The following is a 72089-nucleotide window of genomic DNA, read 5'->3' as shown; positions in this document are numbered from 1 at the left end:
GCTGTGGAGCCGTGTTCGTGAAAACACGTCGCGTGATTGCGCGTCGCGGAAACAAACAGGGCCTGAGCCCGGAGACGTACTTGGCGTCTTGGGCGGCCCTGGCGATGTCTGCCTCGCACGTCTCGCCTTTCAGCTACCCTGCCCCCTGAATGTCTGAAGATGGCCGCCACCTGCACAGCTGCGCCTCGTCGACGGCTCCGTTGAGCATGGTCCAGAACTGGTCCACCACCATCGGCATCGGCACCGTGTACACCGTGCACATGCGTGAAGTTTGGTTTGATGGCTCTGAAGGTTCTGAACTTCTGATCAGAACCACGATGGTCGATGGCACTGGTAAAAGAAGCTGAAACCATTTGATAAACATGCCTGAAATTCCATTCATCAGTAACCACAGGTCCACAGCACGTCCTGCATCGGAATGCACTTGCATGATTTGTACAGAATTCTTGCAGGATGGTAATAAAGCAGAGATTAGTTACTTCTCAGAGGGGGCTAACTGAATGCATGGCCGCCATTTCTATCTAGAGATTGAGCGGGAGGCCGGAAAAAGCAGAACTGGGGGGCCCAAGTGATCCAGTAACTCAAAAACCCATGAAACACCCGAAAGCCCAGGGACATTCTCCCATGCGAGATCATTTCCTGTTTGTTTCTACCACTCTAGTTTAGCTTTAGTCCCGCACTGGAGAGCCAGTGAGGCACCGCAGAGCTGAAATGGGCGTGTGCTGGTGGCATGGTGCGCGGCATGCGCACCTAGCATTTCAAACACATTAGACAAACAAAGCCACCAGGCCATCCATTAGGCGCGTGACACATGCGCCTGGCAATTTTTTATATTTTTAAAATTTTGCTGCTGTGATAATTCACGAGCGTTGTTGGTTGGTGGGTGCTCTACTACAAAACTGAAGGGGCGTTTATTAGATGTGTAACATCCCGGATTTTTCCGGAATGTTATAAAGTCAAAAAAATGTGAATTTCAAAAAAATTTCGTGGCAATGCTGTAGTTACCAACTTAAGTAGGATTTCTGCCTCCCCAAAATCCTAGCAATTAAAAATTTTGTATAGAATTAAGGATATTAATTGCTAGAGTGGGAATATTTGGAGTTATCGGATTTATTTGGCTCTGCCTTGTTCAATTCGAATTGGATTTATCTTATTGTGTGAATTTGTGTGGAAATTAAATTGGGGTGTGCCCCTCAATTTAATTTCATCTCCTGACCCTTGAGTGGGATTTAATTTGAATTATGCCATTCAAATTAAATCCAAACCGCTAACCATCTCTAACCCTAACCCGCTAACTTATCCTAGCCCTGACCCCAAACCCCGAGCCCGTTACCCGGTCCAAACTCTGGTCCAGTCCGGCCTAAACCCAAAACCCACCTAACCCTTTAAAGGATGGCAGCCCAATCCAAAACAGCAGCCCGATCCACCAAACCAGCCCAGCGGCACAACCAGCCCAAGGCCGAGTCGGCCTGCCAGCGCCCCGGCCCGCCAACACGCGCGCGCGGCCCAGCTTGCCAGCCCGCACCGGCCTGCCCGCGCAGACGCGCCGCACGCGACACCCCGTCTCCCTGCCGCTTGGCCCCACCTGTCGGGAGGGGAAGACTATTCCCCTTTCTCCCTCACGGAAGCCGCCCGCTCTGTTTTTCGCCCCGCGCGCCGGTGTCGCCTGCCCCGCGCTCGCGTCACCTGCCCGCGCAGCTCCGCGATAACGCGCGGAGGAGGCCGTCGCCACCTTTTCCCCCTTCCTCGCTTTTGATCGGCGCGCGCGCGAGCCCCAGCGCCGAGCGCCATGATGCCGCCGCGTGTCCACGTCGCGTCGCACATCCCATCCAAGCCCTCGGCGTCCGGGCCTCGACGCGCCCTCAAACCCTAGCCTCCCGCCTATAAAACCCGCTGTGGCCGCCACACCAAACCCTAGCCGCTCTTTTCCCCTAGCCGCCGCCGCTGCCTGGAACAGAGAGGAAGGGAGGAAGAGCCGTGAGGAGCAGGGGAGTCGTGGAGAAGAAGAAGGGGGAAGAGAAGAAGAAGCAGGGAAGAAGGAGTCAGCCGCGCCACCGAGCCCATGGAGGAGGACACGCTGGACCACGCTGCCGCCATCGTCGTCAAGCCAAGGAGGAGGACGTCGGAGTCCGCTGCTGGCATCGCCGAGCCGAGGAAGGAGGAGGACCAACGCCGCCTCCGTGGGAGCACCCCATCAAGCCTGCGCCGAACGTCGACGTCGTCGTTGCCACGCTGCCTGCACGGCGTCGTCACCCCGCTGCCTCGCCTCGCCACGGCCTCGAGCCCCTCATCACCGAGCCGATTGGTAGGCCGCTGCTGGCCATCTCCCTGAACTCCCCCTTGTGCCTTGCTGTCCGGCGTGGGCATGACGCCGCCGATGAAACCTCCGTGTAGCAAGCCATAGGTTCCCCTGTCCCCGTTTCCTGCAGGCTTGCCATGGAGAAGCCCCGTGCGTCCTCGCCGTATGACCGAGCCTTTGCTCATGGCCTGCCACCGCGCCATGGTCGCTACCCTTACCTGCCTCACCGCCACCGTCGAAGCTTCTCCGTTCCGCCGCCGCGGCCCTAGCCGCCCAAACCTCTGCCGCCGCCTTGCTTCGCCCCTGTCCTCGCTGCGGGACGCGAGACCGCCACGCCGGCTCGTCGCCGCGGGCTTGAGCCGTTTGCAGCCCTGTCTTATCGCCCTTGCCTCCATCCTTGACTCCGTGCTGCCGCCGCCCTGGAAGAAGCTCGTCGACGCCAAGGTGAGCTGCACTCCACCGCCATGAAGCCCGCTGGGGACCTCTGCCCGAATCGTCGTCTCCCTGCCGCCGTTGGAGCTCCGCCAAGCCACCCCGAGCAGCCTCGCCGTCGACGCCGAGCCGGCAAACCCATCCGCCGGCAGAAGGAAGCAGAGGAGGATTAGAGCAGAGAAGAGGGGAAGAGGAGAAAATGGGTCGTTGCCACTCCACCGGCCCAGCCCGCCTTTGCCAGCCAGCCCAAGTCGCCCGAGCCGATCCACGAGCCAAACCAAACCGGCCCCTTTTGTGGCCAAGCTGGCCTTTCCCCGGAGCCGCAGCCCGAGCCGGGCTGAGAGCCACTAACTGAGCCGTCGCCTGAGCCAACCCAGGAACGCAAGCCGAGCCAAGTTGGGCCATGAGCCAGCCCAATCTCTTTTCCAGCCCAAGAACTCCTTTAACCGTTTTTCTTTTTCTGGTTAACCCTTACACGCAGGTCCCACTTGTAAGTGTCTGATGTGAGACTGACCAGCGGGACCAACTGACTTGTGGACCCCACTGACCCGGTTGACCAGTCAACGGTCAATGTTGACTTGGTCAACGCTGACGTCAGCAGGGCTCACTGCTGACGTCTGCAGAGCTGACCCCAGGCGACGTCATGATGACGTTGTGCTGATGTCATCATGCCACGTGGCATGCTCTGGTGTTGCCACGTGTTGCCTCTGTGCTTTTCCTTTTTCGATAATCGTTTATTAATTCCAGAAAATGCTTTAACCGTAGAAAATTCACAGTAATTCAACCGGAGCTCCGAAAAATATGAAACTAGTTTCATAATTCTTCTAAAATTATTATCTACGCGTTAGAATAGGTTTTGTTGTGAGTTGGATCTCTTTTGAGCATGTTTTGTGCATTCTTGCACTTTGGCCCCTGTACTTATACGTAATTACGACTAGGTCCTGACGTGGAGGAGTTGACCGACGTCCCGGACGACCACAAGATCCAAAAGGACTACCCCGACACTCGGAGGACCCAGAAGGACGTACCGGACGACCAGAAGACGTCAGAGGACCAAGAAAGACCATGAAGACCTATCAGGTTCATGCCCATTCGCGATTGAATACCTATTAGGCATTGCTTGCTAGATACGCTACGCTCCCAAATTGAGTGATGAGATGAGATTGCATGGCCATTTACTCTCCGTATTCCTTGTTTCCCATACTTAGCTTTGGTTGATACATGCTATTGCTACTATGAGTGAGAATTGGGGTATGGGAATATATGATGTGATAGTCCTTGCTTGCTGGAAGATACCTCCACATATATGGGAGTTGGTGATTAGGTTACAGCGGGGGCGAGGGGACCCTTTTCTCTGACCTTCGGATCGAGAGCCAGGGATTGTGTGTTGGGCACGATCCTGTGAGCACCTCTAATGGGTGACGAGCACCTGTGGCGGGTGCAAGGCTGTTCCCGTGGGAACATGAGTTGAGGAGTTGAGGTGGCGATACCTGTAATGGGTGCCGATCGCGAACCGTGTTTACGGAACGCAAACTGTGGACGAAGACGCTCGTCCTTGCGGGATTAAGGACTTGACTTTGTGGCCCTAGTGACGGAACTATGTCAAACATGTACACCACTTATCCTTTATGAAGGGGGACCCAGCCCGAGCTAGCTACGCGCGGCACCATTACTGCAGGAGGATAGTGTTTCAGTGTCAGGGGGAGTGGGCACGACCCTTTAGCCCCCGATCGCAGGATCCATGGAGATTCCATTCTAGATAGCTTCACAGCCCCGGGTGACCTACTGCGGGAGGACGCGCCCCAGACCGGGAGTAGGATGGTGCCGTAGCCGTTAGTTTCGTTGACTGGTGCCTCGGAGTCAGTCGGTCGACGGGTTGGCTGGTGACAGGGCGAGTGGGTACAGGTGTACAACCCCTGCAGGGTGAAAACTATACGTATAGCCGCGTACTCGGTCATGTACAGCTATGGATCTGGCACCACATTGTAGTTAGATCCACATATATACTTTTCTACCTCCCTCTAGTCCACTTTCCTGCTTGGATAGCAGCTGAGGTGCGGGGAGAGGGAGTTCCCGCACTGACGCAGGGTTGAGACAGTTGTAGTGTAAGATAGGAGACCGGGAGTCCGGGTTGCCGGAGTTGCCCGTGTTGAAAGGTGTTTTGGGATGACTTATATATTTTGCTTGCATAGGGAAACATAGCCTATCCTTGGCATTACTTTTATACCGTCTGCATCCACATAAAGCTTGCATACGGATGGTGACGTGAACCTATCCCATCCTTGGGGATAGCCTGATAGATGCAGGATTCGAGTGAAGGAGTAGATAGGACGACAAAGGAAGATGATGTGAAGGATGGCCCGAGCTACACTCCGAGCTGACTGTGGAGAGGATTCGTGAAGCTGAAGATTGCCCAGAAGACTAGATATCGTTTCCGCTTTTCTGATTGTTTTCTTTTAGCCCAAGGGGCTTGTATTCTGAGATTTGTATTACAATCCTTCGGATTATGTAATAAATAAACCCATGAGATGTTGTAAACGTGAGTTATGTCTGTGATATTCAAATAAAATGGGTTCTGTATGTGATAGCTACTGATCCAGGGACTGTCACGACGATACAGAGGTTCGGGTTCGCCTTTCGGGAACCCGGTCTGTTTCAAGATGGATGGCGAACTTGGAGCTCACCATAAAATTTTCACCATAATTGGAACAGGAAAGATGTAGATATGAATTAATTACAGAAAAGAATATATCTAAAAGTAAAAATATATTATTTACCAAATTATATCATATCATATATTAGTGGAGTCCAACAAAATTAAAATTTTCATTTTATAATTTTTTATTTATTATGATTTTTCAATGTTTCATACAAAATAAACATAAAAGAAAAAGAGAAAAACCACTAACCTATGGATGTCATATGTCTGGTATCGCGAGTTCGAGGAGGTAAAATACCCGGTTTTTAAGTTTAGGATGGAAATATAAACTCTACCCACAGTCCAGGGAGGTAAATATGATTTTTTCCTTGATGGAATCCTAGATGATCGAACTCGTGGGCCCCGGCCTTCCCAGGCCCACTTGCGCCCCTGGTGACCAAGTGCGATCTTCCCCGGGTGTGTAATGTGTTCATGTATTATTGTTCAAAAATAGCAGAGTTGTTAAAATATTGTTTTAAGTAATGATTATTACCCAATCTCAAAAAAAAATGGTTATTACCTCATAAACATGTCTTGCACAGAAACAATAACATCCTCATCAGTGCACATGTTGCATTATGTTTCATGGAACTTGATTGCCGAACCCGTTGGATTTCACGGGGATCTGCTGCTTTGGTCTCTCTCGACCAAATATATCCTTAAGCAGCCAGAAGGCAATGATCATTCTGGATTCTATGTAATGCATTAAGCGGCCAACAGGTTCTATGAAATGGTTTCATATTAAGATATGCATGTTCTTGTGTCTTGTATTATCAACTTGTTCTTGTGCCCCATATTTTTATATAATGTTGAGTTGCGTACTTCTGAATTGCTCTTATCCAAGCTATTAGCACTTCAAGAGCAACTAGCCGGATGGCTTATGGATTATTACATTGTGAAGTTAGGAGTTGAGTGCAGCATAATCTTGGTGTAATGCATTGGTCGTATTGTTCTTATCAGTAATATATATGCTATATGGACTAGTGTATGGACTCTTTGTTTTAATTTTGATGTATGGACTCTCGAGATGCTTCAACTCTCGAGATGCTTCACATACGCTACCGTGCCGGATATTGTCGCTCGAGAGTTACCTCAGCAGCCGCCATGCCTGATAAGGGTGTCCACGAGCTGCGGATATTTCTCTATAGCTGAACATCAAAATAAAGAAGAACCACTGAAATCGAAAGGACTGAAATCGCTGGATATTACCTGTTTATCTTGTTGATTCATGCATCTGATTTTAATGGGGACAGAGAAGTTGAATACTCCCTAGTCCTGATATTGGAGTTTCATTGACCGCTAGTACTTTCAAGAATAGTCTAATCTAACCAACGTGAGATTCGAAGCGCACACAACGTTCTCGATGACCCTCGGTACTTTGATTGCCTGTGGCGGATGGTTTCTACACAACGGCCTTGCTACGTACACGTTCGAGAAATCAGAGCCGTTCAAATTGAGATCACACGGCTGGCAATATATATGTGACGTGGCCCAATGAGCGTTGAGAGCTTGGCTCACATTTCGTTATGAGAAGATTTAATGGTAGTTTAAAAAAATCTTATTTAAATTTCCAAGCACGCCAAAGTATAGCATCGTATACAAAACATTATATATAGGATTTAATGACCTCGTGCGAGACTTAATCTCACAATATAAAATATACACATTATATTGTATAGATAACACTTTATGCTTTAAAAAAGTTTTTGATAATAAGACATATTTACCACGATGGTACCGAGGCTCCATTTGGATCCAAGTGCTAATAGGTGAAAGTGTAAAACTTTAGTACTTGCTTCTCCAAACAGAGTACTAATGGGGTAGCCTAAACTTTAGCTAACACTCAAAAACTTTAGCATATGCATATGAGTGCTAATATTTGGTAAAGTTTAGCAATCAACTTTAGCTCCTTCAAACAGACGCTAAGTCAGGAAACGAGATGGTGAAGAGGATGCCAGGCGGCGAAACTGCTGCCACCGCCCGGGCGGCGACCTCCGGGAGCTCCACATGCTTCACCCCATCGGTTTCCACGATGATCAGCGCCGTCATCCCATGCTTGGTTCGGTACCAGAAGGCCGCCACGTCGGGGGACAGCGTCAAGGACTCTGGCACTCCGTCTCCTGCTCGATGAGCGACCCCAAGTCCCCCCTAAGGTCCGCCGCCACCAACTTCTGGTTCATCTCCGCCGTCGCAGACATTGTCGGCACGATGCGTTCGTCCCCCGGCGGCGACATGAACAGCGCGTACCGCCCTGCGCCGGCGCTGTACAGGAAGGGCACCAGGAACCCTCTCAATGGTTTCTGCTTCTGCGCTCCCATCGCTTCACCTTGCGATGGTGGAGGCGTGCCGGCAAATGGTGCAGCCTCGTCCCGCACCGTTTCAAACTCCTCCTGCATGCCAAAGGAGCACAAAGAAGAGGGTACGCTGTTTAATTTGAAAGAACATTATGTCTTATTATTTCAATAGTTAGGAGCTTAATAAAGTAAAATATTTCTAGCCACTAGCTCTATTAGGACATCGAAGTGGTCTCGACACTTTTGATTAGCATATACAAATTAAGACTATATTGTTTAATCATAAAGCAAAGCCTAAATAAGTTACATTATATACGAATTGGATCTCGTAAGCAACATATTAAAATTCATATGGTGGAGCTTTAGTTCAAACTCTTCCAATCCATGGTATATAACCGCTTTAAGTACAATATCTAAATACTCTGATTTAAAATATAAGTCGTTTAGGACATTAACAAAGTCTATTGAGGTGAAGCTTTACCAATACTTTCTTTAATATGTGAAGTTTCCAACAAAATTAAATCTATAAAAAATACTTCTCATGGTGAATCTAGTAACCTTTATCTCATATCGTCAATCTTTATAAAATATTTTATATTAATGATCAAAGTTCAATGAAATATATGGAAGGAATCCTAAAACTACACATGAATTATTCTAAATAAACCAGACGGAGTAGCTAGTTTTTTTTTGTAAGAATGTAACAATTCTCCAAAAGGAAATATGAAGTGCAGACTGCAGAGCGCATCTATGCGTACCATGATTTCGCCCGTGTCACCATTCTCTGTCAAAGGCTGATGAACATCGGCATCTTTCATCGTTACGGTCAATTCAGTGTTCTCGGTGCCGTCTGGGCTCCTGGATCTGTTGTAACTCATGGACTTGATGTTTTCGGGATTGCTAGACAGAATACTGGCCAAGTTGCTCATCATCTCGTGATTTTGCTTCTCGTAGTCCTCTGCATACATTTACACAAAGCTCTAGCATGTTACGTTATTCCACCCATTGCATACAAAAGGTCAGCTTTCAAACTAAAAAAAAAGAAAGATTACATACAAAAGGTTGTTTAATGGTCCTGACAACGGCATGATTTCTCCAAAACATAACATAGATTACTAACTTTTACTATGTATTCATAAATTAGTGATCTAAGTTTTGTTTTACTAAAATTTTTATAGCATCACCTTATTAAAACTTGACTGCTTCGCTGGATGCGTTAGGCAGTCGTCATTGTTGAGATTTCGGTTCCTTACGGATGATTTCTTCCATCTGCAGTAGCTCCGTCTTCGTCTGGTCAAGGCGCAACGCCAAGTTCCTGATGTCCCTGTCGGCCGAGAGGATCGGCAGCCCAGCATGGACGACCAGCGCGACGGCGAGCACAACGTGCGTGGCTCTCCGGGCTCTCGCCGGCACGTCGGCCGAGCGGCAGCTGCTGTACAGCAGGGTGACTATGACGCCGGCGATGGCCAAGAAAAGGGGGGCATCGATAAGCCCGGCACCATCCATGATGAGCTTGACAAAAAAAAAACGCGGCCGGGGTGAACGGACCCCACCGTTTTTCATTAAGAGGAAGCAACACGGCTTCTCCCGGCCGCGGAAAAACCCTCGAACCCTGGCCCATGCCCGAGAGGGCCAAACCTTTCGGCGAGCACAGCGAGGAGATTTTTTTTTACCCACGAGGCGGAAATTCGTCTCACTTGGGATTCGAACTCGCGACCTCATGGGGGCGACGCTACTGAGCCGGGCTAACCAGTTGGGCCGCCCGACCGTTCGCTCCATGATGAGCTTGACTTAGCCGAGAGTCTATAATTTGACGGATTGTATAGTGGCTTTATTGATATCGATCTTTGTTAAGTACTAAGTAGGGGCCGAGATCGGACACGACGACACTTCTAACTGGAGTCGAATAAGGATGTGTTTCCGTAGTTGAGGGGAAACAATGCATCGAATTTACCTTAATAATTTAGAGAGATTTTATCTACTATCAAAATGTCATCATTGTATTGCATTGTTATAGTAAAAACTAATTGTGTTTTCGAAACTTGAGTAGTTTTTTTAGTTTGTACCACTTTATTTATTACACTCTACATATTTTTCAAGGAAACCAAAAGACATTTGACTTAACATGTTTCCTTTTGCTCAATCTCTATCTCTATCCCTATACTATTTCTACAGCAAGCAATGATTCCTTATTCCATCAATTAGAATCCTAATTAAAATCTAAAAAAATAAATTAGAATCCTAATGGAAACTCTGACAAATTAATTGAAATTCCAATCGGAACCTGGACAATCAATGAATTAAGCGGTCACGGCACAGCCAGTACATGGAGTGAAAAAGTATAAAGTTGGTGGTCTTATATAGGTCCAGCTAAAATTTATATTACCTCTATCAACGCACGGATACCGTGCTAGTTTTTTTTTATTTACAAAAGCAGGAGAGTTACTAGAGTTAAAAATAGTTACATCTGTATTGTACAATAACGCGACCTCATCTCTAATTGACCCGATTCGGCGAGGACTATATATGCCCGTCCTAGCAAGCTAAGAACCGTACCGTTGCTGCCTTATTGTAAGTGCATTAGTAAGCGTGTGGGCCCATTTTTGAACACAAGTATAAGTATAGCAACAAGCAAGAAGGGCGTGCACTAATACGAAAACACTTTGTAGGAGCGGGTAAAATCATATTTTTAGAGGCGGATGCGGTACCCGCCTCTGCTTCCCGCAGCTACAAATGTTGTGTTTGCAGGGGCGGATACGTTACCCGCCCCTAAAAACCATTTCTAGGGTGTCATGCTCTCACCTGCTCCTACAAATAGATTTCTAGGGGCGGGTTACGGCATGACCTACCCCTACAGATCGAATAAAAAACAGAAAAAAACATACCGCAGCAGCAGCTCCGAGCGGCTACGCATGCCGAGGCGCTGCCATCGCAGCACCCCGCTACCGAACCGCGCCTCGCACCGCCGTCGCTGCTCCGCGTGGCCACGCCACCGTCGCCGCTCTGTTACCTCCGTCGCTACTCCGCGCGGTCACCGAGCTGCACCTCGCGTGGCCGCTATCGGGCTCCGCCCCCCACCGCTCTGTCACCGTGGCCACCGAGCTCCACGCCGCGTCACTCCCTTGTGGGTCGGGGGTTGAGTTCCACCCTCGCCGCTCGCGTGCGGCTGGCCGGCGATCGAGCTCCACCCCGTGCTGCTGAGCTCCGCCGGCGCCGCAGGAGCCAGCTGTGGGCCCGGCTCCGCCGGAGGCCACTGAGGGAGGTAGCCGCGGGAGTCAGCTGCGTGGCGGCACCGCCGGAGGCCGCCGCGCCATGCCTCTGAGAGACAGAGGAGAGAGAGATGAGAGAAATGAGGGAGGATAGGTGGAGTGGCAGAGGAGAGAGATGAGGAAGATATTTTTGAAAAGAAGAGAGATGAGTAGATAGAGGTGCCCGTGACGCGATACTTAATAGTTGCCCCGTGCCCCGTGCCCCCACCCACATGATTTTTTATCTATCGTTGCCGCTCGCTCAGTTCAAACTTTGTAGGTGCGGGTGACGGGGTGAGCGGCCCTTTAAATGGTATTTCTAGGGGCGGCTTACCCCATCACCCACCCCTAGAAATAACTCATATTTAGGGGTGGGAGTTGGGGTGATCCGCCCCTAAAAATGCATTTTAGGGGCGGATCGGTTGCTATAGTAACTCCGCTCCATTGTAGCAACGACCCAAATTTTGAACCGCCCCTAGAAAAAAACCAGGTATTTCTAGAAGTCGTTTTTGTAGTAGTGGTGGCCAGCCCACACTGACAATGCTCACCATCCAAGGTTTCTATGGCCCTGTGAATTTTTTCTACTCTAGTCCATGTTGTACTATGAAAGGGACTATAGTCTATGGTTAGAAGAGCCTCGGTAACACCTCAGATTCTGGGTTCGACTCCTCATTTGAGGAAATATTTTAGGATTTAACAACATTATATTTTCAGTAGTACGCGATGTTCCATGGACAGCAAGGTGCATATGGTTCATTAATCTCAAGGAAGATGTTGCACTCCCCTTTCAAGTCATGCTCATCCCAAGACTACAAATGATCACTATAGTTGGAAACCACTCCCTCCATCCCAAAAAATATGCAATTCTAGTTTTCAGCTAAGTCAAACTTTCTTAATTTTAACTGAAATTATAGCAAATATGATTAACTCACTAACATAAAAATGAGTTGTAGGAACGTTCTGATTTTTTTCTAGGGCCAGGCTAAAATTTGACCCGTTGCTATAAATGGAGTAAGGTTATTGTAGTAACTGACCCGCTCTTGAAAATATATTTTTAGGGCATGTCATCCTCTCACCCGCCCCTACAAATAATTTTAAAATTTATTCTAAAAATTAGTTTAATTCAAAAAAAATAGCAAAACACGTCAATAAAAGTGAATTTTTTAGCATAAGCCTATTATAATCTATGGAACTAGAAACAAATATTAAAAGTATATTTCAGTAGTGATTATGAGTGTAGAAACTACAAAGTTAGCCTTAAGTTGTATGAGATAGTAAAGCGAGTGAATTATACATTATGGTTTCACACTTTTAGCCATTATATACGCTGAAATATGATTTTGATAATTTTTAATTTTACATATCACAATAGGCTTATGGTAAAAGTTCTACTTTTTTTATGTGTTTTACAATATGTTTTTATTTATACAAATTTTTAGAATAAAAAATATTTGTAGGGGCGGGAGGGGCATCACCCGCCCCTAAAAATCAACTCCTCGATCCAGCGGCATCCACATCATCGATCCATGCCCCTACGCCCACCGCCAATTGCACGCCACCGCAGCCACTACATCCCCTCGTCTCTCTTCCTTTTCTATTTGGTTCTCTCCCCGTCTCTTTTCTCCCACACACCACCCCTCCTCCCCCAGCCTCGGCATGGCCGCCACCTCCCCTCCCTTGCCGCGCGGGACCCGACAGCAGCGCAGGGCCACGGCTGCGCGGAGCGACGACGGTGGTGTAGTATGCACGACTCAACATTGGAAGTGTGGCGTGCGAAGGGCCACGGCTGCGCAAAGCTCCGACAGTGGCATGTTGCTGCCATGATTTTTTATTTTTTATCCAATCTGTACAAGCGGGTCATGACCCACCGCTAAAAATAGATTTTTAGGAGTGGGTGAGGGAATGACCTCGCCCCTACAAACCGGTTTTTAGGGGCGGCCGCGTTACCTGCCTGTACAAAAAGTATTTGTAGCAACGTAAACTAGGGATAGGTACTGCGCCCGCCCCTAAACATATATTTTTACGTGCTCCTAGAAACCTTTTTCGTAGCAGTGACTTTTGTAACATCTAATAAGAATACTTTAACCGGATATGTCATGATGAATCTAATAATGCTTATTTGGTGTCGTAAAGGTTGATACTCTTCTGTATGGTTTTATTCATGCAATGTTGCGGGTTTTTTTTCTGTTCATATTTGAAGCTATCATGTGCTAAGAGCATCTCCAAGAGCTATTGTATTCATGACTAGCTAAAATCCTAATTTAGCTATTATGTAAAATAAAATAGCTAGCATAAACATGATGAAATCGAACAGCTTCTCTGAATCTAACCGCGAGCACAACTTCTCTTCCTCCTCCTCTGCCTCCCAGCGCCAAGGTCAAAATTGACTGGACGCCAATTTGACCGGTCGGTTCGTCGCCGGCGGCGAGGTTCCGGCGAGGGAGAAGAGACCAGCGAGCATCTTCGACGTAAGGGGAACCCATTCCAGGAAACGCCAGCGAGCATCCCTAGGCTCCAGATCCCACCCCAGTGTTGCTGCCGCCCTCCAGAACACAGCCAGCCACTGCTCGAGTGCCTCAACAGGGCCACCCCGCCCCACCCTCCACGCTGCGGTCGCCCTCGTCCTACTGCTCCTCCCTTTCGCCTACCTCATGAGCACCGTGCTCCTCCAGCTCCGGCTCACACCACCAGCACCGGCGGCTGGGGGCGAGCAGTGCCGACAGGGGCGAGGGCGCGCCGGCGGGAGGGGGCGAGCAGCGCCGCAGGGGCGAGCAGCGTAGGTGGGAGGGGCCGAGCAGCGCGCTGCTGGCAGGAGGGCGAAGGCAGGCCGACGGGCGGGGGCGAGCAGCGCCAGCGGAGGTGAGGGTGCGCAGGCGGGAGGGGCGAGTAGCGCCGGCGGGGTGAGCTGCGCTGGCGGGAGGGGGTGAGCAGCGCCGGCGGGTGCGAGGGTGCGCTGGCCGAAGGGGTTGAGTAGCGTGCGAGGCGACGAGATGAGGAGGCGGAGGATGAAGGATGTGCGGCAGTAGGGGATAGACAATTTTGGCTAGCGAGAGCAAGGGAATACCGATACAGATAAAGAAGAGAGCGAGATAAAGAATTTGTTGGATCCAGTTTTATGCAGAATTTCTTCTTTTTTATCTAGCCCAACCAATTTAGCTAATCTCTCGGAGTTGCTCTAAGAGCATCTCCAAGAGTTTGCCATATTTTACTTGGCATATCTTGTGTTTTGCCAACTTCTAAAAAGATATGCCAAGTAAAAAAAAGAGCTTATCTCCAATAGTTTGGCATAATTCACTTGCCAAATCCAGATCTAACTTACATCTGGAACCCTGAGAGAGAAACAAAATTATATTTATACCCTTCCACCTCTTGAAAACTTAAACCAGGAACCCTTCTCTGTTATTTTTTTTTCACCCTCCCACCTAACTAGAAACCACGATGTCAACCGCGCGCCGCGCGTGTATATTTACGCGCTGGAAGCTGGTTTTTCCCAGGTTGCCAATAATTGCAAGTCTTTTGCCAAACTGTTGGAGGAGTATTTTTAACGTTTTTGTCAAAAATCAAAGATGGCAACTCGATTTGGCAAACTGCTGGAAATGCTCTAAGTTCTTATATATCTGATCGCTGCTAAACATTTTTCCTTTTTTGTTGTGCTAAGTTAAACTAACGTTTAGCTTCCTTGAAATTCTGTGAAGGTTATTAGCTTTTAGTTTTTCCATCAAGGTAGAAAATTACGATATGCTAATTATAAAATTACAGTTTTCACTTTTCTCTAAATACTGTGAATTGGATATGTATGCATTGGATAATTGTCTACTGAATTACTCCATCCTTCCACTTTTATAAGGCACATACACATATCAAGATTCAAATCTTTCTATCTTTGACCAATAATTTGACTATTAATTTTTTATTTTTATAATATAAATTTTATATGATTGGATTCGTAATCAAATATAGTTTACAATGATTATAAGTTTGTAACCATAAGTGATATAATATATAATAAACAAATGATCAAAGTGTTTTTTGAAAGACTGTGTCATATTACACTATGCCTTATAAAAGTGGAAGGAGGGAGTATGTTCTTAGTTTTTACACTTTATTCCATGGACGACAATCTATTTTTCATGTCGTATCTTCAAATTTTTTTCATCTTAGTTGCGTTGACTTGCAAATGAACTATTAGAGTTATCATTATATTTTTATTTTGAGTGGAAATAGAGATTTCAAAGTACTATTGTAAGAATTTCAAAAAGGTCTAATTTTATTATTTGCAGTGCAACCATTTTGGCTATTATGCTTTTTTAATTTCCACCGTCAGAATAAAATCTGGCAGTGCAAAAATCGAGTGTTTCAACATGAAACACTCGATTTTTGCTGCTCTGGCCAATCGTGTGTTTTGTTTTAGTTCCATCAGTGCATTACACACATCGATGTGTGTAATGCACGGGCCTTATTTCTCAATTTTCATGAGCTTAGTCAGCAAAATATATAGAACAGAAGAAAGTGCGCTAAGTTTTGGTTTGTATTGCAATTGTTGGATTATTTTTCTGTATTATTTGACTAGTAAGAGACATTGTGCGAATAAATGAGATCCGACCGAGAATTTTTTTTATCGCATCTAATATTTTGTCATTCATGGTTATACAACAACCAAAAGCTTTTTTTCTAAAAGAAGATTAACAGCACTACAACTACCAAAAACACCAAAGCTGAATCCATTCATGATCAGCAACGTCCACCATCACTTTTCCTGTACAATGCTTCTGCAACAACATTCTATTTGACCATACAAACAATGCCAGGATGCCACACGGGGCCATCGAACTAGTGGAGTCCAAAGAAGCCAAGGAACCACGCCCATGCACGAATCACCCATGGAACGGCATCCAGGGCAGTGACGGCATGTCCCAGCACCGTGAAGAAATGCTCCGATCCATCGCCTTGGAGAAATCCCTGTCACCGTCACTGTCGCAGTTGTATGCCGACTCTGAGTCGAAGTCGGTACCGGACGAAGGCGTCCACGCGCAGCAGCTTTCCTTGCATGTTGTGGCGTCAGTGGAGGTGCTGTTGCTAGCACCAGTGTGCTCTCGAATCATGAAGAAGCGCAGGGAGGAGTGTACACGCCGCACCCTAGCTATCTCCCCGCGGATTGTCATGGAAGGCGGCCTCGTTCGCGCCCGTGTCAGGAATTCAGTCTTCAGAGGGCAGGCAGAGCAAGTCGGCACCAAGTGGAACGGTTCACCGGCTTCACTTCAGCCATCGATCTTTCATCCGACGGGATGCGACCATACTCGACTCTGTTTCATTGAAGTCCGTGGTTTCAGACATTATAAATAGTATTATAAAACTTGTTAGAGTACCTTATTCTTTCAAAAAAAACTTGTTAGAGTACCTTAATGTAATTCCAGCCACAGTATTTAGGCTGTGGGTGTTTCGGATCGAGATCTTATCGAAGAAGAAGGGAACTCAACCCTAGAGTAGTTAGAGTAGCTGTAATCGCCACCATACCGACGGCTAGTTTCCAGATCCCCTTCATCTGTACTCAGTTGATCTGTTAATCCAACTGCTCTTTTTGCTCTGAATCTTTTGGTTGCTGTTATTGTGTTCTTATTCCTCATCAATTTTGCTTAGAAAATAGGATAGTTATTTCGTTCCTCACAATTGGTATCAAAGCCGGCAGTTCTTTGGCCTATTTTTTTACTTTTTTCCACAGCCAGAGTTCCAGATCGAGCCTGATTGGCATGGTGGCTTGGTCGTTTCGACTCACTCGACTAAAATCTCACCCATCCCACCCCAATCTGTGAACAACACCCATCCTTTCCTTCAACTATCAGAGGAAACAACTGAGGCGAGGGTTGCGGGGCACTGTTTCCATGTAAAATTCCGTGAGCCAAGAAGTTGTTTCTGATCCGAGGAGGCATTGGTGGCTGGTTGCTCTGCGGAGAGGGTTGCAAGGCAAGCCCTTGTGTAAAGTTCCATATCCACATCAGCAACCAAGGTGGCGGTAGACAGTGCTTGTAGGTCTGAAAGGGGCGAGATTGTTCTCAAACCGAATTTGCATGTAGGAGACGATGGTGAACACCACAAAGGAAGAGGTGGAAATAGAAGAATATGCCACAGCTAAAGAAGTAAATGGCATTAGGAGAATCCTTGATTCCTTCATGAAGGAGCGGGAAGAACGTAATGATTCCATGGAAAAAACGCTAGCAAGATACTGGGCTCCATAGAGAAGTTATCAACTACAGCTGGTATTCCAATGGCTGAAGATATAGGCTCCAATGTTAAGGGCAAGAAAACTGCAAATCAAGACCCTCAGCATTCAATTCCAGTCACTACAAAACCTATTTAGCACACCAACAAGTCTATAAATTTTGGTCCCCCACAACAATCCACCTCTAGATATTATTACACTCCTCCTGATTCCACTAGAGCACAGTTCTTGCATGGCAGTGATCCTGGTTGGTCAACTAGAGCTCATGACAGTGGAGAAATAGAATATGATTTGCAAGATTGCCCTTGGGATAACCAGGAGTTAGAAGCTTTTTATGAAATGGCTAGTAAAGAGCAGTATATGTTACATGATGCTTCTATTGTATTTCCACATAAACAGTCACACAACACAAACTTCACATCATCTATGCAAAACAGACAATTACCTGCAGATCAGTACTCCCAAAAGCACCAGAATCTTCCATTTTCTCAACACTTACAGCACCAACACAAACTTGTGGCAAAAGGACCAAAATTGTCATTTCTAGAATTTGATGGCAGTGATTCTGATAGTTGGATAAGGAAAGCTGAGAAAGTTTTTGAGATGGTGTTAGTTCCCAATGAGGAGAGAGGGTAAAACTTGCTATCATTCATGTATATGAAAGGCAGGGCTGAATATTGGTGGAGAGGTACTGGGTGCAATTCATCTACCTTGCCTTGCCATCACTTCTGCAGAATGGTGGGAGATGTTTAATGACATGTCCACCTATGAAGTTACTGGCCAGTTCCACAATCTCAAGCAAAGTTCATCTGTGACTGAATACATCGATAAATTTGAGGAATTCATGGGTATGGTAGAAAGGGACAACCCATCTCTCCAAGAAGAATATTTTGTATGCAGTTTTGTCTCTGAGCTTAAGGATTATATACAACCCACTGAAAACAAGGAGCAGGCAGGAACCACAATAGCTGATTTAAGAGCTGCTGGAAAGTGCTTGAAATGCAGGGAGCCATGGATCCCTGGACATGCAACATTCTGTAAAGGCAAACAAATGTTTTTAATTATACTAGTGGAAAATGCTGAGGGAAATGAAGAAGTTGTTTTGGTGAAAGATTCTGCACGATCTGAGGATGGATAATTCTTTGATGCACAACCATCACCTGTTGCTCAAGTTTCTCTGAATGCCCTTTGTGGGGGTACTTCTTCTGCTACAACTTTCACTCTTAAATTTCAATTTGGTAACAAATTTGCAACTACACTGGTTGATAGTGGCAGTGACATCTCCTTTGTCAATGCAAAGTTTGCTATCAAACATAAATTCAAGATGTCACCTGGAAACCCATTACAAGTGGCAGCAACAAATGGCAAGAATATGCTTTCTGAAACTGCTTGTCTGGCATGTCCCTACTTAATTCAAGGCCATGAATTTAGTTCAGATTTTAGAATCTTGGAAGTCCATGGGTATGATACCATATTGGAAACCGACTGGATTTACACCCATAGTCATGTTGAATTGGATCTGAAAACAAGACAATTCTCTGACCCATTATGGAGATAAAACTGTTACATTACAGGATGAATTCCTTCCTGCCATGCATTTACTCATTGGTGCCAGGAAGCTTTGCCATCTTCTGAAGCACAAAGTTTTATCTGTAGTTATTGTCTTGAATAAGACCCCTCAGAATAGTGCCACTACTGCTTAGTTAACTTGGCCCCCAGAAATTTCAAAACCGTTGGAGGAATTTCAAGAGTCTTTTAGGAACCTGCTGAATTACCACCCAAAAGACAAATAGACCATGTCATTGCCCTTGTAGATGAGTCTAGAGTGGTTAATCAAAGGCCTTACAGACTACCACATCACCAAAAAGATGCACTTGAAGAATTAATTAAGCACATGCTGCAGTCACAGTGATATTGGTTAAGAAAAAAGATGGAACTTGGAGGCTATGTGTGGATTATAGGAAGTTGAACTCAAACACAATAAAAAATTAATATCCCATTCCCATCATTGAAGATTTGTTGGATGAGTTATTTGGTGTAGAAATTTTCTCCAAGATAGATTTAAGAGCAGGAAATTATCAAATTAGAATGAAAAATGAGGACATTCCGAAGACAGCATTCTCCACACATATGGGCCATTTTGAATATTTTGTCCTACAATTTGGTTTCACAAATGCACCTGCCACATTTCCATCTTTGATGAATTCTATGCTAACTCAATTCTTGAGAAAGTTTGCGTTGGTGTTCTTTGATGATATTTTAATATACAGTTACAACCTTGAAGATCATGTTAAGCATCTAAGGTCAGTTTTGGAGGTTTTGAGAGCTAACAAGCTCTATGCCAAATTAGCAAAGTGTTCTTTTGCTCAACCAAAAAAAGAATATTTGGGCCATATCATTACAAAAGAAGATGTTGCAACAGATCCAACAAAATTGCAAATCATCAAAGATTGGCGAGCACCATCTAACATTACTCAGCTTAGAGCATTTTTGGGCCTTACTGGTTATTACAGAAGATTCATACAAGGTTATGGAATTCTCTGCCGACCTCTCTATGATGTGATGCTTTGAAAAGGATGCATTTCAGTGGACTGATAAACAGAATCAAGCCTTCCAATCCCTGAAACAAGTCATGTTATCACCACCATTATTGGCTCTTCTGGATTTCAGTTGTGGCATTGGTGCAGTACTCATGCAGGGAGGAAAACCACTAGCCTTTTTCAGCAAGACTTTGGGTCCAAGAGCTGCAGCATATTCCACATATGACAAAGAAGCCATAGCAATACTTGAAGCTCTCAAAAAGTGGAAACATTATTTTGCTAGTACATCGGTTATAATTAGAACTGATTAGCAAAGTTTGAAATATATACTAGACCAAAAACTAGTAGATGGTATACAATACAAATTGTTGATAAAACTATTAGGATACAATTACACAGTGGAGTACAAAAAGGGAAAAGAAAATAGAGTGGCTGATGCACTATCAAGGGCTTCTCATGCTGAACTACACACAATCTCTTCTGTAATTCCTGTATGGATTGAACAGGTTACTGCTTCCTATGAACAAGACCAAAGATGTCTGGATCTCATTACCAAACTCAGTGTTGACAACAATGATGTACCCTATTTTTCTCTTTAGAATGGCATTCTCAGGTTTCATGGCAAGGTGGTCATTGGGGATTAAGGACAATTGAAGCTATAGCTCCATGACAATTTTCATAAGTCGGCTTTGGGAGGACATTTTGAAGAAAGGGCCACCTACCAAAGATTAAAACTCATTTTTCATTGGCCAAACATGCAGAAACAAGAAAAGGAATATGTTAAATCTTGTCCTGTCTGCCAGAAGAACAAGGCTGAACACAGACCATACCATGGCTTACTCCAACAGCTTCCTGTACCTGATATGGCATGGACCCATATATCAATGGATTTTGTGGAGGGGCTTCCTAACTCCAATGGCAAAGACATTATATTGGTGGTACTGGACAGATTCACTAAATATGCCTATTTTCTCACTCTCAGCCATCCATTTACTGTGAAAGATGTTATCTTGCTATTTTTGGAAAACATTTTCAAGTTACATGGCCTTCCTACAGTTATTGTCACTGACCGTGATAGAATCTTCACAAGCAACATGTGGCAAGCTCTTTTTAAGTCTCTGGCTATATCCATACACTTGAGTATTGCTTATCATCCTGAAACAAATGGTCAGACTGAAAGGGTCAATCAATGCTTGGAGAATTATCTTAGATGTATGTGTTTTGATAGTCCTTAGAAATGGTATCACTGGTTGTCACTTGCTGAGTGGTGGTACAACACCTCTTACCACACTTCTCTCAATATTTCACCCTTCCAAGCTCTTTATGGGTTTCCACCTCCAATGGTTGCTGAAGTAATATTACCTGACTGCCCTGAGGATGGTGCCAGAAATATGCTCCAAAATAGGCAGTAAGCTACTCAAGTGATTAAGGATAATCTTCTAAAGGCACAGGATCGCATTAAAAATCAAGCACAGAAGTGAAAGATCCTTTGAAGTAGGAGACATGGTCTATTTGAAAATTCAGCCATACAGACACTCATCTTTAAGCATCCACGGATCACTGAAACTCCATTCCAAGTTCTATGGCCCATTCAGAATCTTAGCCAAAGTAGGCAAAGTGGCCTATAAGTTATTGTTACCAGACGATTGTCAATTGCATCCTGTTTTCCTTGTCAGTCAGCTAAAGAAGCATGTTGGATCCAAAGCAGTACCAACTCCTGATTTACCACTCATTGATGCTGATGGAAATATCAAGGTGGAACCTGCAGCAATTCTGGAGAGGAGAATGATACCACGCAACAACGAAGCAGTCATTCAATGGTTAATCCATTGGACAAATTTACTAATTTCAGAAGCGACATGGGAAGACGCCGATTTCATCAGGAAAGTTTTTCCTTCTTTCCATCCTTGAGGACAAGGACGTTGGGGGGGGGGGGGGGGGGGTCTGTCAGGAATTCAGTCTTCAGAGTGCAGGAAGAGCAAGTCGGCACCAAGTGGAACGGTTTCCTTCTTTCCATCGTTGAGGACAAGGACGTTGCGGGGGGGGGGGGGGGGGGGGGGGTTCTGTCAGGAATTCAGTCTTCGAAGTGCAGGCAGAGCAAGTCGGCACCAAGGGGAACGGTTCACCTTCTTAACTTCAGCCGTCGATCTTTCATCCTACGGGCCGCGGCCATACTCGACTATGTTTCATTTAAGTCCCTGTTTTCAGACCTTAAATAAATAGTATTACCAAACTTGTATTTAGGCTGTGGGGGTTTCGGATCGAGAGCTTATTGAAGAAGGGAACTCAAACCTAGAGTAGATAGAGTAGCTGTAATCGCTGTCATACCGACGGCAAGTTACCAGATCCCCTTCATCTGTACTCAGTTGACCTGTTAATCCAGCTGCTCTTTTTTCTCTGAATCTTTCGGTTGCTGTTATTGTGTTCTTCTTCCTCGTCAATTTTGCTTCGAAAATAGGATAGTTATTTCGTTCCTCACAGCCCGTGCCTACGCCGCCAGTGAAGGTGGAAGATGCGTGCAGCGGGAGCAGCCGCGCCAAGAGATAGCTTCCGGTAGGGACAGGGGTCGAGAAATGGATGGTCGCTGGGCTATCCTATCTCGCTGCGGGTGACATCCTCTCATCCAAGCAGCCTGGATTTTGAGCTCTCGGACATTCCTGGACCGTTAAGCAGCCGCCGACAACCGAGCTGCTTGGCATTCACCGTGGCGGCATCGTGCGACAGCCTCACTGAGTCACCAGATGTCCATGCACTTCACTTGCGATTACGCCAGAGCAAGTGTCCATCAGTGGTTCGGCTATCGACTAAATTTCATTTGTTTTCGTGCAGTTTATTCACAATGATTTTGTTTGCAATCACTTATTTCACATCTAGTACCACTCAGGTCTTGGAGCATTCAACTCCCATCATAAGATCAAATTCTATTCAAAAAACTTTCCTCTTCTTCTATGACACTTATTTCCAATGAAATTTGCACCAAGTAAAACACACTAGGAACTAACAGTTTGGGTGAGGACGATCAACAATTTAGCACCACCTTAACATAACTCTTACATTTTTAATAATCTTCAATTAAAACCTTAGACATGTTTATCTAACTCATATGAATAAATTTATGTCAATGATGGTCTATCATTTATATCATGCGCCTAGTTTTCACATTTTCTTACATGCTCTGTGTTACCACCAGAAATTGACCGAGACTGATATAGGCCAAAACTGTTCAATGGGCCGATTTGGATCGTCCAGGGAAGAGGCGATTATGGTCCATGCCATGAGCCGATAGGCTCCCTTTTTATATGTATCTTATTAGAGTAGCTTTTGTATTGTTTAAGTTAGGATTTGTTAGCTTGGACATCAAGTCTACGGACTATAAATATGTATCCATACCCGATGAATAAAGATCGACGGCAAATGTTCCCACAGCAGCGGTTGTCTCCAACTCTCTCGGTGCATTGCCAGCCCTAATCACATTAGGGTTAATCTCGAGGTAAGCGCCATGCGGCTCTAAGGATTTTCCTTAGAGCATCACGGCTCAACGCCTCGTACCTTGGTGGATCTCGTGCTGAAGTGTCTTTGATGGCGAGATCTGCTACTTATCCCGGTGTTTGCAGCATAGCTTTAGTAGAACAATTGTGCTTTATCTTTGCTTAATTGTTGCATTCGCTGTCTTCCTTGCACGTAGCATCGGCTAGTTCATATTCATCAAGCGTGATTTAGAGCCGATGGTGCAGGGATGACACCTTGCTTTGTTTCGTTTAGTAAATCCGATCTGTTACTATTCGTCCTTAATCAATAAGGATTCGCTTAATATCTGCTATATCTGGCCCCGATAAACATGTTGGATGATTCCTATGGCGTCTTAGATACTGTCTATCACGCTCATCTGGCCTAACTCGTGGACAGGATGTTCCTATATAGCAGAGAGAGTTGTAACAGTCGTGGTTCGGGTTTACTTGATGTTTACAGAGCAAGTATCTTTCTCTCATGAGTTTTACTCATTCTTATCTGGATTTGCAAGATCCTTTTCGTCTTTGGTTTCGGATCGGAACGCGTTGCCTAGCCGTTTATTACAATCCACGACGTGCGCTGCAACACGTGCATGCAACCTGCCGATGGGTTAACACGTGCTGGTCACCCTACCCGATATGTGTTAGATTGGATCTATCTGTGTGGATGGGTTCTGGTCACCCTACCCGATATGTGTTAGATTGGATCTATCTGTGTGGATGGGTTTCTTTGGAGGCCCTGGCTATGCTCACGCATGTTTAGATCGTTCTATGTCGTGCGTAGCAAGAGCCGATCTGGATAGGTAGATTTATCTATATCATGTTCCGGAGCAGATTTTATCCTTTACAGATGCGGTTTATATGCTTTTATTTATCGATCGCATCTACAATCGGAAGATGTGCCGATATGCCCTCGAATGCCTCCGGATCGGCTGATCGTGCCGATACAGAGCAGCGGGGCTCACAGTTTGCCGATCCGAGCGATCGGCAGGAATTTAACGCTTTATCTTGTCATGACGCAGGGAAAGCAAGAGACAGAAGCTTCATCACTCACCCCTTCCTGGCTGCAGGTCAAGTCAGGTGGCACACCCTGAACACCAAGAGCCGACCACGAGCTGCACTAGGAGAGATGAGGGTAGCAGCAGCGCGATCTCCTGGCTCGGTGGTGTGTTGCCGCCGGATCCTCGCCCCGGTGACTTTCCCGCGGCAACACTCTGTTTTGTTTCATGTGTCTTGCAATGTGCAACTTGAGTAGCAACGAACTGTTATGATAAGCTGGGCATTGTTCTCCAATACCGAAGAACGTAAAAGATCAACAATGCAAGGACCCCTATGACACTACTCCTATCATTGAGAGAAACTTTGTACAATCATATTTGTAGGCGTCATTTTTTTACCCATTGTGTGCGGCTGCAGCTCTAGGTTTGGGACACGTGTTGGCAAATATCTCGCTGGGACTGTTTCATGTTGACCACACTTATGGGAAAGATGTCACAAATCTTTAGTGGTGATTGTAGGTGTGTTGTATGAGGTGCACTTTATGGTTGGGCATGTACTATTGGTGTGCATACGCTTGCACTAACCCTTTAATAAAAAAAAAATCCTCTCATCCATATAGATGGTTGGATTGAATCTTAGTGTAGTTATACCCATTAGGAATTCTTAAACCCAGCAAGAATAGAATTGCAATGGTCTAGCACTACACATGAATAAAAGAAAGTGAATACTTTTATCTAAACTTTGGTACATGGTCTAGCACTACACATGAATAAATGCATCAGAAGCACCAAAGGACAGAGGAAGATCAAGCCTAGAAATCAACCTACAAAGCTGTGTACGTGCAACATCGGGACTGTACTCCCAGGAACCAACACTACCATCAGAATTGAACTGAATCACAGATTGACCCATATGCGACTTACGATTCTTAACAGGGCATTTGCCATGATGATGCAACAAAGATCTAGTACCGAATTGAGACAGAGCAGCATACACACGACCACAGTGAAGGCACTTAGCTTGGAAGCGAATTCTCTTACCGTTAACTACCTTGAAGATCTTCTCGTAGTCGTCCCAAACATCAGAGGTGCTAGGACGATTCCTCTTGGCGGCGGTGCTCATGGTCTCATCCTTAGGAGTGCCAGCAGCATCTGCAGCAGCACCATCTCCCGCATCATCATCGGCGACATCGATAGGCGCCGCTGCAGATCGGCCAAAGAGGTCCTCCTACCTTGCATCCTCTTCATCATCCCTGACCCCCGCCGTACATCCGAATCTCGTCGTTGTGGGAGTGCCCAATCGCATCCTCGTCCGCCATCACTGGCCTCCGGTTCTTCACGGACCTGCAAAATAGAGTAGGAAAGGGTGGGTTAGTAGGACCAGGCTAGGGTTAGGGTTTTGGCATGGGTACATGACCTTACCCTGAGATCCAGAGCACCGGATTCGCCAGTGAGGTAGACGATGAAGAAGAACCGGGCTAGGGTTAGGGTTTGGGGATGGATTCGAGGAGACCGGACATGGGAGAGGGGGATGAGACAAGAAGAGGAAGAGGTCGTGCGGTAGTGCCGTGCCGGGGTGCAAGACGGCATTAGCAGCGCGGTGCAGATTTGCCGGCCGACTGCGGCGCCGATCTACATCTGATAGCCGAGGACGAGAAGAGAGGAGGAATCGAGGAGGAGGCCGACGGAGTAGAACAAGTCACAGGAGCAGGACTAGATGGCCGACGGCCATCGGCGGCTGGCTGCGCAGATCCGGCAGCCGCAGTTGAGAGAAGCGAGAGGCAAGAGAGGCGGCCGAGCGAGGGGAGAGACAAGGGAGGGTTAGGGTTTGTGGTGAGGAGGGAGGTGCTGGGCTTTATCCAGCCGGCTGCAGGGCGGAGCTGCGGGCCATTAGTGGGCCGGGCCCAACAGCTCCAACGGCTAGTAGGCCTAAGTGCCTAACGGCTAGTTGCAGATAGGTATCGTGCCAAGCCCGTGCTGGCCCATTATCCATGTCGTGCCCGTGCCGGCATTGCGTGCTGGGGTTTCGGCCCACACACTACACTACGCTCGTGCCATGCTGGCACTGACACTAAACCTATCATGTCGTGTCGTGTCGTGTTCATGTCATATTTTTTAGTGTCGTTTTTCATAACGCCCATCAGTGGTGTGCATATGCTTGCACTAACCCTTTAATAAAAAAAATCCAAATATATGGTCGGATTGAATCTTAGTGTAGTTATACCCATTAAGAATTCTTAAACCCAGCAAGAATAGAATTGCAATGGTCTAGCATTACACATGAATAAATGAAAGTGAATACTTTTATCTAAACTTTGCGCGCATGGTAAATGATCTTTTTGACCGAGACCACTAATTCTCCACACTAAGATAGGTAGGAACTACAGTTGCACACCATTTTTTATTGACTTATTTTCTACTAAGGATTCAAATGTTACTGACAATCCCCGTCTCAACATAGATCAGGACGATCAACAATTCACACACTTCCTTTCTTCTTCCTTATTAGGTGCGGTTTTGCTCGGGAACAGGCACAGCACAGGATTGCTACGACAAAGTAGATGCCACACCTCAACGCTCAAAGATCAACAACGATGGACCAGCCGAGGCCAGTCACTCCCGTAGCTTTGTAGGGAACGGCAGGTTCATGCGCTTGTAGCTCGTGAACCCACCGTCGACCACCAGGTTGTGCCCGGAGACGTACTTGGCGTCGTCGGAGGCGAGGTACACGGCGGCTCTTGCCACATCCACCACCTCGCACGTCGTGCCTCTCAGCTCGCTGAGCCCCCTGATGATGGCTGGCCGCCACCTGCTCCTCGCCGGATAATATGGGGTAGTATCTGGTAGAATTCAGAGGTCTTGGAGAAGTCTTGGAGGAGGGGAAGAAGAAGAACAGAGAACAGGTTGGGGAAGGAGTCGATGTCAGGGTTTTACATGTTCGATGGACCCTCTCTCCAGCTATCCCTCACTTTATATTACATTGCAGAATGGGCCAAGCCCAAAACGACTTTCACAGGTTTAGCTTCTTGACGGGCTTCTTGATGTGCTTTCCTCGGCCCAGCTCTTCCTCCACAGCTGGAGTAGCTTGTGTCGTGACATCTCTCCCTCCATAAGAAATGGCTTGACCCCAAGCCAGAGTATCAGGGAACCTTTCATGCATGAGTGATAAATCTTCCCAGGTAGCCAGTGATTTTGCTAAGCCCTTCCACTTGACCAGAACACGCATGATCACCTTGTCACTAGTGCGCATGAGACGGCGCTCCAGAAACTGTTCAGGCTGAGCAATCATATCAGTCTCAGGGTTACAAGCTGGTGGAATGTCGATGCTTACCTGAGCCTCCTGTGGAACTGCCTTCTCTAACATGGAGACATGGATCACAGGGTGAATACGGTTGCCAGTAGGAAGTTGTAGCTTATATGCAACAGCACCAATCTTGTCAGTGATCAAATAAGGCTCAAAGTACTTGAAGGACAGTTTCTGGTTAGTACGGTTGGCAATAGACATCTGCACATATGGTTGGAGCTTGAGAAACACCCAATCACCAATTTGAAATTCCCGTTCGGATCGGCCTTTGTCAGCCTGATCTTTCATCCTCTACTGTGCTCGTTGCAGCTGCTGTTGAATGAGTTGAGTCATCAGATTCCTTTGGGAAAGCCACTCATCAACATCAGAGGCTGGTGTGGACGTAACTGTCCTGATGCCCAGCTGTCGTGGTTCTTGACCATACAGAACCATAAACGGAGTCTTGCCCAAAGCTGAGTGGTATGATGTATTGTACCAGAATTCTGCTAAGGGTAACCACTGAGACCATTTATAAGTACAGGATTGTATGAAACATCTCAGATATGTCTCGAGACACTGATTCAAACGTTCTGTTTGACCATCAGTTTGTGGGTGGTAGGAGGAGCTCATGGATAATGTGGTGTCAGTGGCTTTGAAAAGCTCTTGCCAAAACGTGCTAGTGAAAATGCGATCCCGGTCAGAGATGATGACTGTGGGCATACCATGCAATTTATACACATTGGCCAGGAAAAGATGGGCAATTTGTGGAGCAGTGAAAGGATGAGCTGATGGAATAAAGTGACCATATTTGGAAAACTTGTCAATGACTACTAATATAGTGTCATATTGTTGAGACTTGGGAAGACCCTCAATAAAGTCAAGACTCACCACAGACCAAGCTTGCACTGGGGCAGGCAGAGGCTGCAATAATCCAGGCAATTTAACATGTTCCACTTTGGCTTGTTGGCACACAGTGCATTGTTGGACAAATGCCTCAATTTAATTCTTCATATTGGGCCAAGCAAACAGGGATTTGATTCTGTTGTATGTCGCTGTGATGCCGGAGTGGCCACCCAATCCACTACTATGCAGAGCAGTAAGAATAGAGTTTTGTACCTTTGTGTTGTGACCAATCCAGAGTCGGCCCTTGTATTTGATAAGGCCATCTTGCATAGAATAATGGTGATTCTGAGAGGGGTCAACTGCTAACTCAGTGAGTAATTTTTGAGCATGTTCATCTTGAAAGTATCCATTCATCACCTCAGTAATCCATGTAGGATGACTGACAGACATAGCCATGGCCTCAGCAGCATGTGGATATCTAGATAATGCATCTACTGCTCTATTAGTGGTGCCTTGCTTATACTGGATTTTGAAAGACAGGCCCAATAGCTTGATGAATGCCTTCTGTTGCATTGGGGTGTTCAAGTGCTGGTCCTCCAAATGTATGAGTGCCTTTTGATCAATTCGAATAGTGAACTCAGCATGGTGTAGGTACTGGCGCCACTTATCAATTGCCATGAGAACAGCCAGACACTCCTTCTCATATGTAGAGAGGCCTCTATTTTTGGGACTTAGTGCTTTGCTCAGAAATGCTAGTGGGTGTCCTCCTTGCATGAGTACAACACCAATGCCTTGCTCAGAAGCATCGGTTTCAATGACAAATTCCTGAGAAAAATCAGGCAGTTTCAGCACAGGTGCAGAGATGAGAGCCTCCTTGAGAGCATCAAATGCTTTTTGTTGTGTGTCAGTCCATTGGTAGATCACATTCTTCTTGAGTAGTTCAGTGAGAGATTTGCTAATGACCCCATAATGCTTGATGAACTTCCTGTAGTAACCAGCTATGCCAAGAAACCCCCTGAGCTGTTTAGCATTAACAGGGACTGGCCATTCTTTGATCACCTGAATTTTCTGAGGATCAGTAGAAACACCCTGAGCTGAAATGATGTGTCCCAAATATTCTAACTATTGTTGAGCAAAGGAACATTTGCTAGGCTTCAAAAAGAAATTGTGTTGTGATATGATATCAAACACTTCCTGCAGGTGCTGCACATGGTCTGCATAGAATTTACTGTATATCAGGATGTCATCCACAAAAATGAGCACAAACTTTCTGTTGAGGGCAGCAAACACCTGGTTCATCACATCCTGAAAGGTGGCAGGTGCATTAGTTAGCCCAAAGGGCATGACCTTGAACTCATAATGACCTTCATGGGTTTTAAATGTTGTCTTGTGGACATCTTCTTTGGCCAACAATATCTGATGGTAGCCTGATCGAAAATCCAGTTTGGTGAACCATTTGGCCGCACTCAACTCATCTAGGAGTTCATCTACCACAGGCATGGGGTATTTTCTTTTCACTGTGACTGCATTCAATTTTCGATAATCCACACAAAATCTCCACGTGCCATCCTTTTTCTTGACAAGAAGCACAGGTGATGAAAATGGACTGGTGCTAAGATGTATGATGCCTCTCTGCAACATCTCTTTGACTTGTTTCTGTATTTCATCTTTCAGCTGAGGAGAGTATCTATATGGTTTCAGCTGAACAGGTGGTGAGCCTGGTAGTAAGGGAATGGTGTGAGAACATGGTCTTTCAGGTGGTAACTCTTGTGGCTCTTGGAAGATATGACCATACTGCTCTAGAAGCTGGGAGATTTCCATTGGGTGTTCTGCAGAAGATGCAGACTGGGGCACCCTGCAAAGATGGATGAGTTGAGCCAACTCCTTCTTCTGAATGATGTGCTGTAGTTGGTGAGCAGAAATCATTTTACAACTCTTGACCTTGTCACGGATATCCTTCAGAGTGACTGTCTTTCCTTGGAAGGTGAATTTCATTAGTTTCTTTCTCCAATGGATCCACATTGGGCTGAATTGCTCAAGCCAGTCCATGCCAAGAATAATGTCATAACAGTGTATGGGCAACACTCTCATGTTAGAGGTGAAGGTCTGGCCTTGAGTATACCAATCCTGATGAGCCACCATAGATGTAGACAATAAAGTTTTACCATCAGCAATGGCCACATTAGCAGGAGTCACTTCAGTCAAAGTACATCTAAGGTTTTGCACCAACTTCTCACTGATGAAAGTCCCAGAACTCCCTGAGTCAACAAGAATTAACACTTGTTGGCCGGCCACTGTGCCCATCAACTTCATGGTCTTCTTATGGCATGTTCCCTCCTGTGCAGCCACTGATAAACTCAACAAAATCTCCTCTGAATCCGATGAACCACCAGAATCAACCTCCAGTTGGCCCTCTTGATCAAGTTGTAAAGCTTCCCACAATTCTTCCACAATATGCAGTGAGATATTGGTAGGACATTTATGATTGGGGCCATATTTTTCTCTGCATTTGAAGCAAAGCCCCTGGGCTCGCAGCTGGACTCTCAAGGAGTCAAATCTGCCCTCACTCTTCTTTGGCTCAACTTTTGTACCAGATGGACCAGCCTGATCAGGTGAAGACCCCAATAATCCTTTAGCAGTATTGGGCTGCCGAACTTCTTTCTTGTAAGAGTCCCTGGAATCAGGCTTGTAATAATTCTTCTTCTTAAGAAGTTCTTTGCAACTCAGTACTTCTTCCTGTGTGATAGCAAGGGCTAGAGCAGTATCAACGTTTTCTGGTTTATGCAACTTAATGACAGAACTGATATCATCATGAAGTCCTTGCATAAATCTACTAACAAAGAAAGTTTCATCTAGAATGCCATTATGCACTAAAACTCTATGCTTAAGCTCATCAAATTTTTGGTGATAATCCTCTACTGAACCTGATTGTTTAATGTTGAGCAATTCATCCATGAATTTCTGATACTGATCCCTACCAAACTTATCAAAAATAGCCACAACTAGTTCAGGCCAGGACTCTATTTTGTGCATAGCCTCATAAGTTTGGAACCAACGCTCAGCACCCTTAACAAAATGCATAGAAGCAAAACTAGCCCAAGCATGATATGGAATGTGATACATCTCAAAATATTTCTCACACTCATCCTTCCACCATTTAGGATTATCACCATCAAAACTAGGGAAATCAGTCTTAGGCATCCGAAAGTAAGATCCACTACCATGACCTCCATACGAATTGTAAGGACGACCTATAGCATCTTGTAAGGATCACCGGGGTGTCCGACCCTAGAGGGGGAGGGGGTGAATAGGGTCGCTAATCGCTTTCTAACCTAGGGCTCAATCTATTTGCATAAGATAAACCTAACACGTCCTACACATGCTAGTTATGACTAAGGTTTATCTATGCTACTCTCTACTTACCCCTAAAAGACTTGCAACCTATAGCCAATCCTAATCAAACTAACTAGGAAAGTAAAGGCATGCAAGAGAGAGTAAATGCGGAAACGTAATACGGTAAGTAAAGAGGTGAGGGAGAGAAAATGCAAACTCCCGTGAAGACACCAAGACACACGATTTAACGTGGTTCGGTTAGGACACCAAGTCCCTCCCTACGTCCACGGCCACTTGTCCAACAAGAACAAGTGTGATGCCAAGTCTCTTCGCTTGATCACCGTCTTGTGTTCGCCACCAAGGCTTCCGGCAAGCAAAGGCTAAGTAGCACCAAGTCACCAAGACAAGGCCACCGCCACCATCTCTCTCAAAGCGTCACCAACGGCACCGTCTTCAATATTGGAGCTTCTCATCAAGAGGGATCTCCTTCCCCGCACAAAGTGTCGTTGCCTCTCCACACCAAGTCGGAGGGTCACACGACGAGTACACGATTGCTTGCCGCAGCAAGACTTTGCTCAAGGGAGCTCTCACAAGAACTAATCCCTATACAAGTGCACAAAGCACTCTCTCAAAGCTTCTCACAAGCTAGATATGACACTAAGCTTTGGTAGGATGGTTGGAGATGTTAGTTTGCTTGGGCAACACTTCCTTCAACTTTTCTAGTGTCCAACATTATGCAGCAACCGGCCTTGGGGGGTATATATAGCCCACACACCCCAAAAGAGCCGTTGGAAAAGTGGCTGACAAAAAGCGCTATCACCGGTTAAACCGATGATCCACTTTGTGTCATCATCGGTTTAACCGGTGAGCACATTTTTCCAACTAGCCGTTATACTTCAACGGCTACCTTAATCAACCGATGTCATCAACCGGTGAATGTATCTTCATCGCCGGTTTAACCGGTGCATGTAACTGTCCCAGAGTTCCCAAAAACCAACTCTCTGGACAACTACACCGACGTTCACTTTGCCTTGATCGCCGGTTTAACCGGTGCCTGTAAAACTCCTGCTGCTTCTTCGGCCTCCAAGTATATTACACCGGTGAGTGTAAAACACCCAACGCCGGTTAATCCAGTGCCAAACCCTAGCTCGCAGCTTCTGTGTTTATTGCACCGATGAGTGCAATTTGCTCATCATCGGTTTAACCGGTGATAGAAAATTGTCTTCGTTTTGATCTTTTTGACTTGGATTTCTTCACGGTCTCTTCAATTCTTGTCATTTGGACCGAAGAGGTTTCGGGCCTAGCTACGCCTATCTTCTCTTTGTCATCACTTGAACCTAAAAGCCTGAGAATGGTCATCTTAACAATCATATTAGTCCAAGTGTTGTGTTGTCTATATCAATCACCAAAACATTATATTGAAATATGGCATGAGAGGCCATTTTCTCTACACATCTCCAAACTCATGGTAAGCACGACTGGTGATATTTTGCGATGAGAACTCACCCTTGACTAGGGGCTGTTTAGGGATCAGAGCCCTATCAGACCCCTGGTAACTTGTATCAACGCGGTGGCCGCTAGCCCGTCCCTCTTCCTCGCGCAGCGGGACCTTGGAATGCTGGAGATGAGTGTTCTCGAACACCTCGACACGCGATGTGAGAGTGGTGACAGAGTGGGACAAGGTTTCGACCGCCGTGTCCACCAATGGGCACCACTTGTTGACGCCATCGATCATGTCAAGAATGATGTTGAGCTTCTGGCTGATGGTCTTCAGATCCGACTCCGCCATGGCGATCCGCGAATTCAGAGCCGCCGCTTGCTTGCCCTTCGCCAGATCGACGCCGAGAACCAAGGGATCGACCGAATCTGATACCAAATGTCACGAGAGTGATGTGGATCACGCAACACAGGATAATATGGGGTAGTATCTGGTAGAATTCAGAGGTCTTGGAGAAGTCTTGGAGGAGGGAAGAAGAAGAACAGAGAAAAGGTTGGGGAAGGAGTCGATATCTGGGTTTTACATGTTCGGTGGACCCTCTCTCCAGCTCTCCCTCACTTTATATTACATAGCAGAATGGGCCAAGCCCAAAATGACTTTCACAGGTTTAGCTTCTTGACGGGCTTCTTGATGCGCTTTCCTCGGCCCAGCTCTTCCTCCACAGCCGGAGTAGCTTGTGTCGTGACAGCCGGCTGTGGCGCCCTCGAGCATGGTCGCGAACTGCTCCACCACCATCGGCATCGGCACCGCAAAGGGCGAGTTGCAGTTCACCCGCACGCCGAGGCGCGATAGCTCGGCCGCGGCGGCCTTCACCACCCCGGCGACGGGGAACTTGGACACCGAGTACGGGTACGTGCCGAGCCCACCGAGGACGCCGCTGACGCTCGCCATGCAGATGATGGAGCCGCCGCCGCTGGCGGCCGTGCTCCCGGCCGGCGCCGCCATGACGTGTGTGGCGTGCTTGATGCCCGCCAGCGTGCCGCGCACGTTCACGGCCATGACGTGAACTTGGCCAGGTCGAGCTCGGCCACCCTCGACGTGCCGGCCAGCGAGCCGGCGACGCCGGCGCTGTTGAGCATGACGTCCAGCCGGCCGTGCCACGCAACGGCGGCGTCCACGGCCGCGGCGACGCTGTCCTCGACGGTGACGTCGCAGGGGACGAAGTGGGCCCGAGGGCCCAGCTCCTGGCCCGCTGCAAGGCCCAGCTTGGTGTTGACGTCCGTGATGACGACGGCTGCCGTGCCTTCCTGGATGAACTCGTGGGCTGCGGCCTTCCCAAGCCCACTCGCTCCTCCGGTGATGAGGGCAACCTTTCCCTCAAGCCTGCACATTTTTTTTCCCAATTGATGATTGTGTACATATGAATTATGGGGGCTTGATGATGAAAATGTTCTGGACACTTAAAACATCTACTTCAAAAAATCATGGAAAATAATTTAGTATTTATTTATGTGAATCAGGAAGGAAATCGGGGCGTGAGTTGCAGAAATGGCACAAGACGAAAATCTGCCCGGAAGGTCAGTGAGAATTGCAGAAACAATATAATGATCCACAGGTATACATACCAAGGAAAAAACCTAAAACTTGACAATGAAGATACATGAGGTCAAACTAGAAAACTGGGGAAATTGCAAGTACTATCAAAACTATCCAAGGCACAAGTTCTTACCTCCCTTTCGCCGGCGCCGGAAACGGTGGTGGCGCCCGTGACGCCATACACTCGCCGCCGGGCATGGAACCATCGTCCATCTCGGAGGCCATTCTCCTAAAATCATAAGATCCAAGAGGAGCTAGTGATGAGAGGTCAAGCCCTGGGAGAGAGAGAGAGAGAGAGAGAGAGAGAGAGAGAGAGAGAGAGAGAGAGAGAGAGATGGGAGAACAGGGTAGTGAGAGTGGTTGCTCGCCTGTCTATATAAGAGGGAAGCGAGGAACTGAGCCTGGCATATATTATATCTACATGTGCGCCGAGGTTGTCAACGCAGCTACTGCACATGCTAGACTACATGAGAGAATATAGGATTATTTCGTAAACACAGGCACACAGCTATTTGTTTCAGCTTTAAATTGTGCGAAAAATATGGAATAAAGTTGTTGTTTGGCAATTTATTGGATTGTGGACTGTGGGTCTGTGGCATCTTTGTTCTTTTATTTCACTACATGTAGCTCATCTACTACTCCCTTCTTTATTTCTCACAAGTACATATTTGAGATAGACATGGTTGGGCATCCATGCCCCTTCTAGTGTAGACTTTGGGGGCATGCATGGTAGCTCATCTACGATTTGACAAAGAAATGCCTGGTCTAGTGCGTAGATCGTGCTCTTTGACTTTCGGGCGCAACCCCAAGGATAATTTCTTGCAAATAAACATCAAAGCAAAAAAAGAATGACTGTTCAGGAAATTCTTTGTGTATGAACTCGACCTGATGGTGACAGAGTGCATCGCGGTGAAGGGTCCTACATGGCGGTGGCCTTCTTAGTGCGGTGGTGTCTGCCTCCTTTGATTTCTATTGACGCGTGGTCATGCTTGAGGTTTTTGCTTCGGTTTTGCTCCCGTCGTCGAGTGGAGTGGTGGTTTTGTAGAGTAGAGCTTGGGTGGAGTTGTTGAATGGAGTTGTGTGCCGTGTTGATGTCTCAATCCAACCGGCAGATGTCGTCTTTGTTTGTTGATTGTTGTGCCCAATCTAGTCATTGTCCCTTTTTTTAATATAATCGGCAGCTCTCCTCCCTGGTTCATTTCCAAAAAGAAAAGTTAATTTCACAGCCCACAGGTGTACTGAAACATGTCTGCATCTCTGAATTGTGGTTTGTATACACCAGTTAGTATGACCAACAGATTGCATCTACACGAGCACATGGCATGCATTTCCTAATTACTATTCCCTATTGGTTCGCCTACTAAAATCTATTAAATAAAAGAGATTTGGCTCGACAAATGGATAACTGCGCATGATAAGTACAGTACATGTCCAAAGTCTGGGCAGGCTCCAAAATAGTGCAATCCCCATTGTAAAACATAGCCATCAGGTCAAAAATACTTGATGCTTTACAAGACCTGATCTAACTTAATTTTTTTACTTTCATTAATAACTTCTGTTCAATTTGGAAGCATCAAAATCATAAACATATGATGATTTTCATAATCTCTTAAAATGTGTTGGACTTTGTAAACTATTCAATTAGAAAATACTTGTATAAGGTATTCATATAGTCACGGAATGAGAAATTTCCTTCCCTATTATCTCAAAAAAACATTGAGAAATTTCCAAGATGTTAAGTACACTTCACCAAGGGGACTAATCACATTGTTATCATTAAGTGCCAATCCAAACCAATAATGTCAACAGCTTATTGAAGCATGCACATTTTATTAGCGAGATAAAATACATATACATATACATATGTACGGAACAAGGGGGTAACATCTTTTATATAAAGTTTTTGGATTCAACAATAACCTTATTCGTTAGAACTCTAGTGTTCGAAGGATTTTGGTGGTAGCGATCGAAACATATTTATACAGTTACAAAACAAAGTGACTATAATAGTTCGTGATGTTGCCCCTCTCTCCATCTATCCACATTTCAACCAACTGAAATGTTACCTTCAATCCTTGTACGCCCCTAGTGGAATGGCTCCATTGTTCCATCCAGTGAAATCCAAACTTTCACTACCAAAACTGACTTAGGAAGTAAGTATGTTGTAGTATATATTTACTACATGTATGGATCCAAAGGTATGATACATAGCATATACGGCGGATGTGAAATATATGGCACAAACAATAACAGAACACATTTGGACACGGATAGGACTTCAGATTCTCAATCATTACTTTTCTTATTTTCGAGGAGTTACACATGTCGGCATGAAAATGTTGTTATAGAAGTACAACTCATGGAATTTAGAAGATGGTAGAACCAACGATGCGTTGTTGCAAGAAGGCTGCAGGACTCGTCAAAGCCAGTTGGTAGACTAGCTGTTGTTGCTGCCAGAAGGCGGCGGGGTGAGCCACAGCAAGTGGGTGGAACAGCTGCTGCGAGAAGGCGGCGGAGTTCGCAACAGCTAGTTGGTTGAATGGAAGCAGTTGCTGCTGCGAGTAGGCAGCGGAGTTCACGGCAGCTAGTTGGTTGAATGGGAGCAACATCTGTTGCTGCAAGTAGGCGGCGAGGTTCTGCAGGGCTAGCTGGCTGAATGGCGAAAGAACGCGTTGTTGCTGTGCCACGATGCTCTGTACTGTCAGATGGGCCAAAGATTGCTGCTGCAGTAAGGCAGACTGTTGCTGTCGGACAATTGCCTGTGATTGTAGGAGGCTAGCTGCAAGTGCATGCTGAAGCCTGTTGGACTGCACAATCGGGTTCTCATATCCGACTGCTGCGATAGGTGAGAGGTACTGTGGAATAGTGGCAGCGGAGGCGGAGGCGGCTAGTGAGCACTGCGGAATAATGAACGCAGTGGTAGCGCTCACAGAGAGAGCAAGGAGTGCAAGGAGGGCAAATATCTTGGCTGCCATGCTTGCTAAGAGGTACTATATGGGTTTCAATTTCTAAGTTGCTAGATTCTATCAGTGATATGGGTGGTGGATTACCTGCGCATATGGGATCTATTTATACACAAGAGAATCCATGTAGCTTTCTCAAGATTTGTTGCTTGTGCCTCCCAAATTTTTATCCTGATAAGCTAGTGATGACATGGTATCTAGTCAATTTTGGAATTTAGTGACAAATCCCCTTTGATTGCGGGTATGTGTTGGCAAGACAGCTTGCACTTAACACAAGTAAAAGGCAACATTTTCCCTTTTGGCATTGTGTTGATATAAGTGTAACAACAGCATGGTTGATTCACCTTTAAGCATGTCAAACACCTTGGGATCAAAATATGTGTTCCACTTTATGGTGAGCCAGTAAAGTTGCGATATGCTGATGTGGATCTAAATCTATTTGAACTCAATTTGTCATCCACCATGGATAGGATTTGCGTAACAGACTAGTTATAGGCGAAGTAATCATGTTCTCGGGATGCGATATGAATAAAATCTTCTAGCTCACTAATTTGCCATGCATTAAAACCTAGCTTGCTTAAATTATCTTCTTTTCCTCGTTTATGGATTAGCCAATTTCGTCACTGCAAAACTATAATACATGTGACGTTGATGCTCCAAAAAAAATATTATCATATTTCCATTCAATTGTTGGGTATAACATGTGGCTGTAGAGACGATGAGAATTCCGGCCCTATGCACTAATTAAGCCTATAAAATAATAAGGCAATTAAAATATTGGATCATTTACTTTAAGTGTTTGAATTATAGCTTTTGATGAGTTAGCACAAATAATAGGAAACACAATTTTATTTTCTAAATTCATTTTTCCCGTATTATGGTAACATGCAAGTTAAATATGTAACAAAAGAAATTTATAGTGATATTTGGTGTATGAACATGTAATATTCCCTATCGCGTTGTGTTACATATATTGTTAATTTATTCATGTGATAGGCTAAAATAAACTTTTTGGCAAAAGAGTCCAGTACATTTTTGTGAGCGACTTCATGGGTCTTATTGACAGACCCAGGGATTATTTTTCTTGACAAGGCCACATTCTGGTGTTCCCAAGATTTATTCTTGCCTAAACCAATAATGTCAACAGCTTATGGAAGCATGCACATTTTATTAGCGAGATAAAATACATATACATATACATATGTACGGAACAAGGGGTAACATCTTTTATATAAAATTTTTGGATTCAACAATAACCTTATTCGTTAGAACTCTAGTGTTCGAAGGATTTTGGTGGTAGCGATCGAAACATATTTATAGAGTTACAAAATAATGTGACTATAATAGTTCGTGATGTTGCCCCTCTCTCCATCTATCCACATTTCAACCAACTAAAATGTTACCTTCAATCCTTGTACGCCCCTAGTGGAATGGCTCCATTGTTCCATCCAGTGAAATCCAAACTTTCACTACCAAAACTGACTCAGGAAGTATGTATGTTGTAGTATATATTTACTACATGTATGGATCCAAAGGTATGATACATAGCATGTACGGCGGCTGTGAAATATATGGCACAAACAATAACAGAACACATTTGGACACGGATAGGACTTCAGATTCTCAATCATTACTTTTCTTATTTTCGAGGAGTTACACATGTCGGCATGAAAATGTTGTTATAGAAGTACAACTCATATGGAATTTAGAAGATGGTAGAACCAACGTTGGGTTGTTGCAAGAAGGCTGCAGAACTCGTCAAAGCCAGTTGGTTGACTAGCTGTTGTTGCTGCCAGAAGGCGGCGGGGTGAGCCACAGCAAGTGGGTTGAACAGCTGCTGCGAGAAGGCGGCGGAGTTCGCAACAGCTAGTTGGTTGAATGGAACCAGTTGCTGCTGCGAGTAGGCAGCGGAGTTCACGGCAGCTAGCTGGTTGAATGGGAGCAACATCTGTTGCTGCAAGTAGGCGGCGAGGTTCTGTAGGGCTAGCTGGCTGAACGGCGAAAGAACGCGTTGTTGCTATCCCACGATGCTCTGTACTGTCAGATGGCCCAATGATTGCTGCTGCAGTAAGGCAGACTGTTGTTGTGGGACAATTTCCTATGATTGTAGGATGCTAGCAGCAAGTGCATGCTGAAGCCTTTTGGACTGCACAATCGGGTTCTCATATCCGACTGCTGCGATAGGTGAGAGGTACTGTGGAATAGTGGCAGCGGAGGCGGCTAGTGAGCACTGCGGAATAATGAATGCGGTGGTAGCGCTCACAGAGAGAGCAAGGAGGGCAAATATCTTGGCTGCCATGCGTGCTAAGAGGTACTATATAGGTTTCAATTCCTAAGTTGCTAGATTCTATCAGTGATATGGGTGGTGGATTACATGCGCATATGGGATCTATTTATACACAAGAGAATCCATGTAGCTTTCTCAAGATTTGTTGCTTGTGCCTCCCAAATTTTTATCCTGATAAGCTAGTGATGACATGGTATCTAGTCAATTTTGGAATTTAGTGACAAATCCCCTTTGATTGCGGGTATGTGTTGGCAAGACAGCTTGCACTTAACACAAGTAAAAAGCAAGTTTTTCCCTTTTGGCATTGTGTTGATATAAGTGTAACAACAGCATGGTTGATTCACCTTTAAGCATGTCAAACACCTTGGGATCAAAATATGTGTTCCACTTTATGGTGAGCCAGTAAAGTTGCGATATGCTGATGTGGATCCAAATCTATTTGAACTCAATTTGTCATCCACCATGGATAGGATTTGCGTAACAGACTAGTTATAGGCGAAGTAATCATGTTCTCGGGATGCGATTTGAATAAAATCTTCTAGCTCACTAATTTGCCATGCATTAAAACCTAGCTTGCTTAAATTATCTTCTTTTCCTCGTTTATGGATTAGCCAATTTCGTCACTGCAAAACTATAATACATGTGACGTTGATGCTCCAAAAAAAATATTATCATATTTCCATTCAATTGTTGGGTATAACATGTGGCTGTAGAGACGATGAGAATTCTGGCCCTATGCACTAAGCCTATAAAATAATATGGCAATTAAAATATTGGATCATTTACTTTAAGTGTTTGAATTATAGCTTTTGATGAGTTAGCACAAATAATAGGAAACACAATTTTTTTTCTAAATTCATTATTCCCGTATTATGGTAACATGCTAGTTAAATATGTAACAAAAGAAATTTATAGTGATATTTGGTGTATGATCATGTAATATTCCCTATCGCGTTGTGTTACATATATTGTTAATTTGTTCATGTGATAGGCTAAAATAAACTTTTTGGCCAAAGAGTCCAGTACATTTTTGTGAGTGACTTCATGGGTCTTATTGACAGACCCAGGGATTATTTTTCTTGACAAGGCCACATTCTGGTGTTCCCAAGATTTATTCTTGCCTAAACCAATAATGTCAACAACTTATGGAAGCATGCACATTTTATTAGCGAGATAAAATACATATACATATACATATGTACGGAACAAGGGGTAACACCTTTTATATAAAATTTTTGGATTCAACAATAACCTTATTCGTTAGAACTCTAGTGTACGAAGGATTTTGGTGGTAGCGATCGAAACATATTTATACAGTTACAAAATAATGTGACTATAATAGTTCGTGATGTTGCCCCTCTCTCCATCTATCCACATTTCAACCAACTGAAATGTTACCTTCAATCCTTGTACGCCCCTAGTGGAATGGCTCCATTGTCCCATCTAGTGAAATCCAAACTTTCACTACCAAAACTGCCTCAGGAAGTATGTATGTTGTAGTATATATTTACTACAAGTATGGACCCAAAGGTACGATACATAGCATGTACGGCGGCTGTGAAATATATGGCACAAACAATAATAGAACACATTTGGACACAGATAGGACTTCAGATTCTCAATCATTACTTTTCTTATTTTCGAGGAGTTACACACGTCGGCATGAAAATGTTATTATAGAAGTACAACTCATATGGAATTTAGAAGATGGTAGAACCAACGATGGGTTGTTGCAAGAAGGCTGCAGGACTCGTCAAAGCCAGTTGGTTGACTAGCTGTTGTTGCTGCCAGAAGGCGGCGGGGTGAGCCACAGCAAGTGGGTTGAACAGCTGCTGCGAGAAGGCGGCGGAGTTCGCAACAGCTAGTTGGTTGAATGGAAGCAGTTGCTGCTGCGAGTAGGCAGCGGAGTTCACGGCAGCTAGCTGGTTGAATGGGAGCAACATCTGTTGCTGCAAGTAGGCGGCGAGGTTCTGCAGGGCTAGCTGGCTGAACGGCGAAAGAACGCATTGTTGCTATGCCACGATGCTCTGTACTGTCAGATGGGCCAAAGATTGCTGCTGCAGTAAGGCAGACTGTTGCTGTGGGACAATTTCCTGTGATTGTAGGATGCTAGCAGCAAGTGCATGCTGAAGCCTTTTGGACTGCACAATCGGGTTCTCATATCCGACTGCTGCGATAGGTGAGAGGTACTGTGGAATAGTGGCAGCGGAGGCGGCTAGTGAGCACTGCGGAATAATGAATGCGGTGGTAGCGCTCATAGAGAGAGCAAGGAGGGCAAATATCTTGGCTGCCATGCGTGCTAAGAGGTACTATATAGGTTTCAATTCCTAAGTTGCTAGATTCTATCAGTGATATGGGTGGTGGATTCCCTACGCATATGGGATCTATTTATACACAAGAGACTCCATGTAGCTTTCTCAAGATTTATTGCTTGTGCCTCCCAAATTTTTATCCTAATAAGCTAGTGATGACATGGTATCTAGTCAATTTTGGAATTTAGTGATAAGTCCCCATTGATTGCCGGTATGTGTTGGCAAGATAGCTTGCACTTAACACAAGTAAAAAGCAACTTTTTTTTCTTTCGGCATTGTGTTGATATAAGTGTGACAACAGCTTGGTTGATTCACCTTTAAGTATGTCAAACACCTTGGGGTCAAAATATGTGTTCCACTTAATGGTGATCAACTTAGAATAAATTTAATAGTCTAAGTAAACAAACTTATTACTAAGTATACTATAAATATGATTTTTATTCCAAATGGTTATCCATTGGGTATCCATAGGTAATAAAAATCAAACCAAATAAGTTTCGGGACCCGAACCCGAAAATCGTGGATGAGAGCTTATCCCCAAACCTGAATCTGTTAGACCTAAAACCCACGGATATATATCTAATCTAAAATCGAACCATTGCCATCCCTTCTAGCAAGTGTTCGGCCAGGGTTTGTGAAGTGACGGCGAGCGCAGATTCGGCCATTGCGGTGTTGCAAAAGAGCCAAGGTCCTAATTACATCAAACTCTTGGGGTAGTGCAGCCAGCCACCCATGATCGCATCCCTAGCACGCATTCCGCGTGCCCAAGATGCAGCGAGAGGGAGCTGCTACATGGCAATGTTGTACGGAGCATACAGACGAGGGTCACCAAATATATATATAGACGAAACTAAGAAATATTTGCTTGCTTTTAATATTACTAGTAGAGATGTATGTGCCACAGGCATATGTTTAAAGTTAAATTATTTTAAAATAGTTGGATTGCATCCAACTTTACTAAAAAATCTAATTTGTTGCATGATAGAATAACCAATTATATTTGCTATCTAAAAATCTAAAAGAGAAGCAATATTTAATATCTATATAAGACATCCCTTAATTAAATATGGAAGCATATTAAGTAGTGTTAAAATTGATTAGTAAAATAACTGGACGTTTGTGCCGACGACCGCAACGTGCAACGGTAGTAAAATTTCAAGAACCAGATTGAAAAATTCAAGCTCCTCCCTGGCTGGCGGACAAAAACTTACTGCAGATCAAATTGTTGGTGATTTCAAGCATGATAGAACTTGAAATTTGAGGGAAAAGAAAGAAAACGATAAGGGGATTTCGTTTTACCTTTAACTTGCGCCGAGGATGCATCGTAGTGCTCAGAATCTCACTGAGAAGGAGGGAGGCGCCGGTGATCTGTTTGTTTGTGGAAACAGGCGTTGGCACCGGAAGTCACGCCAGTGCAGGGTGGGGGCGCTGCAGGTAGTCTTCACGAGATAGCCACGCGGTGAAGGAGAGGGCAGATGCAACAGGCCGTGCTGGGAGGCTAGGCGATCGGCTCCAGCAGCAGTGCTGCACGAGATAGAGGAGACACGATGCACAAGAGGCAACACTGAGGGGCGCACGGGGCTTTGCGGGCTTCTGGTGGTAAAGGCGCACCAGCAGGAGCAGGGGTGCGTGACCGAGAGGCCGACGCGAGGGCTCAGGGGCAGCGGCGATCTGCTCGACGACGTGCAGGGTCGCGAGCAGCAGGCGAGGTGCGGGGCGTGCGCTTGTAGGGCAGGGTTGCGCACGGCCGGCAGCAGTAGATGTGGGGTCCGACCTCATGCTCATTAGGAGGCGGCGGCGGACCCCGAGAGGTGGTGATGTAGTCCGGCCAAGTTGGACTCTAAACGGGCCTCGTGGCTCCGTCCAAATAAATTCAAAAATATCTGGAATATGTTTCAAACCTATAAGAGTATCCCCAAGAATTCAAATATTCTGAAAAAAATATCTCAAAGATGAATTTGGACATGATGGAAAGAATTCGAGTTGCGGAGAGGAAGGTAACAAGAAGAGGTAAAAGTCTGGGACCAAGGGGTATCGAGATGGAACTATTATTTCCTAGTGACAGTATGGTCATCGGAATTGACGTTGACAACAACGAAATATAATCGAAAAATGCCAAAATTGAGAAAAGTCTCTGTTTCGAGCGTGATTTGATCAAGATGAAAGATTAGAGAATAGGAAAGCTTGATGAACTCAATGGGTCAAAATAAGTTAAATCCAAGTTTCAAAAAAATAAGTTAAATCCAAACCGAGAAGAAAACAGAAAGGATTTCGATCGCTCCGAATAATATTTTTAGGATTAAAAATATATCCAGAAAAGTCTAGATAAATATTTTAATCTAAAAAAAGAAATATCTTAAAATATCAAAAATTCCAAGAGAAAAACCTAGAGATAGTTTGGGACACGATGAGTCCAAATAAAATACTTGAATCTCATGAAAATAATATATTCTAGAACCTTCCAGTAATGGATTTAGCTCTAAAGAAAATGTGAATAATTGCTAGAAAAATCTAGAAAATTCTCAAGTATTTAGAAAATGGATAATTATATAGGAAAAGATATCCACAACCCAAAATTGAAATTTTAGGGTGTGACATTGGTGGAAAATATTGACAAAACCAATCTTCTCGTCCCTTTCGTCAAACTTTTTGGCCTGATAAGTGGGGTTTTTGTGAGGGGTAAGGTGGGCCTAATCATGGTGAGATAATAATAATAATAATAATAATAATAATAATAATAATAATAATAATAATAATACTAGAAGATTTATAGATAGAATAGATAGATTATAGTCTATTCTGGCCTTTTCATCAAACCTTTTGGCCTGATAATTTTGTAGATAGATAAAAAATTAGAGTGGTATAGATAGAGATTAGCTGCTATTTTGGACTGTATTAGCAACTCATTGCACTCATAAGTCGTAACTAGTTCTGAAAGGAATAAATTAGTTTGTAGATTACGTAACCTGCAAAGTGCAAACCATGTTACGCACCCAAATCCGTGCTCTAATGCCAATCCAGTTCGAGGAGTCGAGTTCGATCCAGACTCTCCGATGTTCTACGATCTGCAGTGCTAACACACATGGCACGAGACCATCGTTTGCTTTAGCCCGTGCCCGGCCGGACAATGGTGGCGGAGCAAGAGGGCAAGGCAGGCTAAGTTTCAGGAGCAGGCGAGCGAGGAGAGATGAAGACCAAGGGCTATGTCGAGATAGACGACGAACGGATCAGCCGCAAGGCAGGCGCACAGGCTGCCATTGAACAAATCTGGAAGGAAGTGCGAGAGATACTCCGGCAGGAGACCGAGTCTTCGTCTTCGTCCAACGACGATGGCAGCGACTACACATCGGATGAAGAGAAAGATTCTGACGAAATCAGCTACGCGACTACTCTTCGATTGAGGAAGACGATGGTGACCACAGTGAGTACTCATCGGATGAGAGGAAGAAGAAGAAGAAGACGACGACGATGATGATGGCAGCAGCCACTACTCGTCAGATGAGGAGGAAGACGATTATGACAACGTCGGCGACTACTGGGCTGATGATGAGGACAATAACTACTCCACGTCAGATGATGACGAGGACTGTTTTCTGATCCTTGGTGATTGTGCAATGTTTGGCTTTAATATGGTGACCGCCATGTCACGCGCAGTATATCCACTATGTTTAACTTCCGTTTTGTACTGGCTACTTCAATTCGGCTTTGCTCGTCTTGTTTTCCAAGTTGTGTGGAATGCATGGATCGATAAATCATGGTTTTAACTCGATCTTTTCATATAGGAGTACCAATTTCCTGCCGTACGATCACATAAGTTCGTGGCATGGTATTTCTCTATGTTACTGTGCATATAAGGACAAGCTTTGATGAATGAAGCTGCCTGCGTGGGAAACATCTTAGTCTAGACGCACAAATATAGGACCTGTACGTAAAAGCCCGGCTTATGCTGCTAAATATCGACAAGCTCTGAGCCCATCTTACAATGTGAACATATTGGTTCTTCATCACAAACATGGTGACAGACTGAGTAAACCAAACTGGCTTTTTAACTAGTTTGGTAACATAGGCGTGACACTAGAGAGTCCTCGTTCATTTCTTTTCGGTCGATTCTAATTACAGTTCAGTCAGTCACGTCTCACACTCTTTTGAGAGGAAAGGATATTGAGCAAAAAGTTATAGGATGGTTCAACCTTTGGTGATACCCTCGGACTCATCTCTAACGAGTCAGCTCGGAGTCGCCGATGGTTTAGTCCCAGCAGAGTCTGTCACCGACAGCATGTCCTAACCAGTCGTTGTCTCCTCCATTCTCATCCGCAACTCAACTCAATTCTCAACTCCCCGATCCCTATAACAGGCCAAATCCTACAACGTCATGTGGAAGAGGGGGGCGCTCTCACTGGAACCACCTTCGGAGTTCTACCCTTAGGAAGACAAAGATGAAGAGGACCTTGGGACGCCCTAGCTGAGTTAGTTAGCCTTAATTACAAGACTCGCTGTACATGTATAGATACAACTCAAGAGACTAACACTACTACAAAATCCCTCATTTGTCCCGGTTTTAGCGACTGGGACTACCACGCCGGGACTAAAGTCCTGGTTGCTACAACCGGGACCAAAGGGGTCCATGATGTGAAAAAAATGTTGCGCCCAGTGGAAATTGAACTAAAGATCTCTTGTCTCAAGCACAGGTTCTTTGCCATTCCACCTACAGACCATATGTGACTCTATATGAGATGCCTAGCTTTTGTACTAAACTGTAGAGACCCCTTTGGTCTGGGTTAGTACCACCAACCGGGACCAAAGGGTCCTTTAGTCCCGGGTGGTACCACCAACCGGGACTAAAGGGTAACCCTTTAGTCCGGATTGATGGTACCACCCGGGACCAAAGAGTTAGGTCTTTTGTCCCGGTTGGAGCCACCAAGCGGGGCCAAAAAAGGATCTTCAGTACCGGTTGGTGGCTCCAACCGGGATAAAAGGCCCTTATACTCCCCATGTGTCCGGCTAGCCGTTGGATCCAGGACAAAAGCCTCCATTGGTCCCGGGTCCAACGGTAGCCGGGACAAATGTGAGGATCAAAGGCCTGTTCTGTAGTAGTGTAATACAAATCACAATTGATCCAGTTTCCTCTCTACATTTAGTTCATCACACTGTTGTCACCTGTAAACTTTTTTTTTGTTAGGTTTTGGAACCAATTCGATAGGATATTCAGGTGTGATAAGTTGTGTTGAGTTGTGTGATAAAGACGAGGAAAATAATGCATTACATCACCGAGATTGTGTGTGTGGTCTTCTCATCTCTAAACATGTTGATAGCTTCTTGGCAATTAGCTAATGAGGGCTGTACCTGTTTAAAAATGAGAGATTTCAACTATGGAACTGTGTCTTCTTGGCACTTAGCTCATCAAGATTGACATATGGAACTGTGTCTTGACACTTTCAATAATAACTTCAAAAATGGATAGAGATTTCAACTACTGCAATTACAAGTAGTGGAGATTTCATCTATTGCAATTATAGATAGAGATTTCATCTACTTATAATTGAATCCAAATTTATTTTGCTAACTAGCTGACGAATGCACCACTTGATCCGGGACTCCTCGAGGCTCGTCACGGTGACGTCGCACCGGACGACGATCCCGGCACCGGTGGCCTCCCCGCACCGCAGCAGCAAGTAGCCGCGGAAGCAGTGCGGCCCCACGGCCGTGCAGAACGCCCGGTTCCCACCGTCGCCGTCGAGGGCGATGCTCACCCAGTACGCGGCGGTCACGTCCGATGGCATGGCGGAGAGCAGCCTCCACCAGGGGTCGCGGCGGGATCAGAGTATGAGGTCGACGGAGACACGGCCGGCGTCCCCGTCGGAAGCAGCGAGGATGCCCCTGGGGTAGAAGTGGAGCTGCCACTCGTGGCAGCCGACGCGGAACGTCGCCGACTCGATGCGCTGCCCGGCAAGCGCCGCCGCGTCGGCCGCGGAGTAGCGGTCGATCCGGTGCAGGTGTGCGCCGGTGTGCTGCCGCAGGCGGGTGAAGGAGAAGGAGAGCGCCTCCCGCGCGCTCCGCCACGCGGCGTGGAGCATCCGCAGCGTCGCCGGCAACAACGACGACGACGCCATGGCAGGCAGGTAGGCCGAAGGGAGGAGGAGCTCGATCCCGAGCAGATGGATCTTGATGAGTTGGCCCACGGGTACACTTTTTATATTTCAAAACAACGTGATTTACTTTTTTTGAAACAAAAGAAGGAACAACGCCTAGACTGAGCACCACAACAAGCAACAACGACACCACCACTGGCCAAACGACCACACAACTCCTCTCTAACTCAACTCAAACAACAACCGGTTGGATTGGAACATCAACACGGTTATACAAATCAACTCGACTCCACAACCCGCTGCTCAGATCGGATTGAGACATCGACCTCCGGTCGGATTGGGATGTTGAACAGAGCCTCAGCAGTCAGCATATCATGCTCGGTCGGATTGGGTTCTCGACGCGAGCCGCACCAACACAAAGGCAACAGAAGGGATATCAAGGCAACTACTAAGGCTAAACTACCAACAGAAACCTCGAAAACCACCAACATGAAGCAACACCAGAAAACACAACAAAATAAGCTTAACGAAGAGCCAAAGATGCCCCTGCCATAACATCACAGAAGTCACGGCCTTTCAAACGCATTATTGACTGTAGTAGGTCTGGTGGCACCAATTCCTTCAAACAGTCAGCACAATCTTGAATTGCGTTCTCATCAAGCTTCCTGTCCTCTCTAATTAAGCCTAAGTCTTTGAGCATCTTACGTTGGGCAAGACGGGTGCTTCGACGAAGTGATGATCTGTCAAAAGACTTACGCACGCATCTTGCTGTTGTTATCGTTGATGGTGAGTGATGTACAGGAGGACATCTAACATCATCAGCCTTCAAGTCATTGGTGGCTAGAGGGGAGGTTGCCTCTAATATCTGGCGGCTGTGGCTCTTCCTCCTTAATCTTAATCGTAGACAGGGTGGAGCCATGTGTAACAGCAACGGAATAGAGGGGGTCTTCAATTACCACACTCGCACATGAGTCAGCATCATCATCATCATCATCACTGGATGCATCTTCCACTAGAACAACATCCTACGGGAGTGTCAACTTGCAGCATCATATGCTCCATGGGTGGGTCCAAGTGTATAGCATCAGTTAAGATCCTTATGGGCACCTCCATAGTGTGCGAGGGTGATGTATCATCTGCGGTAGGGGTTCAGGTGCTAACAACGTGATTTACTTGCTTGGCCGTTTGAGGCGAGGACTCTGCGTACATGCAATTGGAAACTCTTGCAGTAGGATTCATATGGCAATGGAACTTTCCTTTTTTTTTTTTGTTAACTGAAAAGATTCCCTGCATGCGAACATCAACATTAAGGAAATTGCTAGGAGACTCAAATCACTGACTGCCATGATGAGAATTTAATTTTAACTCCATCCGTGCTTTAAGCACGTTCTACGTTGATATATTTTGCACACGTATGAGTATCTAAGCTCATGATGATGTGGCATGTTTAGGTAGCAAAGTTGTAACATGATGATGAGGTTGTTTGTTCTAATCATATATAGATGGCCAAATGGGCTGCACAGAAAACAACACCAAAAACACCACAAGAACACGACCCACCACAGTGGGTTTAGTGCCAGTGCCAGCACGACACGGCCATAGTGTAGTGAGTGGGCTGAAATCCCAGCACACAGTGCCGGCACGAGCACGACACGACTAACGGCCGGCACGGTACAGGCATGGGTCCAGCCCACAACCACTCATATATATATATATACTTCCCATCTCTTTCAAACCCTAGTCTCTCTCCTCCCTCTCCTACAGCCAGCCGCCATTGTGGCCTCCCAACCCCTTGCCTTGGCTGCCGGAGTCGTGGCCTCCCCACGCCTGTCGCCCTCTTGACCTTCAGCGATGGCAATGCAGCGGCAGTGGAGGCTGTCAGGTGGCGGGCCGGCACGACACAACGGGATACTCGTGCCGGGCTACCGGCACGACACGATTAAACCCTAGCCGTGTCGTGCCTGGGCCAAGGAGCTGGCACGCAGTGCCGGCACGACACAGCACGACTAAAGCTTAGTGCCGAGTAGTGTCATACCAAATAGTGTCGTGCTGAATAGTATTAGTGCCGAGTCGAGCCGGGCTGCATGTTTGGCCATCGTCATCAAGTGCAGAAACCATCGACTAGATCCATATACCTGAAGCAGGTCTTCGAGCAGGAGGACCCTGACGAGTACTACAACTGGATGACGAGCGACCCCGACCGGCTGGAGGTGTACATGTCAGAGCTCCTCGCTGAGGAGAGACACCTCATGCGGAACGCGGCCGCCCTTTTGGAGCTCGCCGGCGACCGGCTAGAGAGGTTCTAGCGGTGGGTGAGACCAAGGGCCACATCGAGGTCGACGACGCCTACCTCGATCGGGCGATCAGCTACCGCGAGCGCGAAAAGAAGCTCCACAATGCCATGCGGGTGCCCGGGTTCATCTACAAGTTCAACGACGAGCAAGGAGGATTATTTGGAGAACCGGGGGGCGGAGGGGTGTTGCCCACGCATACAAATCCCGATGGTTGGCCGACAGCAATATAATTTGTGTCGGTATTTGAGTTAATCTTGACAGTTTTTAGCGGTCAAGAATTTCTCGTTTTCTGGTAGTGAGAGATCCGGATCAAAATTGAATGAGATGACATTTTAGTAGGCTGTCACGTGATGTACCCATTTGGTCTATCACTGTTACAAATTTGCTGCTAGTTATTAAGCGCTAATGTTCATGGTTAATTCAGCTCCTCGTGGTAGAACCCATCTGAGCACCACTAATAAGCTTAGATGTTCGCATATTCGCACATAATTATTATTCTCAATGTGAGTAACATGCATCACTACTACAAAATCTCTCATTCCAAACGTCTTATCAACACCGGTTTGAATCAAACCGGCGGTGATAGTCTATCACCATCGGATCCTTATTCTCATGTGTCAAGAAAATGTAAGCAGGGAAAATCACCTAGCTTTTTATTATTGTATATTGAGTGTGCATATTGTCTAGCCAACACATACGAATTATCCAAGAAAGTTTGCCACAAAATGACAAAATTGACTTGATACCATGTCATCTCTAGTTTATCTCAAATTACCACTTTACACACACTTTAACATAGAGCAACATATATAATGTGAACCAAACGCATAAAAGTGCACCAAATGTCATTGTCACTCATGTATTAAGAAAGCAAACCAAAAAAGTGTCACTTTTTTCTTCTAATTTGTTTTGCCAACACAATCATATGTCACACAAGCCAACAAAACTGACCGCTAAATGTTGAAATTAACAAGATACCTTGTCATCTCTAGCTTATCCAGCAGAAGGTAGAATATTGCTAGACCTACATGAGAGATCATGCCTATAAATAGGCCTCAAATCAGAAGTTAATCCATCACCTACATCTCAAAGACAACATAGCAACATACAAAGTGAAACACACTAGCAACCTCATAGTAGCAATGGCAACCAAGATACTTGCCCTCTTTGCAGTCCTTGCTCTTTCAGCGAACGCAGCCAAAGCAATCTTTATCCCACAATGGTCACTAGCTTCTACCGCTGCAACTATTCCACAGTACATCCCATTAGTAACAGCTGTGGGGTTTGAAAACCCAATTGTGCAATCCTACAGGCTACAACAAGTGCTCACATCAAGCATCATATCATCAGCCTTATGGCAGCAGCAATCCTCAGCCCATTTGGCAGTACAAAGCATCGTGGCACAGCAACAACTGCAACAGCTTTCGCCAGCATTCAATCAACTAGCCATCGCAAATCTCGCTGCCAACTTGCAACAACAGCAACTTTTCCAAGCACTCAACCAACTGTCTGTTGCTAACACTGCTGCCTACTCGCAGCAACAGGTGTCTTCGTTCAACCAACTAGATGTTGCAAACCCTGCCACCATCTTGCAGCAGCAACTGCAAACATTGAACCCACTGACTCAAGTAAATCCCACCACCTTCTTACAACAACAACAACAACAGCTGCAGCAATTGAACCAACTGGTTGTGGCCTTGCTGCAACAACAGCAACTGCTGCAATTGAACCAACTGGTTGCGACAAACCCTGACTCATACTGGCAACAACCCATTGTTGTCAGTTCCATTTTCTAGATTACTTATGAGTTCTACTTCAACAATAAAGTTTACATGCCGACATGTGTAACTTTCGGAAATAATATAAGTATTAACTGAGATTACCATATCATATATGCATCCAATTGAGCTTGATGAATGTTTGTGCTGCACAGTTGGGGATACTAATACTAAATTATGACCACACATACATATATCATGAAGTTGGTAGGTAGCCCCAAACATATATACTTCACTAGATCTTGTATCCACATTGTAGGTGCATAATGATATATGTTTCAAGCATTTCCATAAATATTATTAATTCTTATACTGAAAAAACATTATAAGAAAATGAATCATATTAAATATTGTGGAACACTACCCATTTTCATTAACTTAATTTCTATTTAAAAGAAGTCACCACTTTGCTTTCAATGCCAAGAAAATTCTATATTGAAAAATATTAAACATGATTTTACTGGATCTAACAGATTCAATAAGTTTAGATTGATGGGTGGGGTAGGCTAATTTATGGTCGACCGTAGAGAGGGGTTCCCTCCTGTCGATCTTCCAACCAAATCTTTTTTTCCTTTTTTAGTATTTTCAGAAATTTGTTTATGGAAAAAATGAGAGAATGGGAAAAAATTGTAATGAGAAAAAACTGAAAGGGAAAGTTTTAATAAAAAAATTGAAGAAAAAAAATTCTTGCATCCAAAATAAAAAATTCAAAAAATGAGAGAAATGGAAAAAAGTTTTAATGAGAAAAAATTGAAAAGGAAAGAAGACCCAGCTCACACAGTCTGTGCCTTCACATATGCCAAAGCACTCTGCACCTTTCCCGAGATGACCAGCACGCAAATCTTCTTCTGCTTCATCATCAGTGAGCACATATATGAAATAACCAACAGCAGTAGAAAATCACGAAGCTCTCCTTTCTTCCTTTTAGCCCCAGCATCGTCTTCACGCATCAGAAGTAGGGGTGGTAAAGGGCCCAAGAATTTGAACTAGAAAATCTAAGGGTCGAGCCCTAAAAGGGTCGGACTCTAATTTTATATAATTTTGAACTAAATAATTTAAGAGCCTTGTTGGGCTGTGAAGAGACCACTAGGGTCGTGGCCCATTACCACCCCTAATCAGAAGGCTGATCCTCCATGTACAGGCTGCCAAAAGTTTCTAATGAATCATTTTACAGATTATGTTAATTCTAACCTAGTCCCTTATGAAAACACTATAAATTGTAGAAATGCCGAAAGGTCAGAGCCCGAGTACAATAACTTGGAGATTAAAAAAAAACTAGCCGATCATGCAGCATCCACCATATATGGCATATCGGTAAGATTCGTGCTATTAGGATGTTCATGTCTAACCTTTCTACGTGCTATGATAAAACGTTCAATCATTCACTACGGGACTGTGGCTATTTGCCGTGTGCCCAGGGCACATGGCAAAGGCCGGTTTACACTCGGCAAAGTGTTTGCCGAGTGTAACACACGGCAAACAACGGCCGGCAAAGAGCTTGTTTGCCGTGTGCTACATTTCGGACACATGGCAAACACTTTGCCGAGTGTATTTCAAGGCCCACGGCAAAATAAAGTGTACTGGTGGCAAACCCCGTTGAACAGCCTGTTTGCCGTGTGCCGTAACGGCTTGGCACACGACAAACACAGCCTGTTTGCCGTGTGCTCTGGCCCTGGCACACGGCAAACGCAGCCCCTTTTGCCGTGTGCCCTGGCCCAGGCACACGGCAAACAATGGCACTTTTGCTGTGTGGCCTGGCCCTGCACATGGCAAAGAATGGCACCTTTGGCGTGTGCCCTTGCCCTGGCACACGGCAAAGGTGCCTTTCAATCTATTTTTTTTAATAAATGGCATATATATAACCTCAATCAAATATACAATGACATATGCAGTTCGTATATATGTCGATACAAATACCGATAATATTCTATACAAATCCATACAATACTCGAATCAAATCCATACAATAGTCGATACAAATCCATACAATAGTCGATACAACTCCATACAGCAGTCGATACAATATAGAAGTCCAAATGCAAAGTTGCATATAGTCGATACACTAGTCCATACACTAGTCCAAATGCAAAGTTGCATACAATCCAAAGCTCATGCTACTCACGGGGCAGACGGCGGTGGTAATGGCTGCGCCGACCACGGTGGAGGCTGCGAGTAGCGCTGCGCAAAAGCCATCCACACTGCTGCGGCGTTCTCGTGAGGCGACATGTCTTGATTGACTGGCCCATCATTGGACGCCGCCGACTGAGGCTGCACATAATTATTGAAGATATTATATGTGTTAGCCAAGATCAGAGTTTGTTAGACATTATTTCTAAGTCATTATTTCAAAGTCATTGTAGTTATACCTGGAGTCTTTAGTTCTAAGTCATGATAAAGTTGTTTTATTAAGCAGTTGAGAAATTAAAAATGATGACCATTGCTTGGATTCGAGTTGTTCTATTAAGCTACGTTATCCCAAAATAATCAATGCAACTCACTAAGATTTAATTTAGCTCTTTAGCTCTAAGTCATGCTAATTCCTAAGTCTTCGGCTCTAAGTCTTTAGCTATAAGTCATGCTAGAGGTAGCTATCATTCAAATTGCTAAATCACTATGATAAATGAAACTAGAAGAATGTAAAGTCACTCACAGGCGTAGGAGTAGCTACATGATAAGGAAAAGGAGAGGGTGTGAATGGCGGCGGCAGCGAAAGACCCATCGCCGAGCCCAGAGTCTGCATGTACTGAAGAGCCTGATCCAGCTTCTGGCGTTTGGCCTCCTGTGCTTGCTGAAACTGCCGCTGCATCATCTCCCACTCGACCTGCCACTTTGCCTCCTGCTCCTCCTGCTGTGCTTGGAACTCAGCTTGCATTTGGGTCTACAATATGTTATTAAATGGTTAGAATTCAAAACAAACATCTTTAACAATCAAGGAAAGACAAATGAAACAGAAATAACCTTCAGTTCTGCCATCTGCATCTCCGTAGTGCTTGGCCGTGGGCGTATGGCCGGGCTTGAGCTGGTGCTCCTAGCTCGAATCTGTGCGAGAGTGGGAGTACTGGCTATGTCGATTACGCTGTCGCCAATCCAATACCGGCCATGCTTCTTGCCTCCTCCCACCCTCATGATGATTTCTCCATCAATGGGCGCCGTGCTTGGATCGAACTCCGGCCCATGGACCTCCGTTGCCATCGAGTTCTATTGACTGAGGCGGCTGTGGACGGTTGCATTGTTGTACGCTTCTGGAGGGGCATTAGGGTTGTGGGCCAAAGTCCACGCCTTGATCGGGGGGCAAGGCTCACCTCCATGTGACGCCGACTGCGAAGAAAGGAAGATGATTACAAATTGTGTACGGTTGAGCGTTAAAATGAAGAAATGAATTCACGTATCTATCTGGCCGCGTACTGTCGTAGTTGACTGTTGCCCTGATGGTATGGTGCACCTGGCATCATCAAACGCCGCTGCCGACAAGACTCGTGCATCTCCACCCAACCTTCCGCATACCACCTGTCGATTATCATGTCCCAGCACTGATCATTCCTAGCTAACCACCAAGGAATCACCTACAGGTCTTACATGACATATAAGAAGATCAACTGTAGCATACTTCATTTTAGCAAAAGTCAATATTAATAATATTGTATATTTACCATCATATATTGTTCCCGAGTCAGCCTGAGATTTCGCACAGCCCCTTTGTTGGTCTTCACTTTTTCGATGCGACGTTTGTAATCACAGTTGGCCTGGATGCGCGCCTCATAGAGCATATCTGCCACTAGCTTATGACAGGCCGTGTTTGCCACCTCGTGTGCCACGGTAATCATTCCCTCCTCGCATCTGTAGAAATCTAGCACATGATGATGAACGAAGCCATTATATCAAGAATGTCCAATTAATGAGATGTATTGACAATTATAGTGCACACAAGACATACTCATAGTTCCTGCAACACCCGCTCTGCCTTGCTCGCAAAGCACCTGCCTTCCCGGTCCGGTCTATCGTTGGCTCGGATGTAGTGCTCCCACGCCGATGCCGGCTGAAGACGGCCGTCAATCTTCTACGAAGATTCTTTGATTCGTAAGGGGCGTACATGATTACTTTTTCGAAACCTTCTCAATTTTTTTTCCTAAGCATACTCATATGAAATCATGCCATCAAGTCGAATCTTATGATTTTCAGACTTCGTTCACTTTTTACAGAATTTTGAAATGATCCGCCATAACGTTTGTGGTCAATGTTCATGAGCAAGATGTTCGACAGTACTTTCCATTTCAGGGATACAGCCTAACATTGGACTGAACAACGTAAATATAATTTGTTTACTAATTGTATTCAATTACCGATAACACTTGTAGCTCAAAATTGATTTTTCCACAAGATATCCGTTTAATGAAAAAAAATGATTGAATATAGCAGAACTATGGAGAAAAATGCCAAAATTTAACATATAGTACCATGTATAATATGTAGACAGTAGAAAAAGTTAGGATGGATGAATCATTTTTTTGTTAAATAATTTGCCGTGTGCCAGAAGATGGACACATGGCAAAGAAAGAAAGCACACGGCATATGTTTTGGTTTGCCGTGTACCCTAGCTATGCACACGGCAAACAAAACGGAACAGCTGCTGCATGACGGGATGAAATATTTGCCGTGTGCCATAATCTGGGCACACGGCAAACACTGCCAATTTGCCGTGCGTTTGTGTTTGCTGTGAGTTGTAATTTATAATACACGGCAAAGAGCTTTTTTGCCATGTGCCTGGGGTATGCCGTGAGCTCATTTCTGGGCACACGGCAAACACATTGTTTGCCGTGTGCCCGTGGTTTAGCTCACGGTAAACGTGGCGCACTCGGCATACAAGCTGCTTCCCGTAGTGATTGAGATACGGATCCAGATCGAGGATCCGGATTTAAGGTTCGCAGGACACCGAGATTTTTCAGCCCCCTTTTAATTAACATGATTAACGAACAGCGAATGTATTAAAGCATCTTAGTGGACAAATGGAAGGATGAATCGCACAAATTAAGGCAAGAAAAAAAAATGCTCCATAGCAGAAGTAGCCACCGGATCTCTCCCGCTAATAAACTCTGGAGGGCAGGTCACCTACGGCGGCGGCGGGATGACTTGGTGACGAGGAGGGGAACAGAGGAGCCACGGCGACGGCCGACGAGTGCGCGAGACTCAGGCAGGCTGCGCATCCGCGCATGTTGCCCACATCAAAGTGGGCTGGCTAGTGTGGGCTGATGAACCACGTCCATGCTTCAATCGGACCCACACTATCTTTTTCTAGCATGCGATTAGTATGAAAGCTTCAAAAATTAATAATAGTAGTATAAGTGTATACACTGTGTGATCCATCCACACCATGTACGACTACTTAATTAATCACGTCGGACATATTTCACGACTAATAACCTAAAATAGAGAAAGGAACTTTGACTGGATCCATATGTTTCTTCTACGCGCGTGCCATGACTTCAAGAACCGACGACCGACTGACTCAAGGACGATACTTTCTAGTACTTTGAAATTCTGCACTCATCTTTGAATGAAATGGCAATAAACGTGACAAAGGAGCATCCGGTGTCCTATAGCTGTAGAGGATTTTTCAGTAAATTTTTTTTGAATAATCCAAATACTAATGCTTTATATATAGATGCCAAATGCTATTATTAATTTTTGAATAATCCAAATACTAATGCTTTATATATCACTACACAAAATTAAAGTGTCCTGCATTCGATTTACATGTTATAGTCATGAGTCATCACTCAGTCCTGCACTCCTGCAAGTCTCTTGGCGACCACAGGAAGTTACAGCCGCCAAGTCAACACTGATGTTGACCAATTGGACAAGCTAAAATCTGGATGGCCAGAATTAGTCTAACGGTCTAAAGTTTATTAGTATATATCAAATGCAGGTCAATGGTTCTATACAACTTTTAGCTTCTGTAAATTTAATTTGGAATTTTGAGCCGCCTTAATTGAACAATCGAACTTCAGAGGATGTTAAAAGGACACCCGTTTGAGTCTACGGCATGCATGATGAAAGTGAAAGAGGAAAACAAAAGTAAAATAGATCTTGGACTTGGACTTGTCATAGATTATGTTGCTCAGTTCAACACATATATACATCTTATTACACACATCACCATCTTGATATGTATGTTTCCAGCAGACTAATTTGCGTCTCAGTGCGGTTTTATCTCATATATAAACTAGCCAGACACAGAAATGAGTATCTCATTGCTAAGTCATATTCAGTTCTCCCTCATCTATGCATGCAAGTTCTCCCTTAATTTGTTCATCATCATGCCTTATCTCTACATCTCTCCATCAGCGATAAGCTTGTCTCCAAAAATGGCAGGTACGCGCTTGGCTTCTTCAAGATGGGCAACAACTCGTCCCAAAACACTAGCAACTGGTACCTTGGCATATGGTTCAATAGTGTCCCCAAATTTACTCAAGCATGGGTAGCAAACAGGGATGACCACTTCAAGAGCCCCACCTCATCACTGGAGCTCAAAATCTCCCATGATGGCAACCTTGTCGTCTTAAACCAGCCAACCACCTCCGTTATATGGTCTACACAAGCCAAGATTACAAGAAACAACACCATTGCCATACTCCTGGATAGCAGAAACTTTATCCTCAGAAATGTCTCAAACTCGTCGCGCACTTTGTGGCAAAGTTTTGACCACCCAACGGATACATTTTTACCTGGAATGAAGATTGGATGGGACAACATCACTGGTCTGAATCGCCGTCTTGTTTCTAAGAAAAACTCAATTAGCCCAGCTACTGGTGTGTACTGTGAGGAGCTAGACCCTAGTGGTGTTGATCAGGTCGTCCTAGCAAAATGGAATTCCACTACACAATATTGGTCTAGCGGGGTGTGGACTGACCGCTTTGCCTCACAGCCAGATGCGGCAAGGAACGCTGGCAAAGATTCACTAGTGACCAATGCCCATGAGAAGTACTATACATATACAGTACTAGATGAAACGGTAATTCTTTATTATAACTTGGACGTCTCTGGTCAAGTAAAGGTATTTGTTTGGCCTGAAGGATCACATGACTGGATACTGGCCTACTCGCAACCTAGAGCCCAATGCGACGTGTATGCAGTATGTGGGCCTTTTGCAATTTGCAATGATGATGCCCTTCCTTATTGCACTTGTACGAAGGGGTTCTCCATAAGATCTCCTGAGGATTGGGAGCTAGATGATCGAACAGGAGGATGCATAAGGAATACTCCACTAGACTGCATTGCAAAGGGAAGGTCAACAATATCCACAGACAAGTTCTTACCTTTGCCATGTGTTAGTGAGGAATGTTGAGTACTCTATCCGGCCTGTGATGAGTGAATTGTCAACCGTGCGGTGTGATCGTGCGCTTGGTCTATGGATTGCAGGTACGCGAGCGTCGAGTGTCGACGGTGAGCTGCCGTGGAGGAGCTCAGGCCGGGCGGCAGCTGTGGGGTCCACTACTGGATCGAGGGCGCAAGCGGCGACGGAAGACGGGTTTCTTGGTTTGCGCCACAAAACCAAGGAGGCGGACGGCGGTTGAAGACGGCGGTTGAAGACGCCAAGTCGTGGAGGCACGGGCGTCGGTCTTGGGACTGACGGAGGCGACGGGCGTCGACGGCGTCTAGGGCCTCGCTGCGGGCGAGGAGGTGACGGGCGTCGGGCGGCGTCTAGGGCGGTCAGAAGGCCGAGGCGGGAACGACGTCTAGGGCCACGGCGTGGAGGCGGGAATCTTCCCGCGCGTGAAGTTTTGGCGGTTTTCTCAAAACTGGCCACCTACCCGGGTTTCGCGGACCCGCCAAAACCGCGGACCGGAACTTCGTCGATGTGGCGGCATCGCTGCAAAGACTTCGAGTCGAAGAAAGAAACTCCACCGTCGATTGAGTCTGTACAGCGGGCTGCTGCAGACCCGACTGGTCTGACCGGTCTGGCCGCGGCAGCCGGGTATTTAAGTCGCCCCTTCTACAGGTCGTGGGCTTCGAGTCTCTTGAGTCCTTTTCGGTTTTTCCTTCCACTTCCCCCTGCTCCAGGTTAGGGCCAAGGTCTCCAACGCAAAGGAAGGTTAGATAATAGCTAATCTCTCCAATCTAGAGGGTGGATGATGGTGTGGTAGGCTCTAGCCTTTGTATAGGTGAATTCCTCTGAGATTAATGAATGAAATTCGTTTGAAATTCACCTTTGTGTGCTGAGTTCTTGTCCTCTCCCTCCTCTCTTGCGTTTTGGGTTCGAATTCTCCTCTTTTGGTGTGTTTTGTGTTTGGAGGAGATAACCCTTTGAATTCGTGCTTTGTTGAACTCTTTGTGACGATTCCGTTGCATCTAGCCTAGTACCAAACCCCCTGGAATCGCGAGTTCTCACGAATTTGAGTTTTTGTGTTCTTGAGAAAACCCCATCCACTTTGATCTTCCCCTAATTTCTCAAGATCCTTTAATCTTTTGGGAGAGATCTCTTGGGGATATGTTCACGGGACAGGTGTGAAGGTATCCTCCAAGTTTCGTTAGATTTTGACTTCGTTTGCTCGAGATTTGCCATTTGGAGCTTTGGTTGCGGGCTGTCTGGGAGCGACCGGTCTGGCCGGTCTGGGTAACCGGTCTGACCGGTCTGGATTTTCAATTTCCAGCCCAACCGGTCTGACTCAGCAGAGCTGCTGTCTGGGGAGTTTTCTCGTATTGCTTCCGTTTCTCTTCCTAGGGTTTTTTTCTTAGAGATAGCTAGTCCATAGCTACTCTCTCTTCCTAGATTCGAGGGTTTATGGTGATTTTTGGGATATAGGCCGACGGATCAAATAAGGCAGAAATTTTGATCGGCTCCCATTCACCCCCCCTCTAGTCGCCAGCTTCGGTGCCTCAATTGGTATCAAAGCTTGGTTGAGGTTTTCAGTACCTTAACCGGTTCGAAAACCACTTGGCGACCATGGCGAGTCTTGGTAAGATCCCTGTTTTTGCCGGCGAGGACTATGCTTATTGGAAGGTGCGTATGCAAGTCTTCTTGCAAAGCATGGGAGAGGAGGTTTGGGAGATCACCAAGAACCAGGCTTACGAGGTGCTTGCCGTTCGGACCACACCTCTTCAGGTGTTCGAGCACGAGGCTAACGCCAAGGCTGTCAATGCCTTGTTTGCTGACATTTCTCGTGCGGAGTTCTCACGCGTCCAGGGTTTTCAGGAAGCCCACAAAGTTTGGACATGCCTTGAGAACTACCATGAGGGCACACCTCAGGTGAAGGCCAGACTGTTCGAGACTCACCGGCGTGAATACGAGAATTTCACATAGGGGCCGGGTGAGAGCATTGGCGACATGTTCAGTCGGTTTCAATCGATTGTGAACAAAGTCAATGCGAACAGATCTGCTGATGCCCTTGAGTACACAGAGCATGAGAAGGCCCTCAAGCTGCTCTACGCACTTGACCGCTCTGTGTGGGATCTCAAGGTGAACACGATCATTGAGTCTGCTGGCTATGAGACTCTGACAGTGAACGAGCTTTTCAGCAAGCTCAAGGCCACGGAGGTGGATAACCAGACATGAGCCAAGCTCAATGGTGCCCCTCCTTCCAAGAGCATCGCTCTTGTGACTGGCCCAGGTGGATCGAGCTCTAACGCTAACTCTGCTCTTGGCTTTTCTCTTGCCTCTTTTCCTTCTGTCACAGATGAGCAGCTGGAGACGCTGGATGACGATGACTTGTGCCTCCTCATCAGCAAGTTCCAGCATGTCTACCACAACAGGCAGAGGAAGAAGAATCCCGGGTGCTACAACTGTGGCGATTTGAACCACTTCATCGCCGATTGCCCCAAGAATTCCGGCGGTGGCCAGAACAACCAGTTCGACTACTAGCGCCACCACAACCGCGACGAGGGAGGCTCCAACAAGGAGCGTCGGCGCCACAAGCACCGCAGTCGTGACCGGGGAGGACGCTTCGACAAGGAGTCGCTCAAGAAGCACTTCCAGTACAAGACCAACAAGCTGGAGAAGGCCTTCCTGGCGCAGCTCAGCGACCTCGACAAGAGCTCCGACACCGGCCGCTCTTCTTCACCGACCTCCGACGACGACGACAAGAAGAAGAAGAAGAAGCGGGACAAGGAAGCCACAGGCTTCATCGGCCTGTGCTTGGCGGCCGGTCGGCGCAAGGGTTTCTGCACCATGGCGGGTGAAGCCGATGGTGCTCGTGCGTCTTCGGGTGGACATGCTACACCAACGCACGTCGACTCTTCTCCTGGATCCGAGAGCGATTCAGAGGTAAACTCCACAATCGACCTGCTTGACACGGAGGTTAGGGAGTTGTACGCCGCTCTCGACAACCAGAAGAGGCTGCTTAAGGAAGCAGCTAGAGAGCATAGAAAGCTTAGGGCTGAGCTGGCTTGTGCTAGGGAGAAATCTGGTGAGGATGAGTGCGCTGGCTGCATATCTCACATGAACAATCTTGTTGCTCTCCGTGCCAAGCATGATGAGAACGTCGCGAACTTGGATGTTACCAAGACCTCGCTCTCTGACGTGTCTCGTGAGCTAGCCAAGGCCAAGTATGAGCTTGAACTAGTTAAGGACGTTCCCATTGTTAGTGATGTGCTTGAATGTGATGAGTGTCCTATCTTTAAGGCTGATCTAGCTTCTTTACAGTCAAAGTTTGCTACTGTTGTGTGTGAACTAGAGGAGCTTAGGTCTAGGCTTGTTCTGCTTGGTGTTGTAAACTTTGTCCCATGCTTAGGTCGGAGCTAGATGAGATGAACGCCTTGGTTAAGTCTTTAGGAAAGACTAAGGTCGTGGAGTCTAACCCACCTATTGACTGATCTGTTTGCCCTGGTTTGATCTCTGATTTGGATAATCTTGCGGTAGAGAAAGCCAACTTGGAGAATGAGAATACCTATCTTATGGCGATTCTTAGTTGGGTTTCTGCTAGTGAGCCGCAGTTGGGCATGATGATTAAGCAGTTCAAGCGTGGTGATGGTTTTGGGGTCGGTTACACCTACACGAAGTCAGACTTTGATAGGCTGTATGGTAAGATCGGCAAGGCTGCTGGAGTTCAGAGTGCTCTAAACACTGCTAGCACGAGCACGCAACCTTCGCTTGTTGACCCCGAGGATGGTGTGCTGAAAGAACCACAAAAAGCACCTCCACAGAAGCAGGTTTGGGTTCCAAAGCCCAATGAGCTGAGGAATCCCCTCGACACGCTCCCTGCTGCCGCAGCTTAGGTTGCCCAGAAGAAGAGGGCTGCTCCTCCTTGTCCGCAGGCTAGGCCTCCACCTCCCAAGAGAGAGGTGAGGTACCACTGCGAGTTCTGTGACAGAGAAGGTCACCTGGAGGAGTTTTGCTTCAGAAGGAAGCGAGCTGTGAAGCGTGAGCAGGAGAGACGGAATGCGGACATGTACTCTGCTTGGGTGCATGGTCCTCCTCGGCGCGGTGGTAGGCAAGATGCTAGGGCGCGCCGTGTAGGTGGAGGTCCGGGAGACGGTGGTGGTTACCGTGCTCCAGCGGGTGGTCGCTTTGCCGGTCGTGCTCCTGGTCGTTTTCAGTACGGCTATGGACCATGGGACCGAGGCTTTGGAGGAGGTTTCGAGGCACCACGCTTTCCTCGCGGTGGTGTTCGTTAGTCATGTAATAGACGGGACGGAGGATACGCTTTGCCTGGTTTTGCTAACCCTTCTGTAGAGCAAATGGCTCGACACTAGTTTGCTTCTCACTTTGCTAACCCCAGTGTTGAGACATTTGCTCACCCTTTGTCTCACTACTGATGTGCAGGTTGGAGGCTTGGAGAACTGGTGGATCATGGACTCCGGTTGTTCGCGCCACATGACCGGAAATGACAAATGGTTGTCCAGCCTCACCCCGATGCGCTCAAAGGAGTACATTGTGTTCGGGGATAATGGAAGAGGAAAGATACGTGGACTTGGCGCTGTTCGAGTTTCTGATCGCTTTACCCTGAGAGAGGTTGCTTTGGTTTCGAACCTTGGGTTCAATTTGCTTTCTGTTTCGCAACTTCTTGATGAAGGGTTTGAGGTTCGTTTCAAGGAGGGCTGTTCGCGTGTTCTCGATTCCAGAGGAGATTTGGTTTGCCGGATTACACCTCGCGATCGGGTTTTCTTGGTTGACTTCTCTGGAACTCCTCTTGGCCCTTCTTGTTGCTTGTTGGTTGGTCCTTCTTCTGATTTGTGGAAGTGGCATAGGAGACTTGGACATTTGAGCTTTGATTTGTTGTCGAGACTTAGCTCACTTGGTCTAATCCGAGGATTGCCCAAATTGAAGTTTGAAAAGGACCTTGTTTGCCATCCGTGTCGCCATGAGAAGATGATTGCCGTTTCTCATCCGCCTGTTAATCAGGTGATGACCGCTCACCCTGGAGAGTTGCTGCACATGGACACAGTTGGTCCTTCTAGGGTGATGTCAGTTGGTGGTAAGTGGTACGTTCTTGTGATCGTGGACGATTTTTCTCGCTATTCTTGGGTCTTTTTCATGAGAACCAAGGATGAGGCTTTCGAGTTTGTTCGAGACTTGATCTTGAGATTGAAAAACGAGCTACCCCATGCCATGCGAGCAATTCGCAGTGATAATGGCACATAATTCAAAAACGCTCGTTTTGACGCCTTTTGCAGTGATCAAGGGCTTGAACACCAGTATTCTTCTCCCTACACTCCACAGCAGAATGGAGTTGTAGAGCGGAAGAATCGGACGCTGGTTGAGATGGCGAGGACGATGCTCGATGAGCATAGGACTCCTCGCAAATACTAGATTGAGGCGGTTAACACCGCTTGTTATGTGTCCAACTGCATTTTCTTGCATGCTTTTATGCACAAGACTTCTTATGAGTTGCGATTTGGACGCCAGCCCCGTGTTGATCATCTCAGAGTCTTCGGTTGCCGGTGCTTTGTGCTGAAAGATGGAAACCTTGATAAGTTTGAGTCTCGCTCGTCTGACGGCATTTTTCCTGATTATGCTTCTCACTCCAGAGCTTACCGTGTGCTGATTATTGATACTAACATCGTCAGAGAGACTTGTGAGGTCACTTTCGACAAGAGTGCACCGTGCAATTCTTCTGTCTTTAAAGTTGCAGGAGATGATGAGCTCGGCACCTCCATCTTTGAAGATGAGGAGGAAGAAGCTGCGGAGGGCGACGCTGAGGCTACCACGCGTGCTGTGGACCCAGCCGTCTCTGCCACGAGCTCGGATGATGACGACGGCCCCGACCCGACTACGTCTACTTCCCGGGGGCTGATCGAGCAAATGACTCAGGCTTCACCAGTTGCCCCTAAGGAGACACCAGATTTGGTTGAGGAGGAGGCGACTTCGATGCGGGAAGCACCTCGACACATTCAGCGTCGTCATCCACCTCAACAGATGCTAGGTGATCTCAGCGAGCGAGTCACTAGGTCCCAGGTAACAAGTATCGCTGGTTTTGCTCATTCAGCATTTGTTGCCTCTTTTGAGCCCAAGGATATTGGACACGCTCTTTCTGATTCCAATTGGGTCAATGTCATGCATGAGGAACTTGAAAATTTTGAAAGAAACTAAGTTTGGGTTTTAGTCGAGCCTCCACCTGCTTGTAATCCCATCGGAACGAAGTGGGTTTTCAAAAACAAGTAGGGTGAGGATGGTTTTGTTGTTCGAAACAAGGCTCGTCTTGTTGCCCAGGGGTTTTGCCAAAAAGAGGGTATTGATTTTGAGGATTCCTTTGCCCCTGTTGCTCGTTTGGAAGCTATTCGAATCTTTCTTGCATTTGCTACTTCCAAGGGTTTTAAAGTTTTCCAAATGGATGTGAAATCTGCCTTCTTAAATGGTTTTATCGAAGAAGAGGTTTATGTGAAACAACCCCCTGGTTTCGAAAATCCCAAGTTTCCAAACCGTGTTTACAAACTTCAGAAAGCACTTTATGGTTTGAAACAGGCACCCAGAGCTTGGTATGATAGACTGAAAACATTTTTGCTGGCTCAGGGTTTTAAAATGGGATGTGTGGATAAAACTTTGTTCCTCATGCGGTCTGACAATGATTTCCTATCAGTTCAGATATACGTGGATGATATTATCTTTGGTGGCTCTTCTCACGCTCTTGTCTCCAAGTTTTCTGAGCAGATGTCCAGGGAGTTCGAGATGAGCATGATGGGGGAGCTGCAGTTCTTCCTCGGGCTGCAGATCAAGCAAACTCCTCAGGGCACGTTCATCCATCAAGCCAAGTACACTAGGGACTTGCTGCGGAAGTTCGACATGAGTGACTTGTCACCTCAGCCGACTCCGATCAGCACTTCGACAGCCCTTGATGAGGACTTGGACGGTGAGGCGGTGGACCAGAAGGAGTACAGGAGCATAATCGGCTCTCTCTTGTACCTGACGGCGACGTGACCGGACATTCAGTTCGGCATCTGCCTCTGTGCGCGGTACCATGCTTCCCTGCGCACCTCCCACAGGCAGGTGGTGAAACGCATCTTCAGGTATCTGAAATTCACACCTGAATTTGGTCTTTGGTACTCTGCGGATTCTTCTCTGGTTTTGGTGGGTTTTTCTAATGCCGATTTCGGTGGGTGTCGGTTGGATCGCAAGTCGACATCCGGCACTTGTCAATTTCTCGGTACATCTTTGGTGTCTTGGGCCTCTCGCAAGCAGGCTAGCGTAGCGCTTTCTTCCACAGAAGCTGAGTATGTTGCTGCTGCTAGCTGCTGCTACCAAATACTTTGGATGAAACAAACTTTGCAGGATTATGGTTTGAGTTTTGGTAGGGATCCCATCTTTGTAGACAACATGTCCGCTATTAGCATTGCAAAGAACCCTGTCCTACACTCCAGAACCAAACACATAGATATCCGGTTCCATTTCCTGCGAGACAATCATGAGAGAGGCCACATAGACTTGATCCATGTCCCTTCAGAGAGGCAAACCGCAGATATCCTAACCAAACCGCTTGAGCAGGACACCTTTGCTCGTTTGCGAGGGGAGCTTGGGGTTTGTTACCCTTTTTGATCGCTGACTTTTCTTTGGTTAGTTTTGTAGGTTGTATTTGCTTCTCTTCCTTTTCTAGGTTTGGTAGTTGCATTATGCATATACATTGTACATGTTTGCATGTTGCATTGTCTCACTTGCACTAGCATTCTTGTATACATTGCTATGATCTTCTAGTGCCTACTAGTGTGAGTTGATAAATTTGATCATGTATAGCTTGCTCCACTGTGTATATGACATCATCTGAGTTAAGCTATTTTGATTTGAAAATCTGAAAACATGATCACCCTGTCTTGCCTACTAGCATGTTAGGGCTTGTTGATATGCTTTGCTATCTCATTCATGCTAGTGCAGCCTTTCGTTCAGCAATTCATACTTGACATGATCTAAAATTGATAAAATTGCTTGAATTGTGCTTGAAATGGAATGGAAAGATCCAGGTGGGATTGCTTGTCGCACTAATCGAGCTTTTGGGACGGCTCACTTTGCACTTGTGAGAACCCGGGCAAGGCTGTGCATGACTGAAACGAGTGTCTTAAGCTTCTGACTGCCTTTGGCATAGGCTTGACCTCGTTGCTAAGTAAAGCATGACAAGCTTTCAACCCCTGGCATTAAGAATTGCTTGATATAATTTGATTGAAAAATGAATGTTTGCAACATGGTTTGGCTGGTTAGGCTCACCTTTATGAGTATCATTAGCACTGCTTTCCTTTCCCTTCTTGTTAGTGCTATATCATGGGTGATGCTTTTATTTCTCCTAAACTGAACTTGCCTAGCTCTAGACTAATTTGATATACCCTATTGAGCTAGATGCAGGTCTTGTTTATGGATGCACACATCCTTGTGACTAGATGTTGCTCATATCCTTGTATCCCTGAATGCTTTCACTTACACCTCCTGCATTGCATTCATTGCATAGCATCTGTTCAGGGGGAGCCTCAGCTTCAGGGGGAGCTTTAGGTTTGTTTAGGCTTGATGTGTGCATGAGCCAACAAGGGGGAGAATTTTTTGGGAGAAGAGATCGAACAAGGGGGAGACTTGTTTCATTTTTGAGTGATCGAACAAGGGGGAGACTTGTTTGATTTTTGAAAAAATTGTTGTGCACAGGGCTTTGAGAGTGCATCATTTTGGGAGAGTTGCACTTGTGAGAGGGAAAAGCTTTGCTTGGGGAGTGTCTGCTTTGTTTCTGGCTCTTGAGTTTTCCTCGTTTTCCCTCCTCTTCCAGCATGACTGCGTCGAGCGTTACCTCTGTCTTTGAGGAGTCATGTTTTGGCTTTTGATCGATTGCGTCAAGTGGTTGCCCTTGTCTTAGGGAATCAATCTGCGTTTGAGTAAATGACTATTCTTGACTCTGAGCTTTATGTCACTTGCTTGAGTTCTTCACTTTCTTGCTTCTACTTTATCACTTCTCTAGTTTCTGGTGGTGTGTTGACAATGCACTCATCAAGGGGGAGATTGAGGAATGTTGAGTACTCTATCCTACCTATGATGAGTGAATTGTCAATCGTGCAGTGTGATCGTGCGCTTGGTCTTTGGATTGCAGGTACACAAGCGTCGAGTATCGACGTTGAGCTGCCGTGGAGGAGCTCTGGCCTGGCGACAGCTATGGCGTCCAATCCTGGATCGAGGGCGCAAGCGACGACGGAAGACGGGTTTCTTGGTTTGCGCCACAAAACCAAGGAGGCGGACGGCGGTTGAAGACGGCGGTTGAAGACGCCAAGTCGTGGAGGCACGGGTGTCGGTCTTGGGACTGACGGAGGCGACGGGCGTCGACGGCGTCTAGGGCCTCGCTGCGGGCGAGGAGGTGACGGGCGTCAGGCGGCGTCTAGGGCGGTCAGAAGGCCGAGGCGGGAACGACGTCTAGGGCCACGGCGTGGAGGCGGGAATCTTCCCGCGCGTGAAGTTTTGGCGGTTTTCTCAAAACTGGCCACCTACCCGGGTTTCGCGGACCCGCCAAAACCGCGGACCGGAACTTCGTCGATGTGGCGGCATCGCTGCAAAGACTTCGAGTCGAAGAAAGAAACTCCACCGTCGATTGAGTCTGTACAGCGGGCTGCTGCAGACCCGACTGGTCTGACCGGTCTGGCCGCGGCAGCCGGGTATTTAAGTCGCCCCTTCTATAGGTCGTGGGCTTCGAGTCGCTTGAGTCCTTTTCGGTTTTTCCTTCCACTTCCCCCTGCTCCAGGTTAGGGCCAAGGTCTCCAACGCAAAGGAAGGTTAGATAATAGCTAATCTCTCCAATCTAGAGGGTGGATGATGGTGTGGTAGGCTCTAGCCTTTGTATAGGTGAATTCCTCTGAGATTAATGAATGAAATTCGTTTGAAATTCACCTTTGTGTGCTGAGTTCTTGTCCTCTCCCTCCTCTCTTGCGTTTTGGGTTCGAATTCTCCTCTTTTGGTGTGTTTTGTGTTTGGAGGAGATAACCCTTTGAATTCGTGCTTTGTTGAACTCTTTGTGACGATTCCGTTGCATCTAGCCTAGTACCAAACCCCCTGGAATCGCGAGTTCTCACGAATTTGAGTTTTTGTGTTCTTGAGAAAACCCCATCCACTTTGATCTTCCCCTAATTTCTCAAGATCCTTTAATCTTTTGGGAGAGATCTCTTGGGGATATGTTCACGGGACAGGTGTGAAGGTATCCTCCAAGTTTCGTTAGATTTTGACTTCGTTTGCTCGAGATTTGCCATTTGGAGCTTTGGTTGCGGGCTGTCTGGGAGCGACCGGTCTGGCCGGTCTGGGTAACCGGTCTGACCGGTCTGGATTTTCAATTTCCAGCCCAACCGGTCTGACTCAGCAGAGCTGCTGTCTGGGGAGTTTTCTCGTATTGCTTCCGTTTCTCTTCCTAGGGTTTTTTTCTTAGAGATAGCTAGTCCATAGCTACTCTCTCTTCCTAGATTCGAGGGTTTATGGTGATTTTTGGGATATAGGCCGACGGATCAAATAAGGCAGAAATTTTGATCGGCTCCCATTCACCCCCCCTCTAGTCGCCAGCTTCGGTGCCTCAATTGGTATCAAAGCTTGGTTGAGGTTTTCAGTACCTTAACCGGTTCGAAAACCACTTGGCGACCATGGCGAGTCTTGGTAAGATCCCTGTTTTTGCCGGCGAGGACTATGCTTATTGGAAGGTGCGTATGCAAGTCTTCTTGCAAAGCATGGGAGAGGAGGTTTGGGAGATCACCAAGAACCAGGCTTACGAGGTGCTTGCCGTTCGGACCACACCTCTTCAGGTGTTCGAGCACGAGGCTAACGCCAAGGCTGTCAATGCCTTGTTTGCTGACATTTCTCGTGCGGAGTTCTCACGCGTCCAGGGTTTTCAGGAAGCCCACAAAGTTTGGACATGCCTTGAGAACTACCATGAGGGCACACCTCAGGTGAAGGCCAGACTGTTCGAGACTCACCGGCGTGAATACGAGAATTTCACATAGGGGCCGGGTGAGAGCATTGGCGACATGTTCAGTCGGTTTCAATCGATTGTGAACAAAGTCAATGCGAACAGATCTGCTGATGCCCTTGAGTACACAGAGCATGAGAAGGCCCTCAAGCTGCTCTACGCACTTGACCGCTCTGTGTGGGATCTCAAGGTGAACACGATCATTGAGTCTGCTGGCTATGAGACTCTGACAGTGAACGAGCTTTTCAGCAAGCTCAAGGCCACGGAGGTGGATAACCAGACATGAGCCAAGCTCAATGGTGCCCCTCCTTCCAAGAGCATCGCTCTTGTGACTGGCCCAGGTGGATCGAGCTCTAACGCTAACTCTGCTCTTGGCTTTTCTCTTGCCTCTTTTCCTTCTGTCACAGATGAGCAGCTGGAGACGCTGGATGACGATGACTTGTGCCTCCTCATCAGCAAGTTCCAGCATGTCTACCACAACAGGCAGAGGAAGAAGAATCCCGGGTGCTACAACTGTGGCGATTTGAACCACTTCATCGCCGATTGCCCCAAGAATTCCGGCGGTGGCCAGAACAACCAGTTCGACTACTAGCGCCACCACAACCGCGACGAGGGAGGCTCCAACAAGGAGCGTCGGCGCCACAAGCACCGCAGTCGTGACCGGGGAGGACGCTTCGACAAGGAGTCGCTCAAGAAGCACTTCCAGTACAAGACCAACAAGCTGGAGAAGGCCTTCCTGGCGCAGCTCAGCGACCTCGACAAGAGCTCCGACACCGGCCGCTCTTCTTCACCGACCTCCGACGACGACGACAAGAAGAAGAAGAAGAAGCGGGACAAGGAAGCCACAGGCTTCATCGGCCTGTGCTTGGCGGCCGGTCGGCGCAAGGGTTTCTGCACCATGGCGGGTGAAGCCGATGGTGCTCGTGCGTCTTCGGGTGGACATGCTACACCAACGCACGTCGACTCTTCTCCTGGATCCGAGAGCGATTCAGAGGTAAACTCCACAATCGACCTGCTTGACACGGAGGTTAGGGAGTTGTACGCCGCTCTCGACAACCAGAAGAGGCTGCTTAAGGAAGCAGCTAGAGAGCATAGAAAGCTTAGGGCTGAGCTGGCTTGTGCTAGGGAGAAATCTGGTGAGGATGAGTGCGCTGGCTGCATATCTCACATGAACAATCTTGTTGCTCTCCGTGCCAAGCATGATGAGAACGTCGCGAACTTGGATGTTACCAAGACCTCGCTCTCTGACGTGTCTCGTGAGCTAGCCAAGGCCAAGTATGAGCTTGAACTAGTTAAGGACGTTCCC

The 72089-nt window shown here is 46.2% G+C and overlaps 2 protein-coding genes and 2 pseudogenes across 2 annotated transcripts; 1 reads left to right on the top strand and 3 right to left on the bottom strand.

The window, feature by feature from the left end:
- Positions 1 to 26728: 26728 nt before the first annotated feature.
- On the bottom strand, positions 26729 to 34523 carry LOC120644473 (annotated as a pseudogene).
- A 2494-nt stretch (positions 34524 to 37017) lies between these two features.
- Positions 37018 to 37734, bottom strand: LOC120644474 (zein-alpha PMS1-like). The gene has a single exon (XM_039921104.1). It carries the CDS (start codon positions 37701 to 37703, stop codon positions 37095 to 37097), a length of 609 nt encoding a protein of 202 aa, XP_039777038.1. The 5' UTR covers positions 37704 to 37734; the 3' UTR covers positions 37018 to 37094.
- A 1662-nt stretch (positions 37735 to 39396) lies between these two features.
- Positions 39397 to 42272, bottom strand: LOC120644472 (annotated as a pseudogene).
- Positions 42273 to 51779: 9507 nt separating this feature from the next.
- LOC120644471 (kafirin PSKR2-like) lies at positions 51780 to 52561 on the top strand. Its single transcript, XM_039921103.1, has one exon. It carries the CDS (start codon positions 51816 to 51818, stop codon positions 52467 to 52469), a length of 654 nt encoding a protein of 217 aa, XP_039777037.1. The 5' UTR covers positions 51780 to 51815; the 3' UTR covers positions 52470 to 52561.
- Positions 52562 to 72089: the final 19528 nt, after the last annotated feature.

The sequence above is a fragment of the Panicum virgatum genome, chromosome 8K (genome assembly GCF_016808335.1).
Source record: "Panicum virgatum strain AP13 chromosome 8K, P.virgatum_v5, whole genome shotgun sequence".
NCBI lineage: Eukaryota > Viridiplantae > Streptophyta > Magnoliopsida > Poales > Poaceae > Panicum > Panicum virgatum.
Note: the sequence above shows the minus strand (reverse complement) of the source record. Positions and strands in the feature narration are given on the sequence as shown.

Excerpts from the sequence above, each read along its gene's own strand:
- LOC120644474 (XM_039921104.1), bottom strand. The coding sequence starts at position 37,703 with ATGGCAGCCAAGATATTTGCCCTCCTTGCACTCCTTGCTCTCTCTGTG.
- LOC120644471 (XM_039921103.1), top strand. The coding sequence starts at position 51,816 with ATGGCAACCAAGATACTTGCCCTCTTTGCAGTCCTTGCTCTTTCAGCG.